Source organism: Streptopelia decaocto (assembly GCF_964273445.1).
Source record: "Streptopelia decaocto genome assembly, chromosome: 1".
Classification (NCBI taxonomy): Eukaryota; Metazoa; Chordata; class Aves; order Columbiformes; family Columbidae; genus Streptopelia; species Streptopelia decaocto.
Window position 1 is genome coordinate 84,010,510 of NC_138663.1, and position 71,166 is coordinate 84,081,675.

At 43.0% G+C, this 71,166-nt stretch overlaps 2 protein-coding genes and 1 long non-coding RNA gene across 9 annotated transcripts; all 3 read left to right on the plus strand.

The window, feature by feature from the left end:
• The first annotated feature begins 12,771 nt into the window (after nt 1-12,771).
• Nucleotides 12,772-20,814, plus strand: LOC309436690 (C-type lectin domain family 12 member B-like). 2 transcript variants are annotated; one of them, XM_082046097.1, is made up of 7 exons: nt 12,772-13,032; nt 16,408-16,506; nt 16,682-16,825; nt 17,987-18,141; nt 19,573-19,688; nt 20,471-20,665; nt 20,762-20,814. In XM_082046097.1, exons 1-6 carry the CDS (start codon nt 12,942-12,944, stop codon nt 20,634-20,636), a joined length of 771 nt encoding a protein of 256 aa, XP_081902223.1. In that variant the 5' UTR covers nt 12,772-12,941; the 3' UTR covers nt 20,637-20,665; nt 20,762-20,814. The 2 variants fall into 2 exon arrangements, with proteins under 2 accessions (XP_081902223.1, XP_081902222.1); XM_082046096.1 differs by having other exon boundaries at nt 20,471-20,814.
• A 3,664-nt stretch (nt 20,815-24,478) lies between these two features.
• Nucleotides 24,479-33,484, plus strand: LOC309436692 (natural killer cells antigen CD94-like). Of its 3 annotated transcripts, XM_082046106.1 has the most exons (7): nt 24,486-24,733; nt 27,918-28,016; nt 29,391-29,477; nt 29,764-29,918; nt 31,922-32,034; nt 32,414-32,570; nt 32,706-33,484. In XM_082046106.1, exons 1-6 carry the CDS (start codon nt 24,607-24,609, stop codon nt 32,532-32,534), a joined length of 702 nt encoding a protein of 233 aa, XP_081902232.1. In that variant the 5' UTR covers nt 24,486-24,606; the 3' UTR covers nt 32,535-32,570; nt 32,706-33,484. The 3 variants fall into 3 exon arrangements, with proteins under 3 accessions (XP_081902233.1, XP_081902232.1, XP_081902231.1); XM_082046107.1 differs by having other exon boundaries at nt 24,479-24,733; nt 31,937-32,034; nt 32,414-32,710; XM_082046105.1 differs by having other exon boundaries at nt 24,494-24,733; nt 32,414-32,710.
• Nucleotides 33,485-55,083: 21,599 nt separating this feature from the next.
• Nucleotides 55,084-65,729, plus strand: LOC309435281. 4 transcript variants are annotated; one of them, XR_014183144.1, is made up of 5 exons: nt 55,084-55,413; nt 58,872-60,952; nt 61,307-61,418; nt 63,098-64,521; nt 65,173-65,729. It is a non-coding gene; the product is annotated as an uncharacterized lncRNA (long non-coding RNA). The 4 variants fall into 4 exon arrangements; XR_014183145.1 differs by lacking the exon at nt 63,098-64,521; XR_014183146.1 differs by lacking the exon at nt 65,173-65,729 and having other exon boundaries at nt 63,915-64,959.
• Nucleotides 65,730-71,166: the final 5,437 nt, after the last annotated feature.

The following is a 71,166-nucleotide window of genomic DNA, read 5'->3' on the forward strand; positions in this document are numbered from 1 at the left end:
CCCTGATCATTGCAGGGGGGTTGGACTAGATGGCCTTTGAAGGTCCCTTCCAACCCAAACTATTCTATGTTTCTATTATTTGTGTCAAGTGTGTGAGAGAGAAATGCAGAGATTGCCCATGTGAGTTAAGTTTCAACAAGTCGTTGACATTGTGTCTGAGAAGTTGCACTTATGTCACACATACTGTGATGAAGGATGTTTAAAACAAATCTTTGGGTAAAGGGAAGAATACCTTCTCTTCCCAGAAGATATTGGCCTTTGTTTTTCTCATTTCCTTTGATTTTCATGGAAGTTTCCCAGTTTTTATCTTTGTATGTAGACCTTCATGTCACAAAGTTATTAGGTATATGGCTTAAACTCCCCTGGAGTCTTAGTTGGACAGCAGTAAGTAAGAAACTATAGTAATTTATTATTACTATTAATACTCATAGAGCTATTCTTATGTGAAGACTCTTTGAGAGTGTGAAATATTTTCAAACCTTGTAGTATTTCAAGGTATAATGATGTATTTGGGAAAAGAGCAGCTTTTCTAATTGATTAACTTGTGATACTATGATTTCATTTCTTCTGATCATTCTTTCCAGCAGAACTTTGTTGCATACATGAGAAAAGGAAATCAAATCCTCACAGCAGAATTAATCCTGTTTAAATTTCCCAGGTTTCCACCTGCCATCCAATATCCAGCTAGCTCCTGAGCAGTGGTTCCCCAGCCAACTTTCCCAAAAATGTATACTGAGCATGACTTCATACAGTATGGAATATCCCTTTGACCAGTCAGCTGTCCTGGTGGTGCCCCTCTCAGTTTCTTGTGCACGTGACACAGCATAAGTGTCGAGGGTTTTGATTGCGGGGTGACAATAAAACCCTGGCAGATGTATTGTTAACCTCCTCCCCTCCCCCTACTTCCCCCTTTTGCCCCTCCCTCTCCACCCTTTCCACTAAGGACAGGCAATCAGGAGAAAAAGAAGGACAGAGAGAAGAGAGTTGGAAAAATTAAAAATGTTTTACTAATGCTACTAATAAGAATAGAGAAAATAATACAAAATATACAAAACCAATCTTGAAAGTCTCAGCAACTACAGAGCCGGCACCCAAAGTCCTGGATTGGACTCTGAAGCCAACCGGAGCTGGATTCAGTCTGTCACTAGGCCTCATTTTGCAGGGAAGACTAGCAAGATCCTCTCCTAATGTCAGCCATAGGCAAAAGGGAAAAAGGGACAAGATCCTCGTGATCTCCCACTTTTATATGAAGTATTCACGTGAACGGAATGTTATACACAGCTGGTCAGTTTCTTGGTCATCTGTTTCTCGTTGCCCCTCTCACGAGATGTCCATCCATGCTTATCAATAACTTCACATTCCATTGCTATGTTTACCAAACCATGTATCTGGTTCTCCAGGAAAATGCAGCTAATATGAAGGCTTTAGCTGACAGGCAAATTCACTAAAAGAGAAACTTGTTTTTTAACAAAACCAGGACAATGAGAAGCTGAAAAGTCCTTGACTACTTAGCAACAACTAAAACGCCAGTGTATTATCAACATTATTCTCATTCTAGATCCAAAACACAGTGCTATACCAGCTACTAGGAAGATAATTAACTCTATCCCAGCTAAAACCAGGACAGTTACTTATACTGTAACAACTTACTTGTTAAACTCTGTAGATTGTATCCTGAAAAAACAAGAACATGCAACTGGCCCTTAGGACCTTTGCCTAAAAATAGTTTACTGAGAGCATATTTAGGGCTCATTTAGAAAGCTAGTTTAACCTTTTGAGAATTCCTGACCCAATCTAACAGTGTCATGGAAAGAAAAGGCTGTGGTATCAAATGCATCATGGGAAAATCTTGCCTGTTCAGCATGTTCTGCAAATTAAGTGGTCCTCAGGAATCACTGTCATGCAAGACAACTTCCAGTGAACAGAGGGCGGTAGAAACATGACTTCAAAAATCCATACAGGATAGCAGTATTTAGAACTCTCCTTCCTAGGCAACTGCTTGAACACAGATTTCCTTCTACTGTGCCATTTTTGTCCCCTCTAGACTGTAATCTTTCTAGGATTTCCAGCTCCTTATGGTGGTTTTTAAGAAGTGATTAGGAGGACGCCGTTTCACTCAGACCTGCAACAGGCATCAGTATGGTGATACCAGTATGCTTGATACGTCTGTCTCAGATATTCTCCTGTTACCCATTGAAAGCACCCCGCTCTTTCCATATCTTTCCGACTGAACAAGTTGTTTTGACATGTGTCAGAACAACATGTTTACTCTATGGTCCTGATTAGGTTGTGGTAATCGAGGGGAGGGATGCCCATCAGGTACTCTTGGGCAGCCCAAATCATGATTTGCATACTTTATTATCCCATTCCTTGTCCATCCCATTCTCCGCTGCAATATCCTCCATAGGTCTCCATGGAGATGCCTGCTTCCTCCTGCTCCTAATTACTTTTTCTCACTTTTTCTCACTGATCCCAATTTTAATATGTGTGTTACCTAACTTTAGATTTATGATACTGTTATCTAGGTAATTTTTGCCTTATATGTTATTACTGATATAATCTAATGATGGCTGGCTTTGCAAAATTCTTGCCACCAGTACTTCCCTCCAATTATCCGTGATGTGCAATGATTTCTCACTTAAACTGCCCCTTAACCACCTGAGAAATCCAACCATTCTTCATGGTGATGTCTGTAACTCTTCTCAACCTCTCACACTGTTTCTTGCTATGTCGGGCAATTTTTCATGCCGTAGCCAGTAGTTTCTGATGCCTTGGTTGTTAGTTTAACCTCAGGGCAGGGCATAGTCAGCAGCCTGCGTGTGCCTGCAGCCCTAGCAGTTGACATGAGAGTTTTTCAAACACAAACGCACCCCCAAGAAGAGGCAGCACAGGTCCTGGGCTGAGAGTCCACCACATCTGCAATCTGAGGATGCAGCAGAGGCAATGGTTTCTCAGCCTCCCCCCAAACCAGTGTGACAGAATTCTTCTTGATTTCTTCCTGGAAACTGGATTTCCTCATTTCTTCATTGCACAAATTCTGCTGGTTTTGGTGTTCTCCATGTGCTTGTCTGCTCTCACTGGCAATATTCATATAGTGGTGATAATAAGGGTAGATTGTTCCCTCATTTCTGCATGTACTTCTTCCCCTCTGCTCCGCCCTTGTCAGAGACATAGTATACCTTTGTCACCACCCCCAGCATGCTTTGTAAGAAACCAAAAGGTCCTTTCCTTCATGGGACATCCTATCTAGATTTTTTTTTGCCTCGGCTTTTGGTACACCACCAATTGCATACTCTTGAGCACCAATTGGTTACGATCTTTAAGTGTCAGTATCCAGGCCCTTGCAATTATGTCATCATAAACCACAGCTTCCGCCTTCTGCTTGCAACTTTTTCAGCATGGACTGAATTTCTGTTCTCAGTAACAGAGACATGCATCATTTATCTTTCTGCAAGTAGAATATAACTAGCCATTTCGTCTGTGTTCTGGCAGCACATCTTAAGCTGGTGTGTGCCAGGAACTGTATAAACACTTATTTTTCTCATTTGTGTTTTGCCTGTATTTTGGTCCTTCTGCTTCATTCTGCTTTCTTCCCTTCTAATTCTCAACAGCATTCTAAAGACCCTTCCATTGAGAGAAGGTGGAAAGCCTTCTCCACTTGTGTGTCTAACTTAACTGTGGTTATTTAGCACTTTGGATGTGCCTCCATCATCTACTTGCAGCTCAAACCCTGATGTATCCTGAATGAGGGTGTTCTGATTTCTATCACCTATGCAGTGGTAACTCACTTGCTGAAACCACCAGTGTACAGCCTGTGGAAGAAAGATGCACAAGTAGCATCCCCCAAAAAAAGCTTTCTTGTGAAAAACAAATCTTTGGAGCCCATGAAATTTAGCAGGGAGGAAATTTGAAAAATCCATACAGATGGAAAACCTGTATTTCAGTTAGCCGAGAGGTGTGATACAATCTTTTTCCTGACCAAAACTTTTGAGACAAACAAAGGAAAGAGCTGTGTGGAGAAGGCAGAGAAGCAGTGTAGTGGAAATGGGCAGCAGAGACCTACGGTGATCTTCCACAGTACGGGTCAGAAGCAGCAGTGGGCAGCTTTCCATCTGCAGAGTATCTGGGGAGGGAGGGGAGGTGTCAGGTCCTGCTTCCACACGGCCTGAGACAAAGAAAATGGGTAAAACAGATCTGTTGAGGCATGTATAGTGGCTAATTCATGTCTCACAGATAGGCATCCTGCATGACTGATTCACAGTGCAGCCAGGTAGGTGTATTACTGCTGTCTTCCCTAGGCTGAAAGATAAAGCATTGCCTTGTAGAAAAGTTGTGTGATTAAAGACTAATCCCCACAAACACAAATGAATGGAATTAAGAAGAAGGAACAAGAGCAGGTGGGGAAACCCTGGTAACCTGACAACGGCCACACAAAGCACCTTGACCTGGGTCCTCCCAGGGCTGCCACAGTGACCATTGTGGAGGACTGAGACCCACCAGGTGAGTCAGTGGTGGGGACTCACAGACTGCCTAGGGCTACAGGACTCATTACTGGATCATGGGAAGAGCATTTTGAGATTGTGTGAGACATTTTACAGGATATTTAGGGTAAGAATCAAAGGTGTTAATGGAGGAATCAAGGTGCTTTAGGGAGGAACAACTGGAAAAGAAAAGGTGTCATGGAGGCACCCCAAAAGTCAATTTAGGCAGACAATAAGCTCCAAACAGACTTCATTTTAACCAGAGCTGTTTAGCAGATAAACAACTAGAAACTAGATTTATACAAAATTATTCAGCACTCCAACAACATTACAAAACACAGGTTCAGATACCAGTTAGGAGTTTAGTTACTACACAGCTGATTCAAAGTCAGGGGATCAGATCCCAAAACTCTAGGGTAATGATTCAAAATGCGCATCTTCACGCTCTTACAAAGTGAGGACTATCAAGGGTACCCAGAAGATTTCTTACCAGTTTGGCAATGTGTCTCAGTCCTCACGGATTGATCCTTAGATGGACAGACTAAGGAGGACAGTCTTTCACTGAAGACCCACTGCTTTGAGGAAGACCAACTCAATAGGGGTCTCCAGTGTGGGCTCCATTTATACCCTAATTGAATCTGAGCTGTGGCCATTTATTTTAGTTGTCCAGAAACTTTTCTCAGTCAAGGCATCTAATTGGTCAAATGCCCTGTCTGTCAACCAAGGGGCATATGCATGACTATAGTGGTCCATCAGCCTGTTGCTTTCAGGGATGGGAGGGAACTGCATCTGCCACAAAGGAAAAATGGGATAAAAGGGGCTGGTTGTTTGTGAACAGTACACCTGTCTGGCCATGCCAGGTCACTGCAGTCTCTTCTGTCATCTTATTAAACTCTTGTTCCTGACTCTTCTGGGTGATTTGCTGTCTATTCTGTGTGCACCTATGTGTGTGGAGGTCTGAGTGCCAGTCACTGGTGAGTGACCCCTGGGTCAAAAAGGGTCTTGAGTGTCAGATGCCAGCAACTAGGGAGACTGGAGAGTGTGCCTATGGTGTGGGTGTGGCTGTGTGCCTGTCAGTGTGTAGTCACTAGCTGATATCAGGCTGGACCAGCCATCAAGGACGATAAGAGGTTTGACAGCCAGGTATTGGAGTGGCTCTAAGTCTGAACTGGATACTGGAGAGGCCAGAGGGTCTGAGAGCCAGATACTGGAGGAATTAAGAGGTCCAAGCCACCTACATGGAGAGACTGGTCAGCTACTGGGAAGGCCACTTGTTTGTGTATGTGTGTGGATGAAACCAGGAGACCAGGAGATCCAGGAGCCAGTTACTGAATAGATTAAGTATAGATTGAGGCCAGTTATTAGAGGGATCCATATGGTGTCCGTGCATACATGTGTGTAGGTCTGAATACCAGCAACTGGAGTGGGACTGCAGCTCATGGGGTCTTTTCTGTTGAGGTACCAGAAACTGAGGAGACCAGAAGATCCCAGGGCCAACTACTGATTAGACTGGCTGTCTCAGATCAGCTAATGAAGAAATCTGTGTTTTCATATGTATGTATATGAAAATATGTAAATATTATAAATATTAATATTTTACACACAAACACCTACTTCCACTAACAGGTTTTCAGCCTGATCAGCTAGAGAGGTTGTCACAGATGTACATCAAAACTAACCCAAAGAAAGGGTAAACTCAAACAAACTTTATTTCATCACAAAACTGAAACCAAACAGAAACCAATGAGTAAAGGGGGTAATCCAAACTCAAACACTTTTAACACACTACAAGTTTGGCGTACCAGTCAGGGAGATTATTACTGCACAACAGCTCACAAGAATGATGATCTAAAGCATGCATGTACTTGCTCTCAAAGGGAAACTCTCACTCTAGGGTACCCAGAAGATAGAATCACTCACCTGGTGGTGACAGAGCATCCAGGGGGACTCGAGGGCTCACTCAAAGATATATTCAGAAGAAATAACCACTCACCAAGAGGAGTGGGACAGGGGCTGGTGAAGACACTCAGTCCCGGGACATTTCCTTGGATGGTGTCCCAGTTCCAAAGGGAGAACTTTTTATCACAGCCCTACTGCTCCAAGGCAAACCAGTCAAAGGGGTTCTCCAGCAGGGGCCCCATTTACAAGCAGGTTGGATCTAAGTTGTGGTCATATATGGGCATGGTCCAGAAGCTTCCCTGGGATGAGGTGCCTCATTGTCTGAGGACTCCGTTTTTTGACCAGAGGGTCCTGCCTCTCCTGCTCCCCCAGCTGAGAGGTGTGCGTGCCTGGAGTCACTGTGCCCTGAGAGTTACACGGAGGTTGGCAACCCACCAAAGTGCATATGTGACAGCAGTCATGGTGGGGTGAAGAAGGCATGAAAATAAGGGCATGAAAGAACCAGTGGCTGCCATGTTGAAAGCCCTGGACCTTACCAGGGCTGGTACAGCTGCCACAGAGGGGAATAGGATGAGGCCATAGGTGCTGCTCATGTTTATGTGAGTGCTGTTTTCTGTTTGTGCTAATCTGTTGCCACCTGTGCATACAGGTATGTATGTATCATGTATACGTGTGTAGGTGTTCCTGCTAATAATCCATTCTCAGTGTTCCTACTGCCTGGACCTGGGGACATGGAACTCTAGTAGCCTAGGCTCTATTGGGTTGCCAGAGTCAGCAACCCCAGTGTCAAAACCACACTTGATTCTGAATTCAGCTGGTGCAAACTGTCAGGGAGCAGCAAGGGCCAGCCACTCTGCAAGGGACAGGGTGCCGGGAGCTGAGAGCAGGAACACGGCTGGCAGAGGGGACGACTGCGCCAGCAGGGCTCAGTCCTGAAGTACCCAAGCAGTGTGAGCAGGGCAGGTCCAGAGGCAGCAACCAGGGTCAGACACTGTGAAGTGATCATCAAGCAAGTCTACAGTGATGAGGCAGGTGCAAGGTCAGGCTGGGAAGGCAGGGCTTAGATCAATGGGGCTCATGGCCAGACTGATCGTGCAAAAGGCTGAGGTACCAATGAGAAGCCATTTCATCTCCCTTTATCCATCTGAAAGTAACGTGCTCAGCCAGCCAGGAACCCTCACCAAACAGAAGAGTAGCAAAGACTTTGGCAGAAAACAAGGAACTTTCAAGGGTATCTACCAGTGGGGATGCAGAACTTGGGTTGTTCTCACATGTCTGAGGTATTGCCTCCCTTCTCCTTTCTGTGTTCCTCAGGTCCTCCAGTGCTACTTCTTGCTACTTCTGGTTTGTTCAAGGAGAAAACAAGGTTTCTAAGACCCTGCTTTGTCCTGAGCCTTTCCAAGGTGCTCCCACTTACACTCCCCTTATTGTAATAACCATATGGTAATGGTTGCCAGGGCCTGTCTGCATCAACATAACATTAGAAGAACTAATTTTCTTTCAGATATGGTCTCCTATTCCCCCTCGGGAGTATGCAGGAAGCACATGAAGGTTCCTTTGCTCCTCCAGAAACATTTACCCTCACCATCCCTCACAGCCTGACGGTGCAAAAGGCTGAGGCTGCCCACCCTTTGGGGGGCAGATCCCTTCTTCCTCTCTCAGCTGCTTTCGGACCAAGTGCAAACCAGAGCTGGAAGCAGGTGGTGCCTGTCAGGACCAGTTGCCCTCCAAGCAGGTTGCAGCCCTCCTTCTCAGCAGGGGCAGCCCGCAGCCTCACTTTGAAGAGCTTTATGCCCATGCCCAGCTGCGTGCCCTTGTCCAGCCAGGAGATGCTAGTCCAACACACAGCACAAAAGGCGTCATGTCCTGGCCACAGCAATATGATGTCATTGATTTCTTGTAGCACTCTCTAGACAGGGTCCAGGGAGGGCTGGCAAGCTTGCCTGCCCTGAGAGGACGACATCCATCTTTGATCTGGCAGGATGTTTCCTGCCCACATGTCCCATCCCGCCTTCCCTCTTCCTGCCTGTCCCCCAAGGCCCAGGGAAGCTGCTTGCTATGGGGTACAACTAGACTGCAACTTGGAGGACCCCAAAGAGGACCTTCCAGCTGGCAGAACAGGCTGCAGTAGTCCAAGAGCAAAAGAACATTGCTTCTGCTCTGGGGCTCAAGTGTTCAAATACCAAAACAAATCCAGGGACCCTGAGCAGTCCCTCTGCAGATACTTCCCTCCCAGGGCAGTGCCTGAGTGTTGATGTTTAAATGAATCGCTCCACTCCAGGGTGCACTCTCCCAGTGGCCAAGAGCCAGTTGCTGTCTCCTGGACTTCCTCTTCACACTTCACTACTGAAACACACAGGGCATGCCTCAGACACGGTATGGTATTGCAAGAGCTTTTATTGTGCCCTTAGACCATACTCCTGGATTTGGCAAAGGCCTTGCAAATGGGACAGCTTTTGCCTTGCCTTGCTGATGTGGGACAAGAGTTTCTGCTTTCTTTGCACTTGAAGGTGATACTCTTATGTGCAATCCTTCTTATGGCTGACTGTTTAATATTCCTCTTCCTGAGAGGTAAGGCAACTGATTTCTTTCTTTGGTGTACTCCTGCCTTGCAGATGGTGATGCCTACCAGCTGTTTCTTAAGTGTGGAATATATTTTAACAATCTGGAGAATATGCCATGGAGAACTGCACTAGTTTGCTTTGCTTTGAAACTTCCTTGTTTGTGTCTACAGTCTCATATGTCAAATACTAGAGCACAGCAACCAGACAGACACATTGGGCCCCAGGCCCAGTACCTGCTGCCTGTTTCCCTTTGCACAGCTGCCTATCTTTGTGGTCACACAGCCCTGGAGGAGCTGCTCATCTTGGTCTTCTCTCTCTTCAAAATGACCTGCAAAAGGCAGTTTCATGTCCTGTCTCCTTCTCAGGTGTTTTGCAAGATAGTGCTCTGTAATCATACTTTCTTCAGCTCTTCTTGATATTTCTTTGTGGGTTTTGTCTTTCCTGACTTTCTTTTCTGGTGTGACTGATCTGAGAATTGCTTTCTTTGCCTACTTTCTGTCTCAGCCTTGTAAAATATATTCTTGCATAATACAATTTTTAGTTTAAAACGTGGTGAAGAATAAAGCTAACAGTACACACCAGTGCCTACAACATACAGAGTAACCCAGATGTACAAGAGGACATCATCAACTGAAGTAATTAATCAACAGGTCAATCATCAGAGCTGGAAGCCGTCAAACTTTACAACCATTAAGTTCCAGCCTTTGATTGTTAGTCTTGGTTTCTCAGACTCGGACATCATTAGAGCTGTGGCTTCAAGCCTTTAGAACCTTGGAAAGTCATAATGTGATTTGGTAATTTGCAACAGGGTTATTTTAAATTGCAGCAGGGCCTCACACTTGCTGAATTGTCTTCTAGAACTGAAGAGCAGGATGAAGTATGTTCTTGCTATTAAGCAGTGTTCAGAAATACAAGGCCAACCTTAGCAGTAAGGACTGAAACCCTTTCTTTCTACCATTGGTTCTTTTCCATATGATAGAATAAACCAGAAATAACGATGACTCTATCTGCTATAATAAACTGCCCATGTCACACTGTGGTGCCCTTAGAGGGAGTGGGAAGCAGAAGAGCTCAAAGTGTCCTCTCCTGCTCCTCCAGCTGTGGTTACTGCCTGTGTAGATGTCAGATCACACAGACCTAAACATCTCATTCTCCACTGATGTTTAGTCCTCCTTTCTCTATGAGAGACCAACCTTTTCCTTTTCCAGACAGCATTCTGTCAAACTAAATGAGATAAGACTTCTAGTCTTTCTCCTGTAAGAGAGGACTCACATTCCTGTCACTAGCACAGCATTTTTCTGCACTCTAGTTCTCATTTACCTTTTCTGAACAGAAATGCTCTAGCCATAAAGGCATTCTAGATGACCCAAGCCTGAGCACCAGCTTGTCTCTATTTCTGCTAGGAACACATTTCCCAAAGTTTATCATGCTCACAGGATGCAAATGGTCCATATACATCCTGTGACCAGTTTCACAGTCATTTCCACAACATGAAATTGTTGTTCCAAGCAGTCACTTTATCTCTGACTATTCCAAGCTCATGTTGGAGTAAGCTGCCTAGATCAAACCAATGATGAAATTCTCACATTTATGCCATTTTTTAATGCTTCAAACAGACATAAGTTTTCTCACTCTGTGTAAAGGTCAGTTGACACAGCTGACAAGGACTCATACTACAATAGGATGACTACATGGGGTTTCTGTTAGAGTCTTATCTACTTTCTTCATTTAAGACCTTACATATGTTTTTTCTTAAACAGTATAATTTCTGATTTTCTAAAGCAATAGTCAAATATTAAATTATAATACACAATAAAAAATTAAACAGGATATAATTATACTGATTCTTGTTTTTCTTAATGCCTACATGAAAACGTTATAGTGTTCAGAGGTGATGGGTGCTGGCTTGCCTCCCTTCAGTCAATAAAAATCCTCTGAAAGCTGAAATCCTAAGAGAGGATGTAGAGTGAAACTTTCAAAATCTCCAGAATTATTTGCAAAGCTGATGGATCATTTTAGGTATTTACAACTAAACTTGTCTTACCAATGACACTTTGTAAACAAGCACACTTGTGGAATAAAAACAAACAAAAAGAAACAAAACAACAAAGAAACAAAAAAAATCCAACAAACAAACCCAAGACAGGGTGATTTTTAGTAGAGTTTGGTTTCTGGAAACCTTGGCTAGTTTTTGGATATTTTAAATTAAATAATTTTTTAAATGTTCCATCTACATAGCTTTTACATAGTAAAATACATATTCCATCTACATAGTATTTTAGCAATCTAAGTCTCTTTTGTTAATTTAGACTAGTCATTCTGATTTTGGCTTTGATATAAAGAATAACGCTTGGTTAATTTTCTCAGTAAAATGGAAAATGAAAGCCTAAGTCTCAGTTACGCAGGTCCAGAAGTACAAAAGAGGATTAGTTTATATTCCTGCTCATTTTTAGAATGCTTTATACTTCTAACATAGGGTAGAATAGCGTATGTAAGCCTCACATCCGTTAATGCTGATCACTCAGGCGGTAATGTGCATGTGTAATCTGCTTCTGTTCCATTCATCATTTTTGCTAAATTGTACAAATTGTACCAGAAACTCCAGACATCCTGTTTTCATCATGCACATTTAAGGTTTCACAATGGTGGAAATTGTGAAATTGGGGAAATTGTGCTGAAAAATCTCATTAAGAGGGGTTTAAAACTCCTTAGATATCTAGTCTCCTGCTCCTGTCTTCGTTAAGGAGTATGTGTGTCTGCCTTTCTACTCCAGGTAGAATCACTGACATTTTGGCATCAAGAGAATATTTTGCTCTTGCTCAAGAAGATCCTGTCTCATGGTCACAATTATGCCAGCTGTTATAAAACTTGCCCTAGACAATTCTTCAGATAATAGCAATAGTTCAGCAAAGCCCTGCCCTACCAGGATAACAAATAACTGCTGTTCTCCAGAGAAATGCAGTGACCAATAGACTCACGGGAGGCACACAGCAGTAGAGCAGGTACCCAATTTCTCATGCAAGGAAACATGGACTCCCTGCTTGGCTAACCAAATCTCCCTGTCATTTTTTTTTTCCTCTGTAGCATTGTTCGTTCACCTCAGAGAAGGGTAGTTTCTACAACTGTGTCCATCTCTGTGAGGGACAGATATGAAATGTATTTTCTTGAATACTCACTTTTCTGTGCAGTCTCAAGTTCTGAGTATTAGTGTATGCTTTTCCTCATGAAAAAGAAATGAAGAAAAAAGAAAATTATTCCAGAAATGGAAATAAAACATTAATGTCAGAAAACTGAGTGGAAGAAAATATATTCTGAGGTGTAGCCTTTGTCAACAGATCCTTCTGGCTTGTAGCTGTGAGCTCACAGGCCAAACAATCACTTAGGAAGTTGGCATGGAAGGCAAGAGCCAACACCCTGACATAACCTAGATGAAGTGCCAACCTCAAGCACAAGTGCTTATTTCTTTTGGATGGGAGCACAATTTGCCAGCTTTAAGATGCAAGTTGACCTTCTGGTTTGCTTTGAGCACATTTTGGTAGGAAACAGAAACCAGAGTATCATCACAAATCTGCTGCTGAACATGGATGCTCATACTAAAGGACAGCTGCCTCAAAGCTGTAAATCGTTTTATTTAATTCTGTGTTTCATGCCTGAACTTGATATAATCGGGGATTAAATGTTGTCTATACAAAAGAAGAGTTCTAATGAAAGAAGAAGTTATACAGAATTGGCTGCATTTTCTTCAGTAATGACAGTCAGAAAGGGCAGAAGTGAGGTAAAGAGGAAGGAAGAGAATATAGCAATGAGTGAGAGAGGAACATTTTCTTGGCAATACTGTGACTGAGGAAGCTCAGATGTATCTTGATGTCTCCGCTGCTTCATTTGTGTCTGCTAATTTATAAGGAAACTTTGCAAAGGAGTAGATTTTTTTCCTAGCTTGCTAGCTGCAAATGCCAGATCTTTTTCTGCCTTTTTGTTCTGATGCTTTCTACCAGCTATGACAGAAGAAATAGTATATGCCAATCTGAAATTTGAAAACAGTCATGAGCTGGATAATATCACAGAGCCTGGAAATACTAAGGAGAAAGGTGTAGTATCTGTGAAGCTTTTATATTTTATTCCTGCTAAAGTAGATGGGATGGGAAATACTTTTAATTAGATGCTCAAAGGGCCTTTATTAACTTTGTTACTCTCAGAAAAATTATAGTAGTTATAAATGTGTTCTGGTTCTTGTTGCTATAATTTCTGCCTGAACTTTTTAGGGTTTGGAAGGCATACCTAAAATAGTAATCTTATTATTTCAGGGAAAACCATATTATTGAGAGTTATGCCAATCTCCACAAATAGTCCTAATTGTCTAAACCTCAAAAGAATTAACTTGAACTAATTTTTAAAGTGAATGTGTTCCATTTAATTTCTCTGTTCTTTTACATTCAAGTTTAGAACTGAATTAGCTTTAACTGACTCACTTTATTTCGCTTCTGAAGTTCTAGCCACAATTAAGGCACTGGTCTTTGAAATGGCTATATCTGTTAAAAGACTGAATGCTTTTTAAAGACTGTATTTTCAATACTAATTTAAAATTAATTTTACTTAATTTGTGTTAAATTACTAAAGAGTACCTGTGAAGAAGAGCTCTAGATTTGAGCGGTGCAACTCATGGGAAAAGAGACCATAGAGTACTACATGTTTGTGGGGATCATGCTCTGGAGAAGAGGTTTACAGACAAGAGGACAACTTGCTTGTGTTTCAGAGGGAATTGTCTGGGCAGCTCTGTGCCAAAGAATAGTGGTTTTGAATGCTGTTATGTCATTGAACACTATGTGTTTTCAACATTATGTTAAGTAATGGGTTTGAACATTGATGAAATATAACTCTGGGGCTAAAAAAAAAAAAAAAAAAAAAAAGGTAAAAATAATCTGAACTGTCTTTGTGTTAAGCTCTGGCTTTCTTTTCCTGTAGCATTCAATAATACCAGTATCCTCATGTCTCCAGATATCCCATGTCTGTGTTCCAGGGTAGACAAGACAACACATATTTCATTATGAGAAAGCACCATTCTGAGAGGGCACAGAACAGTCTGTGCATCGTTTCATAAACAATAAATTGAAAAACAAAAATGAATAAATATATCCATTTCAGGACCATGGGAGTACTGTACATGAAGGAGTACAGACCAAGGCCCCTTCTGCTGTGCTAGATCTAGCACAAGCAGTGAGAGGTTACGAAGTACAGTACAGTAAAAGTTTCCTAACTTTTACATAAAGAATAGGTAAACAATTTAAAGAAATACTTGATTTATTTATACTATACTTCAAATAAAACAGCCAAAGCTAAAACTAAAAACTAGTGCTTGGTCTTGATTCATATTGCTGCCCAGAAAATATTTTGTATTTGTTTATGAAATTTCACTGTCAAATTACAGAATCTTTTTCTTTTCTCATCTAAAAGCTCCAGGAAGCATGGACTAAGCTTTCAGTCTTGAGCTTGGGGCTGTGACTTTGTAGCAGTAGGAACAATTTATTTTTGCCCTTTAGTTCCAATTCATACGAGTCTATTCAACAGCCTGCCTCAAGGAGTCAAATTTCTCTTACCGTTGTTCGCCAGGCACCTAATATTCAGATTCAGAGCATGTACAGAAGCACTTTGACCTTAAAAATATCCACATAGCCCAGCAGTCAATGTATCCTTAAGTCTTGTTAGATTCTATAAGGTATGTGATTCTCCTGTGCAGGCTATATCTCTGAGTGTACCTGTCATATAACTGTGAGAATAACCTGGGAAAATAATGCAGAAGGGAGGTGTTCTTTCTCTTCCTGATGAGTCTAAGTATTTCTCTTTTATGCAATACAAAGCAGTTGGAGCACTTCCCTTAGGCTGGGGTTGCATACTGTGATGAAATGCAGTTGCGGGGAGAGTGACAGATGTAATACTTATTTAGCAAGAGTTTTGTCAGTGTCTCTTACAGCATTGTCGTTTTAAAGCTGAGGAAGTATGGGCTGGATGGTAGACTGCTAGGTGGGTTGAAAACTGGCTGGACTACGAGGCTCGAAGTGGACTAACTAATGGTTCAATGTCTGTTCGGTGGCAGAGTCTCTCAGCGGTTCCCGGGGCTTAATACTGAGCCTATATTGTTTAATATCCTCAACAATGACCTGAACAATGACAAAAAGTGACAAAAAGCACATTTATAATTACACTAAACTAGGGGTGGCAGCTGATGTTACCAAGTGGTAGAGCTTCAGTACAAGGGAACCCTGAGAAACTGGAGGACTGGGTGAGCAGAAATCCCATGAAGCTCCACAAGTTTTTGGGCACTGAGGCTTGACTAATCCCAGGCCTTGGTACAGACTGGGAACAGGCAGGCTTCAAAGGCCTCTGCTGGGAAGAACCTGGGTTTTATGGTGAGTGGGAGGTTGAATATAAACCAGCAGTGATCTGTGTCCCCATTCAAGACAACATCCATTGCTCAATCTTTTTTCACCTGTTCATCAGGTGAAATTCATCAACTTGAGTTTCTATAAAGAGAGGTCTTGTACAACATTCTGCCAGGATCACTTCAGTACAGAAGCTGACCACAGGTTATTTGTAGAAGAGGCACACTACAGTTTCCATTCCTGTTCCTTCAGCTTGGCACGCTAAATTTCACTTTCTACTCCTTCAGCAAGACAGTCTCCAGTTTTAAATCACTTTTTCTAGACTAGCTACTTCCTCTCCACATTTCCATTGTACTGCCTTTATTGGATTAACTCAATCTGGTTGCAGCTCTCCACAATGTCCATATAGTGGCAATTTTAATATGTGCGTGAGATTTAGTGCTTCCCTGACAAATGGAATGCTTTTTCTCCCTCCTTCAATGCATCTTAACCCATGAAATCTTACAGGTCCTATAAACAAAGTGTCTTTTGGATGGCCCCCATGCTTAAAATTTCTTTTGCTCAGGAAAAGATTGTTCTTTTTTCTCCTCATTGAGTGCTAGTTTATGTATCTAGGCTATAACCCTTATTACAGAAAAATTCTCTGTGAATTCCTAGAAATCTCAAGCTACCATAAAGGACTGCAGGAGTTTACTATAGCCTTCAGTTTAACCAGATTACCACAGATACATGACACACATAAAAAATTACAACCATAGAGTGCATATTTGTTTTTGGCTTTCAACAATCAGCTTTCTAGATTTTGCAATATCTTGCTTTCCCGGTATCTTTTTTACCACAGTCCTTCTTACCTTTGAAAGGACCAAGGCTGTCCACATTCTCCACTAAGCTGTTGTGATCTCTCACTCTCTTTGTTTGGGCATCTTTTGCTGGTGCAGAGACTCTTCAGCAAAAATATACAACTGTAAAGTAAAAACAATTATTTATTGACCAGTGCACCACAGAGATGGCTGTGATTTAATGAAGCTAATGTGTTCACTGTTGGCTTAGAACTGCACATCCATGTCATGACTGAATTATTCCCAGGGCCTTCTACTTCGTCCCGTTCTTGTTGGCCAATAGTCCTGATTTTGCTCACATTGTGCCTGGCATTGTTGGCGGCTCTGGTGACCCTGGCAGTTTTACGTAAGTACTAATGTGTTTCTGTTTGTGGGGGGCAGAGGGGGCAGGGCTCAAGCTATCAAATAGCATCGGACTGACATATCTTTCTGTGTCTATCTATAACATCAAACTGCCACGTCTATCTGTGTCCCGCCCTTTCTGAAGGACACCACTGAAAATTTCTTATTGTGAATTTCAGTTTTCCAGATTCCCAAGTACTACAGGACACAACTTAGAGACCTCAAAATGACAAAGAATGAACTGCATGCAAATTTCTCAAGTATGCTACAGGCAATAGGAAATCAACTGTGCTTGGAAGGGGAAACCAACCTTAAAAATAATGGTAAATCAACAAGTTTTGATGAGGGCTTATCTTTCAATATGGCAAGGAAGGAAATGAGATGTGTCTACTGTAACTATTCAGGTCTGTCTCCTGAGGTGAGCTTGTGTCTTCTCGGATGTGACCGCATAGAAAGCAGGCAATGAGCACCTCTGCCTCACACAGTGCCTGGAAAGAGGTGCCCAGCCTGGCCACATGTGCACTGGTGTGGGGCCTGGCAGTGGTACCAGGGTTTCAGGATTTAGTTTCCATGACAAAAGGGTTCTGTGGGTTGCCTTCTGGACATGCCAGTTCCTGACAGCACTCATTCAGAGAACTCTACAACATGCTCATCTGCATCTCATAGACAATTTTACAGTGATGCCTGGGAGTTAAACAACTTACTGCACTCTGGGAACAGCAGTCCACACACAAGGACAGTGTGCTAGTACCCACCCCAGGTAAGACTGGAGTCTCTCAAAGTTAGAAGTGATGTGTGCCGAAGCATAGCTAAATCAACCAGGGAGTTCACTCCCTGTTTCTTGACTGTGTCCAGTGCAGGTCTGTTTCTGAAGTCAGTTTGCCCAGCTTGGTTATTTAAGTGGCATCTGGCAATGAGCCAGCCACAGAATTAGTTCTCTTCAGAAATTATAGTCTGAGGAGTAGGACATCGGGCAAAGGCATCCTACTGTGACTGTTAGGAGAGGTGATTTCATTTGTCTGGACACTGTTCCACAGACAAGTTAATTGTCTGTAGGTCTCCCTTTTAGCCAATGAAGAGAAATTAGTGATGCAAATATACAGTCTGTTTCCTCCCAAGAAAGACACCCGAAATGACAGAAAAGCATGCGTGAAACACATCTACTTCTATCCATTGACTAAAATGGGCAACCTGATAAGTTGACTTGTATCACCTTTGTAGACTCCTAAAATGAGGCAAAATAAATCCCATTTGCAACTCCTGAATATCCTCTCAGTGCTAAAGGAATGGGAGAGATAGTGGGATGATTCAGTTTTCATCTCTTTCATTACTTTCACCTTCTTGGACCACAGTGGGATTTTGACTGAATGAAGATTGTCTCAAACATCTACAGTCCCTACAGATCTTGTTGTCACAGGTCAACAGTGATGTTCTTGGAGGGACAGCCTGGGAACAGAAATGAGGTAATGGTTTTTCTTTTCCAGGCCAGAACTGTGTACTCTGCCCTGCAAACTGGAATTGGGAAGGTGGCAATACATGTTACTACTACAGCAAGGAAGCAAAGTCATGGGAAGAGAGTCGCCAGTTTTGTTCCGCACAAAACTCTACTCTTCTTCTGATAAAAGAGGCAGAGAAGCTGGTATGGACTGGCTTCTTACTCTGTTTAGCATGGACGAAATTTGTGCACCCTGTCAGCTACTCAATTCACCTGCAATGTTCTTAAATGGCGCTGCGAGCAGGAGTTTTTCTACAGTGATTGGGTTGTCCTGGACAGTGCTAGGACTAGGGTCATCACCACACAAGTCACTACCCTTCAAGCCCATGGCAGCTGGAGACAGCTCATCTTGCCACGGCTTGCCGTGACTGCCTACTTACTGGGATGACTGGTGAATGCAGGTTCATGGTTGCTTTGTTGAAGGCAATGATTTCACTAATTTAACAAGTATTAGAGTTCTATACAAGGACTTGGTAAGACATCAGCGTGAAAACCTGGTTTCCCCATAGGCAAACCATAGTCCTCCCCATTTTGTGCAACTTCTTTGCACAAAAGTTGATCTCATCCTTTAAATCAAAACTAAAACACTTGGCAGAGTTGCTGAAATCTGGCTTAATCTTTTAATAAATGAAAACAAACTGAGGTGAGAAGAGAAAATGCCAGGTATAGAGCGAAATAGCACTTTTGCCTCTGGATGCCAGCAGACATATTGGCAGGCTGAAGGCAAAAAAGATGCACCAGGAGCTAGAAGTCAGGGATGGGCCTGTGTGCTCTCCAGCACTTGACAAATGCCAGTTCCCCTCTCACTGAGCTGCAGGCCGTTATGTTTCTCCTGAAAGAAAAGAGGACCAGCTTTATTCTCACCCTACCAGACTGGCAACAGTAAAGGTTGTGAGGTGCAGTCCGTTCTAGCTGTCTTAATCACAGCATTGAGAGGCATGAGGGAAAAGAGAAAATGGAGAAGTGCACTGGCAGTGACAATAAGGAAGGAGGAGAAAAACAGGAAAAAAAACCAATTCCTATCTTCAGAGAATTCCCTCAATCAGCAGTAAGAAAGACAGCATTATTTAAGATTACATTCTTACCTGTTCTGCTCAGAGTATTTTTTAACAACAAGATATCATTAAATGCTTAATTTTAAGATGTCCTCTGGTTGTCATGGCCCAGGTTTCGTCAATAAGTAAACGATGCTAGAACCAAGTGTGAAAGTTTAACAAATCAAACCAAACAGCTTCCTGCAGAGGCTTCCTTTTCACTGTTGACAAATGCTAAGGACAGAAAGGGGGGAGAACAATCCAGTGTTTCACCCAGGGGGCTTAAATCAGGTTGATGAGGATGACGTTGCCCTTCAGAGCTATAAATGTATCTTCTCTTCCATTAAAAACAGCTCTACTATCCCTTCTCCTTTCATACTAGACTTTTCCACTAAGAGTAGATATTGTTCTGACAGATTAACAATTTGTGGCACTTATGTTCTTTAAGCAATTTCCATCAATGTTTGCAACTTCTGAGCCTAAACATGTATTTGTTATATCTTACTGAATATCTCTTTTGAATTGTGCTTACTCTACGTAGGAACTGGCAAAAAAATTTCCTAAAAGTCTATTCTGGCTTGGATTAACATTTAGAGACAAACAGAGAGACTGGTATTGGGAAGACAACACAGCTCTTACAAAAGAACAAAAGTCTTGGTAAGTGGGTAGCTTTCCTGAAGTACATAAAGTTGGTCCTCGCCCATATGGAACTCCCAGTTTCTCTGACACAAAGGGACCACTGAGCAGCCAACTTTTATGCAGCCAGGACTGCTTTATGCAGCCAGGACTGCTTGGAGGGTGATCTAAGCAATACTACTGGGCAGGGGGTGGGAAATGTTTTATTTCTGCAACTTAGTTTCAGATTGACCATGAATCTTGTATGATTCTCTTGTATTTGACATCTTGTTTCAGTGAGGACACATGGAAAAAACCCCAATGGAAAGGTGTTTCATTTCATGCTTTCTGATTTTATACTCCTTTATTTTTATATAAGACACTGTTTACTCTCTGGAATAATTTCACTTTGGTTTATCATGTTATTTCAGAAATACAATATATTTTTCTTCTCACTTTCAAACCTGCTTTCACAATTTTCCTTTTCATTATTAGGCAGTCCCCTCTTAACATTTCTGTTGAAACAGCCACTGACACCCTCCAGTCAGTACCCAGGAGTCGACGTTTCTTACTGTCAGGTACAAGAAATAGTTTAGGATCCACTGTAGAGTCTGCAAGGGGTGCTTGTTGGCATGTTCAGGACAGGGTCACCCTCCTAGGAGTTGGTGCACAATGTCACGAAACACTTTATTTCTTTCTTGGAAGTATATATTCTTTGTGAAAGCCGCGTAAATAATTCTTGCAAAGACAGCTCTTTTTGGAAGGGACAAAGGAGCACCATTTGGATGAGGTAAGATGTAACAATGAAGATTTTTCTTTCTTAGGACAAGACTGAATAGCGTCTTTCAATATTGTGGATATTATTATTATGATAACATATATAGCCAACAATGTAAACGAGAGTTCTACTATATCTGTGAAAAGCCTGCCATCCGATTACAGAGACGTAACAACCATTGGCAGGAGGACTGGTTTATCAGATCAAAATGACTATGAGAAGCTAGAAGACATTCTGCAAGGTTGGAATATATTATTTTGTATTTCAGGACTATCACATGAGAATGTAAATATCTTGGATCGGACCTATTGTATTTCCCCTTTTAATTCTCATTTAGACATACATAAAAATATCTTCATACTAAAGAAATGGGCATGGTGATGGACTCCAGGAGTGACCCAAGTCTGTTGTTCCAGATACAAAACTGCCAAATGATTACTCAGTTTTAACCAATACAAGTGATGGACAAAATGACCAAAAGTGATGGCCAGGAAAAAAAGCACAGTGACTATGCAAACATGTAAAGATACTGCTCCTCTCCCAGCATCCAATGATACAGTCCTAAAAACTGTACAGCTGTCACATAACACAAGTTATGAGGATTAAACATCTCTGTTCAGGAGACACTTCTGATGGATTGTTGATCTGATTATTTAATACACTACTAGACCAAATAATACAACACACAAACACAGTTATCCTCAGGTGGGCCAAGGTGTTCCCAAACTGTATTAATATTCTTGTATTTGCTCTGAAGTGCAGGGATTCATAGTTCTCACAAGTACTTGTGCATGTTTCACATGATAAGATATCCTTCAGTATCCTTCATCTGTGAATGCCTAGCTCTCTTCCATGATCTATAATTCTTCCTGGCACTGTTAGTTCTCTTTATTCTTTTTTTTTTTTTTTTTTCTTTTTCTGCTCTTCTTTTCTAATTTTCTACTTTATTCGTCTTTTGCAAGATTGCAGGAATTACACTAGGGTTCAGTCAAAGGTATGAACAGAACCTCCTCTTATGTATTTTTGTGATATTTCCTGGAATGCCATACTTCTACCTTAATGCACTGAGCAAAGGTCTACAAACTCAACCATGGTGAAAATACCCCAAGCACTGTTAAAGAGCAAAATGTCTCCCTCCACATCTCCATAAAACAATGACAGTCAAGCTGAAATAAGACACCTCTGTTCCATAATAGTGTTTTGATTTGAGAAAGAAGTCCACGAGCTCCTAGCTTGGTCCCCTCTGGAGGCTTGTGTATTCTTTGTGGATTGCATCCCAGATTATTTATCGTGGATCATGTACCACTGGTGTAACAGCTGGGCTTCTAAAGTGTTAGTCCTTCCCTTCAAGTGCTGTTCTAGTGTCTCAGTGATCTCAGCACTACACAGCAGTTTCTTATCACCAACATGAGCATTTCAGGCGTTATTTTTGATTACCAATTTCATGCTCCAGAAACCTTAGTGGATTTCTCACCACTTGCGTGTCTAATGTAACATGTCCTAGCTGCTCCTCTCAGTTCCTCTCCCAGTGGTTGCTGTCTTTCGGGGTGAAAATGCAGATTGCTTCTGTCCTGCAGTGCAGACACAGCCCTGGTGACTTCCCAGAGTGTCTCACAGCATTCATACCGGATACACTGATGTAAGAAATCTCATGTGGAAGGTATCCTGAGTGGTATTCATGGCTCATTCTTTCTTGATAATGAATGGCTTTGCTGTAATTTGGAAGAAAAATTAAAAACAACAACAACAGCACTCTGATCTTCTTCTCTTTTACATTACAGTGACTGTGAGGAAACAGGAAAGATATTTCCAGGATGTTTTTTTCATTAATAAGTCATGCCTAAGAGCAGAGGCATGAATCCTACGTGTTTCAGCAGTTTGTTGAAAACAAACACAAACTGAGATTGACATCTCCCTGCACTGATAGGCAGGCACAAGGCTACATCGTATCTTGCTGTGGCCTTGACATTTTGGGTCAATTTACAGTCAGCCCAAGAGCAATCTCTGGTGCAGTGAATGTATTTGTAACTCTAAAGGCAGGTGGGGTCCGAGTACAGTTTCACAGTGCACCATGCTACTGGAACAGAAAGAAGTAGCTTCTTGTCCTCCTCCAAAAATAATGACTGAAACACATACACACACACAAATTCACCCCAGAGAAGAAAGGAAGGAAAGAGAGGAAGCAAGCAGTGTCCTACCATTCACTACAGGCATTTGAGTGCTGCAGCAAACAACCTTGTCCAGCAAGGCTGCAACTAGCAAGGGACGCAACCAGGTAGGGATTAAGGATGTGCTTAGGGGACTGTGTCCCTCTTTCCATTGAAATGAGCTTTTCCTTACAGGCGAAAAGACATAGAAATGTATCGTTTGTGTGTTGGCTGAGATGGCATTTTTGAGTCACAGTTCCATACAACAGTGTGTTTCCCAAGTCTAAAATCCACTCCTCCCAGCATCCCCTCCACTACAGTCATAAACTCTATCTAATGCAGTTTGCAAGATCACATTTTGGTTAATAAACACAGCTGTTTTGTCCAGCCTGCTGACATTTATATACAGGCTGTGTTCAAATGGAGACCCAAACTTCCTGCTTTAGTTTACCTTTCTTATAACTTTAGTCTGAAAGAACAAGAAATTTTGTCTGCCCTGGATCCTTACAAGAACAGAGAGAGAATATGACGGTGAAACTCCATCTTAACCCTTTTGCTACTTCTGTTCTTGCAGCAGAATCTGTTTTAAAATATTACCAAAAAAAAAAAAAAAAAAACAAAAAAAACAGAACAACTAATCAACCACACAACAAAACTCCTTATAGAATTCAGAGTTAGAAAAATAATACAAGAAAATTATTTTACCTCCTGTTTTCTCTCCAGAAGTAAAATCATGTTGGAGAAAAGTTTCCCCAAAGGAGATTCAATACCTGCTTGAGAAGTTGTTGCTAAGACTGAAGAGGTTACTGTCACAAAAACGTACAACAAATTTGGTAGTAGTGCTTGACTGCCAGTTCTCTGCAGAAAAGCCCTTTTTACACTAAAGTTCCAACATACAGTTTTCGGGCTCAATAGACAAGGATTTTTGCACCATATTTAGCATGAGTTTATGAGTATATTATGAATACACCATGAATACACAGTGAATGAATGCTACTCCTTGCACCCTTAATTCCCAACCCTTACCTCACGACTTCTCTTTGGATATGGATAAAATATAATTTAAAAAATATATTTCTGCTCTGGAAAATATCTATAATCTGCACAGCAAGGCAGAAAGAATATCCCAGTCATTAGAGTGTATTTCCAGTCTGTTGATATTATTTTGCAAACGGGAGACTCTAAGCTTTACACAAAAGAGCAAGAACAGTTACTCCAGAAATTCCTGTCTTGCAATTTCCTTGTGACTCAAGCCTGTCACCATGACTCATCATGTCTGGGCAAGTGCTCTGTTAAGGAGTGTGGGTCACTGGAGATGTTTAAGAACTACAGCTCAGCAGTGGATCAAGGCACTGCAAAGAAACAGAGATGGAGAATGAGGATGGATAAGCCACTTCTGCACAGTGACTTCTGCACACAGCGCAGCAGCAGAGAGGTCCTCAGAACCTCAGAGAGGTTTCTCTGACACAGAGTGATCACATGAATCCTGCCAAGCTCTTGCCCTCACCAACCTTTCAGCTCAGCTTTTCCCCTTTTAGCATTTATTTCAGTTAATTTTTGTAAAATAATTTAATTTTTTTTTATAACACTGTATGGAATTGTAGCCTATTGCTTTCAGTGCAGCTGATACATGAAGAGATATCTTTCATACCTTAACTCAAAATAGTGGTTATTTATAGAACATCTTATTTTTAGGAGGTAGAAAATCCTGATGTTTGCTGTATTTATAGGGTCAGATCAGGTGCATTTTTAAATGAAATAGTCTTAGGTTCCAACCAGGAACAAAGTCTCCTGATCTTCATATTCAGGAAGAGAACACCCATTCTTGACAGTTCCACTTTAACTCTTTGATGTGCTTTCAATATACTACAGTTTTACTATGATGCGGTAATCAGGACAGAGCCAGCTTCCTCTGTGGTTTCACTGAAAATGCTGAAATGTGAACCATTCCCATCGCCTCAGCATTGGTCTCACTGCAGTGTGCCCCTACTCCCAAAGTACTGCTATTGCAGGAAAGAAGTGTGACAGGCTGGAGATGGAGGATGAGGAAGGTTACACTGCTTTAAATTTACGACCCACAACTTCAGTTATTACTCCTGGATACTTGAGCAGCAAGAAATGTTCTGCATTTAAGGCTCCAGCCAGTTGTGTTACAGTAGACAGTAAGTACAGATGGAAATTAATTTTTCTATCTATATCAGGGTATAACATGTATTTGCAGGTTCATGATGGTTGCTTTAAAATCTTTCTAAACTTCATAGTATATTCTTAGATATATGTTCATAGAAACAGCAGAGAGAATAATCATTATGTCTTGTGTGCTGTTTATGATGACAGATGATATTTCTTTCCAAAGCCTATCTTAACTCCAATTATTTTTGTCCATTTGCTTCAACACAAATGACAAATCACACCTTCCTACTTTTTTTTTTTTTTTCTTTTGGAAGGAAGGCACTATATTTTTATTAAATAATGTAGGCCCTGGAAATGGAAGCAATTTCCTTAGCTATGGGGAGTAGAAAGGTGCCTTGTTTATCAGTCTTAACAGTTAATATAAGCTCTGATAGGGGCATATATTTTTACTTGTTTATACTTAACATTTCCCGATAAAGAGCCTGAGTGTTAACTAAGGTAGTGGATTATGCCCATAGAATGCCTGAGACCATAAAATGATGACTTCAGTACTGTTACTCCTGCTCATAAATTCACCACAAGGCTTACTGGTGAAATAAATAACATTTCTGCTATTTGCAGGTTGAATAGAGCAAAGACTAAATTAACATCACTCTGGTGCTGTCTGGAAAAGATCTAGGGCTATGTATTGAGAAAGACGACTTGAACAAAGAGGGTGGAGGAGAAACTGTTGAGAAGCAGCAGCCAGAAAACCAAGGATAAAATATTAGGGAGTGTGATCTAGGGATAGAGCTTCTCAGAAAGAAACTGGTTGGCAAGCTCAGAAAACTTTCTAAATGGTCTTTTGATTTGCACAGAGAACACGTATAGTAGACAGTCTTATGACCAAATCATGTTGGGAGGGACCTTTATGGTTCATCTTTTCCAATCTTTTGCTCAAAAGGGCCAGCTCTAATGTCTGATCAAGTCACTCAGGGCCTTGTCCACTTGAGTTTTGGAAACCTCCAGGGATGAAGATCTCACAGCCTCTCTGGGACTTGTTCCATTGTTGCAGAGGAAGAATTCTTTCTCCTTACATCTAATCAGAAGTTTCCCTGAAGCAACATGTGACTGTTATATTGCGTCCTTTTGCCTCTCTGAGAAGAGTCTGGCTCCATCTATAAAGCCCTTTTAGGTAGTGGAGGGCTGAAATTAGGTTCTCCCTTAGCACCCTCTTCTCAAGACTAAACAAGCCTAGGTCCTTCAGCCTCTCTATAGGGCCCTGACCAACTCATTGTTCCTCTGACGGACTCCTTGCAGTTAGCTGACGTTTCTCTTGAACTGGGAAGCTCAGTACTGGACACAGTATCCCAGATGTGGCTTCATGATTGTGAAGTAGAGTGGAATAATCACTTCTCTCGACCTACTGGCTGCAGTCTTGCCGATGCAGCCCAGTGCTGATCAGCTTTCACTGCTGCAAGGACACACCTGAGGACTCACATTAAACTTGTCCACCAGGACCCTGAACTGTAGCTGCTCTCTAGCCAGTCGGTCCCCTGCCTGTACTGGTGCAGAGAGATGCTGGTGCAGAGAGATGCTGGTACAGAGAGATACTGGTGCAGAAAGACTAAAGGTGCTGGTCTTCACATTTGCCTTCATTCCTAGGATTTTTAGGTCACTTTAAAAGGAAGACCTACCCTCTTGGCATATCAATCACCACCATGATGTGGTGTTATCTGCAGTTTCTTCAAATCACCTTAACTGGTGAGGGTTAAGGTAATCTCCCTTAACTTGGGCGATGTAAATTTTAGTTGCCAAGTCTATCTGGACTTCTAGGAACCTCTGGAGGGCAATTCTTCTGACCTAACAAAAGGTTAGTTCTCTGGAGGTCCTTGCTCTGATGCACTGGACTCAAGTAATACTTTTCAATTAACTTGAACATTCTAAATACCTGTGAAAGTGTATTACAAAAAATTTCAGAGCACTGCTTCATGAAAGGGAAAAAAGCATGTATATATATCTACACAAGAAAATAATGAAGAGGATGTGCTATAGAGCTACCAAGCTCCAAGTGTAACAGGTTAAAAAGACAGATAAAGTAACTGGCTAACTGATATTTCTCACTGCAATTATTGCTCTAATAAGGGTTTGCCTCATGAAAAACTACTGTGTGTTCATGTCTTCTAATGAATATTTATAATATATGGTAAAAGAGATATGTGTCTGTTATCATCAAATCTCTTTGAAGGTGTATGCAAGTTAATTTGTCAGTCAAAACAGAAAATAATGGAGAAGATTGTTTTCTCCTTGCATATCATGAAATCATTGATCCACAAAATGTTTTAATGAACAAGAATAGCACTTACCTTGACATTTGTGAGTATATTAAAGATTGCATGAACAAATAACACGAAATAAACATAACTTAAAGCACTACAACTGAACTGAACCATGACATTTTAATTTCCATAAGCCTTGGATCTTCTTGTTATTTGCATCGATGACACAACAGAGCCTCTAGGACTTTGTTCTTGGGTTTGACTTCTTATTGTTATTTTGTTTCTGTGAGCTACACCCTATGGTGTTTTTTAGAAGCAAGTCATTTGCAAAATTGATCCCATTTGAGATTCTTCCTTTTCATGTCAAACAGCAGTATGTGTGTATATATATGTGTATATATATATATGTATATGTATATATGTATATGTATAAAAAAGAAAATATTTTAATCAGGGGAAAATCAGCTGAAAATCAGCTATAAAATTCTTGAGAACTCTATTCTTGATTTGACATTGAACCTCAATGAAAAACTGGAGAAAGAGCTTGAAGAAATAGGCACAGTTTAATGTTCAAACATTGCAATCATTTAGAAATCCCAATCACATGTTCCAGAATTAATTATCCAAAGCTAGACAGTAATTTTTCCCTCTCAAGGTGGAGAAATCTTAGATACTATGGGAACTGCAAAATCTAATGTTTACCTGCTTCATGAGAAGTTTTACTTTAAAATACTAAAGCCACTGTTAATAGACATTCTCAGAGAATAAATAGATATTTCTCGAAATGACTGCATGAAATTCAGAACAGCAATAACAAAAACTGTAGTAAGAAAAAAAAAAGAGGCTCTGCAGATGGGAAAAAGATGAACTGGCAATGTCAGAGAGGAGGTAATACCACTGTGTGGTGAGGAGAGATGCTGTTTTTGTTGCTGAATCTGGTTTTCGTTTGTTTCAGGAGCCTCTGCCACATCTCCTATATGGCGGCCAGTGGCCTTTGCTTTCCTCGCTTTGTGCCTGGTGCTGCTGATAGGGCTGGTAGCCCTGCTGGCCTTGTGTAAGTACTGTAGAGTCCCAAACTGCTGCTGTGGGAGCGATTTCCAGCTGTACAACTGCTTCTACTGCCCCTGCAGACTGTCCCTGGTGTCCCTGTTCCCACAACAGAAATAATACAGCAAGAAGGGCAATAGTGTGGCTCTCCCACAGCAGTTGTCCCACAGCTGAGTGTCAGTACACATAACTTGCACTCAGTAATATCTGCATTTACAGCTACCATAACCCTAAGGGTTACACTAATGCGAGACCTAAACCTAACTAGCCCTAACCCTTAACCTTAACCCTAACCTTAATGACCCTAATCCTAACACTAAAGCTAATGCCCAACCCTACTTCTATCCTTAAACATAAACCCAACCCAAATCCCAATCCTAATCCTAAATCCCTAACCCTAACCATAACCCTAAGGGTTACACTAATGCAAGACCTAAACCTAACTAACCCTAACCCCTAACCTTAACGCTAACCTCAATGACACTAATTCTAACACTAAAGATAATCCCCAACCCTATTCCTATCCTTAATCATAAACTCAACCCCAACCCCAATCCTAATCCTAAACCCCTAAACCTTGCCCTAAAACCTAACCCTAACACTAACCTAACCCTAACACTAGCTCTAACCCTAACTGCTGACTAATCCTAACCCTAAACCTAACTCTAAACCCTGACCCTAACCCATGACTGAAACACTTAGCTTTTACAGCTAGAAGCTAACCTCATTGGCCGTACTATCTGGGTAACAGTGCCCCCCTGTGGCTGATACCGGAATATTTCGCAATTACAGTTCCCTCTTTTTCTTGGATTGCAAGCTTTTTGCTTGGGCAAACCTGACATCAAAGTGTGGTGACTGATGCATTTGCCTAACAATTACAGCAGATTTTCCACAGCAACATTTTAATTAAAAAACAAAGCTGATGCCACATTACATTTGGAAGGAGAGAAAGGCTGTACCTGGCTTCTCTTTTTTGGCAGGAGGGAAGCAGTTTTAAGTACCCAAGATAAACACTCAAGGTGGTCTGTGTCATCACAGAAATGTTAGCTCAGAAGCAGTTCTTCATATTTCTAATCTGATACCTGCCCTTTCCTCCCCACCATTCAAAGCTGGACTACCACCAATCCCAGATAAACTCATCTGCAGCTTTGTGCAGCTGACTATTGAAAATCTTCAAGGGCCCTCACCTTCCCAGGTGACCTTTTCCAGAGCTGCACAGCTCTCCTGGTGAAGAAAATGTGGATGATGTACACACAATGGTGGGCATACATATGAAGTAGACAAAAAAAAAATTAAAATGCCAAAAGCTACAAATTAAAGCTAGAATTAAAACTACAATTTTTAAAAAACAATCTTTGATAAACACTTCCATGCCTTTCAGTTTTTCAGATTTCCAAAGATCCTGAGGAAGGAAAAAAGCTGCAGGAAATGAGGGAAGCATTGTGTTTTGAAAGGAAGGAGAAAAATGGTAAATGTTGTTGTTATGTAAATAAACATAAATCACCCTCTTTTCAGAGCCCACTGACTGAAAGACTATAGAATCACAGGGGAAAGGTCTCATCAGTTAGTATCTTTTTTAACTGTGGCAGTATTTGAGATATGGATATGTGAACACTAACTTGCAAAACAACTTGTCTCTCATCCCTCAAGAGCTCAGCTGACTCATGACTGCACTTAATCTTTTTTCAGTCAAACCAGTAGCTAAAGGCCCTGTATTCCTTGCAGCTCTGCATAATACTGTCTCTGATTTTTAGAAACAAGCTGTGCTCTCTGTCCAGCAAGCTGGCAAAACAGCGGAGCTGACAACTGCTTCTACATTTCAAAGCAGAAGAAAACATGGAAGCAAAGCCAGGAGTTCTGTTCCTCAAGAAACTCCACTCTTCTTGTACTAAAAGACAAAGCAAAGATGGTACAGTCTTAACTTCATGCTTTCTTTTATGTCATGTGTTTTATCTTACAGCAATCCTGCAGGCAGAAAATGGTTTAGTCATTTACAGTGCATGTATTTAGTTTTCTCTGAATCAAGTAGCCCTCCTGCAAGTCACAAGATTGTAATGACTTGCAACACTTCTTAAATTGTGTGCTGTGAGAAGCAGTGAAATTATCTATTAAGATAAAGCCATTGTACAAAATACCTTAGTTAGTTAATACTTCACAGAGAAAATAAAATGCATATTATTAGCATGAGGGAGAGACCCAGCACACAGAATGCATGTTTTTGTTATCTCTTTCCACAAGTTTTATTACTGAGGGGTCCCAGTGTCAAAATCTGGAGAGCCGATGATTCACCATGGTCCTGTTCGCACATCGCAGTGCAATGTGACTATAAAAGGTTGCTTTCTGGCCTTGTGTTAGACCCTCAAAGAGTGGTGGTAATGATGGCATAAAGGCTAGACAGCAGAGGATTATATTGTGATGACTGGGAAAGGTTTATGAAATTAATAATTTTAATTAGACTTGCTAATTTGGGAGTATTTTTCTGACTAATGAAAAATCTGTAATTTGCTGTCAACCATATTTCCCTTTTTGTACACAGATATATGGGAACCTCTTTTTCAACAGCTGTTAAGCCTACACAAAGCCCAAATATCCTTATTTTCTTGTTGCTACCTAAAACTTTCAAAAGGAAAGAAGTTTCCTTGGAAATCTGCCTCCTTTTTCCAGATGAAGTTAATTTCAGTTGAGGGTTCTCAGCATTTTTATTTTAAGGCACAAAGGCTGTCCTTTTGGATTATTTTATTTAAGAGAAAATCAGATGGGAAGGGAAAAATTGAAAGGGGAGAAACAGTTTATTATTGAATTTAGCAGCATCCTGAGGACAGAATCACAGATCACACTGTTGGGAGACACCTGAACACTACATCTTCAATGCTGAATTCCAGAGGTGATTTTGGTATGCTATATGAGTCTTTGGCTAGTTTGATTCCAGATGTCTGGGTGCTTGCTTTTTCTTCTGTGTTTTGTATATGTAGCTGCAGTCAGACTGAGGCCAGATCAGTTTAAGCCAGATAGGGTTCTTATATTTTGGATGAGTCCCTAAACATGCTACTGAGCAATAGTAGAGTATCTGGAGGATATGAACAGGCTAAGATGCTGAGAAACCTCTTGGGTAGCACTTAGACACCTAGGTACCTAAGCACAGGTTTCTAGATTGATCTGAAATGCCCAGGGGTATTCTCTTTGACCTTCAAATAATGCCTCAGCAAGGCACAGCTGTCCCATAGGTTCTGGGTCTTGCCTGTCAGCCATATGTAAAGACCTCAGACAGGCTGGATAATCTCAAAAGGTGCTAGGGGCCTGTATTTAGGCAATAGGCTCTGTCCTCTAGGCTGGGATTCATCTCACCTACCTTCAAGCACCTACAGTGTAAGTGATTTGCAACTTCAGAGCTACTTCCTCAGGCTCCGTTACAGCCGGTGGGAGATCTGGCCAGTCACTGTTCAGTAACATCCCACGGGCTGAGATGAACCACTTCTGAGGCTCCATTGGATCTGTTGGCCAGATCTCTGCTGACTCTAATTAGGGCTTAAACAGCACTCGCATGTCTACATCTGAACCACAGATAACTAAAGGCAGCGTAGACACCTAAAGGCAGACTAGAAAAAGCTGGGTGGGGTTTTTTTGTTTGTTTGGTTGGTTTTTTTGTTTAGTTGTTTTTTTCTTTAAAGAAGCAGTGTTTTTACACATCCATGTTACTTTTGTCTTGTGACAATTCAATAAACAATGGGATTCAAATGATCCTATAATCAGAGCAGTCAGCACTGCCTCATGGAATACAAGCATAGACAACAGGTTACCCTCCTATTGAGTAAGAACTACTTCCTTTGGTTGCAGAAACTTCACAGCTGGAAGATACAGGAGCTTAGATCTTATTTTTGAAATATTGTTGTGATGATTTTCTCATACCTACAGATTTCTCTGCCACAGGATTCACAGTTTTACTGGGTTGGATTATCATACATATCTGAAAGGAACAGTTGGTACTGGGAGGATGGAACATCTTTTTCAAAAGAAGTGACAAATTGGTAAGCATTCATAACTTAAGACCAGTGACGGTCTATCCAATGGGCCCCATAAATTACATGAAACTTGTGTTTCCTCTTACTTTCCCATGTTTCTCATACATGCAATGGCAAAGGAGCATGGAGACCATAGTACCTCCTATGGAGCTCCAAATTAGTGTCCTGTATAAGGAACAATGGGTGGCAAAATACAGCTCTATCACAGGCACCAGACCCAAAAGGACCACCTAGGACAGATAAAATAGCTCTAAGGGGGGAAATAATTCCAGTGTCAAATTCCAGTGGAAATTCCAGTGTCAAATAAGTATGATTACGAATGGTCAAAATATAGATCACATTATTTTATCAGGACATAATTATCCCATATCTTTTAATTTGCTAGGGTTATGTTATATGACAACTTCTTCTGTGCCTCCCTATACGGACAGATTATTTATGCCAGCCACTCCTGCTCAACAAAGCAATTATGGATCTGTGAGAAAGGGGCTGTTCATTTCACCTGAAGAAGCATTGCAAGAAGGGATGTGGGATTTGCCACTGTGAGATACCAACATTAGGAACTGCAAGTTTTAGATATATTTTTGTTTGTTTGTCATGCAATTTTCTCAGAATCGTGACACAAATGGACAGGTCATTAGGGACTAAATCTTCTTTGTCTGCATTCTCCCTCACAGGCTCACAAATGAGAGGGAAAATAAGCTACAAAGCTAAAAACTACATGTCTGGGAAGAAACTTTAAAGAATTAGCTACAGTCAAACAATGATCCTTCCATGACTTTCCAGATTGACAACCACACATTCTCACAGATCTCTGTATTTCTTGAGCTTCAGTCAGTTTTTTACACTAACACCTGTCAGTCATAAACCAGTCCAACTACATCTTCCAACTGTTCCCCTGTTTGAGCTACAGGGATACAGAAATAACACAAGGTCTATTTATCCATAAAATTATTTTCATATATGCATTAATATTTCTAGAGATAAAAGGACATTTGTGAGAAGACTACAGGGAATCCCTAGAAGCAATGTCTGTGAAAATTAGAGTCAAATATCATGGTTAGATTAAAACATTACCTGAATAACTTCAGTGATGTCATAACATCGATTGTGATAAAAATAGCAGTGAGGATAATAATTATGTGCTCCATTCAGAGTTACACACAATCAGTACTCAAACTGATGCACAATCTATTTCCACAGATCTTAGTTGAGCTCTTGCATTATATCCACACTGTTTGGGATCTCTGGAACCCAAGGTACATTTGTCATGCTTCTTGAAATAAAATTATGCAGTCACTTTTCTTGATGGAGTTCCATTGCATGAGTTCTTTGAAGCTTTGTATGTCAGCATCTGTTTTGTATTGCATATGCATATATTCTTTATGTGTATATACACCTTGTATCCATGTGTATACACCTTAGTATCTGGAGACTTTCCATAAAATAAATGAAAAAAAATAATAAGGTGTCTTTAATATTCAGTATTTCCCTGGAAAATATTTTCAAAGACTGAAGCATTTCCTTGGTAAAAAAATGAATCCTTCTTCCTAATGTGCCAAAATATGTTTTTGAAGTGAAGAAATTCATTATACTCAGCAGAGCCAAGACATGACCGATGGGCACAAGTACTAGTTAAACTATCTAGAATTCCTTTCTATTGCAGTTAGAAGTGCAAGGTACAATGCAAGGAAGGTATGTTTCATGTGTTTCAACCCATTTAACTTGAAAAAAATAATAATTAACAGCAGGCATCTAAGCTGGCACATTTTACTCATTTTTCTTCCCATAAATTAACACTTGATTTTTTTTCTGGTGATCTGCTATACACCTTGGCTTGGTGGCTGCATTGTTAAAAGAAATGTTAGTGTCTGGGTTTCTTGCTGACTTCTGGATGTGACTTTTTAGGGAGCATTCACTATTATTGCAGCAAGGTCAGGTCAGTGGTGATAACTTGCAGTGTACATTTCTTTAGTTTCTATGGCTGGATGATGTTTATAGACTATTTCCATAACTTTATATAGTAAACTCCATTTGGTCTCAGCCCAAATCTTGGCCCCAGCAGCTTGGAAAGAGCTTTTTCCCTATTACCAGTGACTTATTTCACAGGGAAGAATTTATAGTATGTAGTACTGGAAATTCAAACAAATCCACTATTTCATCCAGTCTGCCTTCTATCTCAGATGCTGTCAGCATTCTGCTGACTACACATGTATGGAGCCCAAGACACAAGCTGCTCAAGGAGGTCCACTGTCTCTGGGGACAGTGGAGGACCACAATCTTTCCATGGCACTGGGAAGTTCAGAGAAGCAGTTCATCTGAAGCATGTGTTGTATGGAAAATAAAACCTAGTATTGTGTATTAAGTGTGAGAGTACCAAAGCCTTGGTAGAAACTGAGAAATCATAAATCTTGAAAGGTTTGGGAACTAAAGAGAAGTTGTCATCTTCAACATCCCTTCAAACAGGACATGGACAGTGAAGAAGCTAAAGGTGAAGTGAATAATGGGGGAATGAGCCCTGCAGTGCCGTTCTGAAGTGGAAGGAGCATAACAGCTCCACATTTGCCCATCTACTATGAGATTACCAAGACAGTGAAATGAGAGGAGCCTAAATGTCAGCTACAGAACAGAAAAAAGCAGAGTTCATGGGTGCCAGGAAAGTGGGTTCAGAAATAAAAGAGTTGAATCAAACTCCCTGCTGCATGGTGCATATTCATGTCCCGCACTACACTCTCTGCTCCAGGCCCTGCACCGAGTGCAGCCTCTCTCATTCCCAATAGCCTCCATCATCCTTGTTACAAGCACACCCACACTGTCCTGGAGGGGTTCACACTTGCCAGTAGATGCTGGTGCTCACAGGCTGAAATGTACTGTCAGCAAGATGGTGTCAATCCATGTTCACTATCACTGTCTGCAGAAAGCAGCAAAGACAAATATCCCAACCATTCATCAGTCAGCCAGTTTACCAAAGAATTTGATGCTTATCTGTCCCTGTACCTTCCTTCTCTGTTTCTATTTTCTGTTTCAAATCAGAACCTTAAAACATTCTTCACATCTGGGGTGGCCAAACACAGCAAAATGTATCCAGAGAGGCTGGGAGATCTCTGTCCTTGGAGGCTGCATGAACTTGACTGAACAAGTCCTTGGGCAACTCCATGAGAGTTCAAAACTGCCCTAGTTTTGAACAGGAGGTTGAACCACATGACTTCCAGAGGTTCCTTCCAAACAATGACACTTAAGACATGAGTCTTAAGTCTTAAGACACCATGATTCTGCCATTAATCTTTTCTTGGAGGTGCCTGGACTCCTTGACAAAAGTCTCAGCTCTGGCTCATGCATCTCTAATGATAGGCTTCCAGTTACACAATCTCACTATCTCCCTTACAGATTCACATCACTCTAAGCCTGTCTGGTCTTTCCCGCACTGTCTTCTGTCCTTAACAGCATCTTTCAACTGGTATTATCTTGTCCGTGGGTCATGGTGCTTCACTTTGTCCCTGCCTTTGCTTGGTCAGTTTTTGTATTTGTTTTGTGTTAAATTAAATAAACTTCTACTCATCTGAAACATCTGATGCAGTAGGTGAGGTGCCAGACTTTCAGAACCTTCTCTCTTGATATGACGACTTTGATACATCCTATACTCTCCTGTTAGGGGAACTTCCAGAGGAAAAAGGAAAGCATGGACAGCACTGTGCAGAATGGCCAGCAAGCTGTAACCTAAGCTTTGCAAAAAGAAAAATGGGTTCCTACTGTAGCTGGGAGGTACAGAGAATCTGAGTTACTAAAGAAAGTACTATCCAGTCTGTTTCTTACTTTCTAAATCTTTATCTCCAAGCTACAAGAAAGGGGAATAGATGATGCTATTTTAGGTGGTCTACCATTGTTCTCTTGGGCATTCTCCCCTAAAAATAGCAGTGCATCTTCCCTTCATGCTCACAGATCACAGAGTCATGGAAAGATTTAATTTGGAATGCACCTCTGAGTACCATCTGGTTCAAACTCCTACTCAGCTGGTCTAATTTCAAAGCTATATCAGACAAGCCCAGTCCCTGCCAGTCAAGTTCAGAAAATATCCAAGGATGGAGATGACACAGCCTCTCTGGGCACCTCTTCCAATATTTGACCATCCTACCTGTAACTTACAACCATTGCTTCATGTCCTTTCACCATCTACCTCTTAAGGTCTGTCTCCATCTTCTCCACAGCCCCTTGATGCAGTGAGAGACTGTAATTGGATTCTCCTTAGCTTTGTCTCCTCCAGGATGAACAAATTCTGTTGTCAGAATCTGTCTCCATAAATCAAACACTCCAGCTCCCTAGCATCTTGGTGGGTCTCCCATTCACCAGTTTTAGTTTTATGTGGTTTATGGTTTTGGTTTTTCACTGGGGAGCCCAAAGCTGGACATAGTACTGCAGCTGCTTACTCACAAGGGATGGAGACAAGAGAATCATCACACCTCTGCCTGTTAGTTACAGTCTTGCTAGGTCATGTCCAGTACTTGGTTAGCCTTTGCCACAAGGGATCACTTCTCTTTTTTGTTAAAGCCTGTCTGTGTCTTTTTTCCCACACTCTAATTTCACATTTCTCCTTCTAAGAAGATGACATTAGACTGTGGACATAATTTCCTACTTACTCTGTGTGATTAAATACCTTCAACGGCTTTTTGCAGCTGCAAACTTTGCTCTTAGTTGAACAAAATTGAATAAAGCTCTCAGTTGAATAAAGACATCTAGATTCTTAACCCTTAACACTGAATAATGCAAAAGGCACAACGCTGAAGTTGAGCTTCATGTCTCTGAGATGAATCAAAGGTGTTTGTTCTGGTTTAAAATATGGAAGGTTTAAGGGAGATGAAAGTCACAGGAAGGCTAAATGGAAAAGAGGGGAACTACCAGACCATATATTTACTCATGTCAAGGCTGTGTCTCTAGAGCTGGGGATGCAGATCCAGGCTGAGATGTGATGGGTGGGAACAGAGGAGTTCTTCCCCTGAGGAAGGAAAAGGAAGAGTCACATGTAACACTTGAATATTAATATCTTGCCTTAGGGTATTTGAAGTGTGATTCATTCTCCTATCCCCTCCCTCTTTCTGCTTTTCTTTTTGCTTCTCCTTCACAAATCATTCAGCCTGTTTTAGGGGATTGAACCACAAATAAGTCTTCAGATAATGCATACAAATATAGCGGAAGAGGATGGATATGCTAATTTAAATCACCTGCCACAGCATCCAACCAGACACTACATGTCCCTGAACATCAACCAAGGCATGACTGATACTTGCTCTTTGAAATTTCTGTACTATGGTAGACAATGACAATAGGAACAATCTCTCTTGGCCAGCTCAGTAAGTAAGAAAAATATGTACTTACAGGTTTAATGTTATAGGTTTAATGTGCTATTTGTATTGTTTTGTCCAATAAAAAACTAGTACCCATGAATGTAAAAATGCATAGGGTGGAACCACTGCAATTTCTTGCCCTAAATTTCTGTAGGAAAAGACAGGTGGCTTCAGGATCACACTCTGGAATGTAGGAAACAGCTTTAATGTTGTTAGTCTCGTTTGTTGTTTATTTATTATCACAGGAAATGGCTATAGAGACAGGACAATCTGACTTCAATATTATAGGAAAAAAAAAAAACTTTTACACTTTGCCCTCTGGACCTCAATTTTTCAGAATCCGCTTACTATTCATACCCTTTAAAGCCAGAAAGAGTGAGGCAGCACTGAATTCAAGCCTGAATGCATAGATTGTGTCATTTCCCATCTTCAAGTGCCACACTCTGCTTGGGCTAAACCGTGTACTTCAAGAGGGCGTCCAGTCTCAGTTAAGTATTTCTTCAGCTGAAGGTCCATCATACTGCATTGCCATGACCATTTGGTGATGGAAACTCTCAAGAACTTTTGAATCCAGGGAAACCTCAGTGGATATTTTAGACTCCCGAATTTTCCTGACCTGGGATTCAGTCTGGAGCTGGCACACAACCTGAGCACTGTCTGCCCTGAGAGCAGGAAGGATTTGTGCAAAGTGTAAGATGGTATGCAAATGCTTCCTTATTCTGTTTGGACAGAGCAGAGTAATACAGTACTGCCAAAAGAAAACAGGAGCATCACCTACTTCTAAGCCAAAGGATCACTGCAATGCTTCATATTTTCATCACTTGTCAAAGACAAGGAATCTCCCACCTGTTCTGTTTAAACCATGTCCAGTGTTTCCTTTCAAACAAACCTCTTTAACAGAGGAACCACATCTTCTCAATTGAATTTGGGTTGATCCTTAAAATATAATACAGACTGGATGATGAACTCTTTTGAGAGCCACCAGATGGCTCTTCATGGAGGGGTGGAAGTTTGGCAGTGCTGCTGAACAGTGTGCCTGCCCTCATGTAAATTGTTGTTTTCTCCCAGGGCGCTCTATTCCCTTTGCTGAATGGTGGCCAGCTATCTTCACTTTGTTTGCGCTGTGCTTGGCCCTCACTATCGGAATGATAGTTTTAGGTAAGTGCTGAAATATATGGTGTTCCTTCACTCATATTAACACCTTGGGAACAACTGCATTGAAGAAAGGTGGCAGACAGACTGCAACAAGGAGAGTTATAGCTCATCCTCCCCACATATTCTGTCCTTTGCTCTCCTCCTAATTGCCTGCGATGAACACTGTGCATCTTGGTGCACATAAGGCTTTAAGGGAAGCATTTTTTTTAAGTCTAGACCTGTGCCCAGACCAAGGATATAAAAGTCAAGATGATGTATTTTGGAAAAAGTGGGAGGAATGGATTCTGTCATCATCCATCTATTACTCATGTATTTGTAATTCAAATTAAATTATAAAATTATTTGTTGACTTTCATAAGTAATTTTGTTGTTTCCCTTCTCCTCTTGTTGTTTGAGTCTCTTTACTCTACTGGAACAGCAGTTCTCGTCTCCTTCCTTTGATAAATCTCTCAAGTTCGTAGACTAACCTTTCATGTTTGTAGAATACTGTCTTGAAGCAGATCATACTACTATGTTAAAAATGGACATGCTTCTAGCACTCGGATTAATGAAGAAATGTCACTTTTTCTGTCTGTTTCACTCAGTCATCCCAGTTTACCTAAGATGTGCAAGAGAACTGAAGACTGTCATATTAATATTAGCTTTTATAATGTGTGACATGACTGTACCTATACTTTCTGTCACTGAGCCTGGAAGTAGTCATTCTGAGCCATTGCTATCAAAAGCCAGTATCTAAATACTGTTGAGGAACCCTTCTCACTTTCTTCAGTGAAGTTTTACCAGCCTTTAGGACTAAAATGTGTTTTCAACCTGAAGTATGTTGAGAATTTTAGGTTTTTTCAAAGGCTTATAAAACTTCCTTTAAGATCAGCATGATTTGTTCAAGATACTCCTTCATAAGCATATTTTTTTTTGCATTATTTTAGACTTTTATTAGGTTACCAAGTGGCTTGCAAAGGCACTGTGATTAAACTGCATTTAAAATTTGGAAATCTCTTTATCCATCGTTTTCTCATCTGCTAATATCCTTACAACATGTGACACTGTAGGACCAGAGTTGCATGTGAGCACAGTGTTGTAAAAAGTGAATTTGCAATATATGATGAAGCATGTATCACTTAGTAGCATCATCACAGCCTTTTTGTCCCATGAAGAGTATCTTTACAAATTGCAGATCTCAAGAGATTCTAAGGCACCTGCTGGATATAATGAAAACTTGCAAGGACTAAAGGAGAAATTATGCTTGATGGGTGGCACAAACAATAACAATGACAGTAAGTAGAGCTACAGTTCACACAGTCTGAAATCTATGTCAGGCTTTATATCAGATTAAACAAGGGTGTTATATGCTACATCAGATTAAATAATGAGTTTAAAAAAAAAAAAAAAAAAAAGAAAAAAGAATCTGTGTAGATGTGGCCCACAAAGTGCCATATACATTTCAGCTCTGCATAACTTTGACTTTCCAGGCCTATGGGTGTAGAGGCCTCTACTTTTCCTTTGGCTTTTTTATAAGGAACTGATGGTTTCTCTCTGTTCTAGGACCTTCATGTTCACTCTGCCCTGTAAACTGGAGATGGGTTGGAGGTGACACCTGTTTCTACCTTTCAGAAACAGAGGCCGCATGGCAGGAAAGTGAAGACTTTTGCTTCTCCCTGAATGCCACCCTTCTTATGCTGAAAATGAAAAGCAAGTTGGTACGTTTCCAGTCATACAGGTATTTGCATTGATATCAACTACTTAAAACTCCTCAGCAGTTAGTAAGTACCTCTTGATGTTACATAGTAACAGAGGTATTGTTCTCAAGGTCTGAGGCAATGCAGACCTGCAGAACACTTAACCACAGATGTGTGATGATGACATTATTCAGCCAAACAGTGGACATGGGTGTCATGAATCCTGTGAAAGTTATAAACAGTGAGTCTTTCATTCAATAAATGTTTTTGAATAGTCAGAGAGATAGGAGTCTGAAAAGAGTTGTTGTACTGGTCTGATGTTTAGTAGAGACGCCAGACACAAAATATTCCTGTTTGTGGGCCTGATCAGGAGTTCAGAGGTTTCTTGTTAAATTACCTCCTTTGGTTCTTTCTTGATCTTGGATACAGGAAAAAAAAAAAAAAAAAAAAAAAAAAAACAAGCTCCTTGGTGATAAATGTTTTTCATTTTTTATAGATTAGTATATCTCAAATATCAAAAAACCAATCTTATTGGATTGGATTATCATATGGAGTTGATGGTTCGTCTTGGACAGATGACACAAAGCTTTCTACAAAGAGAATGGACTGGTAAGTTTTCTGAACTTAAACAGCTGGTGGTTTTTAATGTCTTCTTGCACATTATCTTTCCTGTGAACTTAAGGAGGAGGGAACCAAAATCCCATTAATGGCAAACCTTCAAGGCAGAATACAGCCACAGATAAATTTAGAGTTACATTACTCTTTTAGGAGTGGAGTCTCCGAAACAGAGAAAGAGTCTCAGAAAACTGGAAGTATGAGCAGGAGAAGGAATCAACAAATTAGTGCAACCAGTGACTGCTCTACTATTTAAACCCATTCACTTTATGAAATGTCCCACAACTCTCCAGGAAGCCACCAACACTTGTTTCAAGACAGCCTACCTCCTGCAAAGCCTGCCTACACCTGCCTCTTCTACTCAGCCACGATTATTCCAAATTCACTTCTCTCTTGCATGAACATTTAAAAATCTTTATTACACAAAAATAATCAACAGTAGGTGGAGAATACCTGTTTACTTTTTCTGTAAAATCTCATCAGCTTACCTGGTGTATTTCTCCTTTACCAACTGTAGAGAAAAAAAAAGGAAATTCCCATTCTGTTCTTTCTGAAGTGATCACTGATGCCTCTTCAGGGTCTGGAGAACCTTATTTGAGTGAAGATTCTCCACTGTCTCCTTGGAAACACGCTCATTTTGTCTTGCAAACTCTTACACTTCCCAAGGCTAGCAGACATTAGGAAGGGCGACCTGGCTTCTGTCTGGGCAAACCACTGCCTTTCAGTTTCCAGACCCAAATTACCACTCCAGCAATGTCTGGAGTGACAAAACCACTGATGAGGAACTACTGCTATTTTCTGCTTTGATGATGCCCCATATGTAGACTTTCCTTTTTACATCTTTGAACTGAAGGCAGGTGGGAGAGTGATTCTTCAGACTTGAATTATATGAGCTGTTATATTTTTCAATATTTTATATAAACCTTAAAATTACTAAGAAAATTTTGCAGTTATGTATGATAGTCCAAAAGAACTTTGTGTTGTTGTTATTGTTGGGGGGGGGGGGGGGGGGTTTCTTTTAATTTGTACATGACGGGTTTTAAGAAGATGGTTTACCTCTTTGGTTTTTTTGTGTTTGTTTGTTTGTTTGTTTTCTAGGATTTCTTTGTTCCCTAAGCAGAACTGTGCGTATCTGTTTTATCTTAACTCAAGAGTTTACAGTGAGAATTGTTATAAGCAACATCCCTGGATCTGTGAGAAGGCAGCAGTCCAGTTGATCTAAAGAGACTATCAGCAGAAAAAGAACTGGAAGAGTATGCAGAAGATTTTGAGGTTCAGATTTTTCAAAGGGATAAAAAATAATGTTTAAAACAAATTCAGAGAAGAGTGCTAACTTTCTTCCTGGTGTATTCACACAAACACAAAAATGGAAAAGAGACAGAAAGCCTTTACAGCTAAAAAGAACCAGCAGTAACAAATACCTAAAAATCAGAGATGAGATATTAGTCTCATTGTTCTAGTTCAGAAACTTCTACCTTAATGATGCCTTAAGCATACCTACAGCCAAAGAGATAAAAAGTGTGAAGGCCTGTGGGACCACTTCTTGTCACTCTGATTGGAATTTGATGTATATCCATTTCTATCAAGGCTCTCCCTTTAGTTCATTTTACATTACTCAGATAATGAGTCTTCTCTCACTTCTATTTGTAAAGATATACTAAGCTTCAGTAACTCTTAACTATTTCCAGCCCTCTCTACAGCATACTCACTTTCAGTTATTCTATATTCCTCTAAAACTCTAAGACAAGCTTTCCTCTCCTTTATTACTCAAAGACATGTGGCTCCCTTGTTCACTGCTTGGCAGTGAAGCACCACTCAACATTTTAATCCTCTTCTTGACTGGGTAGAGTATATAAATTCTAGATATGTTCACATTTTACTTCCAGATAATAGTGCTTTCCTTTACATGCAATACTATGATTTTCCAAGAGCGCCTAGTAGTCAGGGTTAAATGAGTTTTAATAAACAGTATGCTAATATCATAATCACCATTGCAGTCATGGAGGGAGAATGGGAATAATGATTGGATTTTTACAAGAACATTGTCTGAGGGCCATTAGTCTTCATCTAACATAGAATATGCCCACCCCTTTACCTAATGCATCTCATCATATGAAAGGATGGATATCTGGCGTGAATGGCTGCACACTGATTGAATGTGGCATGAATAGCTGTGCTTATAGCTGGAATGCTGTAATGGTATTCATAAAAGTGTTAATTGCTGAATGGGGAACTGAATTTTCCAATGTATTGGAAAACACATTTTTTTTGTATTATATATTAATTGTCTTTTGGAATGGATGATTTTCTAAATCTAAGTAACTGTAGCTGGTGTGTCTTGCTCAGAATCCTGAGGAGAGGGAGAAGGGTAAAAAGCAAGCTCACAACCCTCAACTTCAGGAGAGCAGACTTTGGCCTCTTCAAGGATATGCTCAGAAAAGTCCCATGGGATAAGAGTCTTGGAAGGAAGAGGTGCCCAAGAAAGTTGGTTAATATTCAAGGATTACCTCCTCCAAGCTACAGAGCAGTCTGTCTCAATGAGTAGGAAGTCAGACAGAAATGCCAGGAAGGCCTACATGGATGAACAAGCTGATCTTCCCAATACTCAGGCACAAACAGGAAGCATACACAGGGTGGAAGCAGGGACCCGTAACCTGAAAAGAACACAGAGACTCTGTCTGAGCACGCAGAGATAAGGTTAGAAAAGCCAAAGCCCAAAAGCAATTGAATCTGGTGAGGTATGTCAAAGGTAACAAGGAAGGTTTCTACAAGTACATAGTGATGAAAAGAAGATTAGGAAAAATGTGGGCCCACTGCTGAATCTTACCAGGGACCTGGTGACATAGGATCTGGTAAAGGCTGAGGTACTGAATGCTGCCTTTGCCTCAGTCTTTACTAGCAACACCGGTCTTCAAGGAATATGAGGTCCCAGAGACCAGGGAAAAGTCTGGAGCCAGAAAGAGGTGAAAGAGGATTGGGTCAGGGAATACTTAAGCATGCTGGATATGTGTAAGTCCACAGGCCCTGATGGGACGCACCCATGAGTGCTGAAGGATTTGGCAGATGTCATTGCAAGGCAACTCTCAATATTCTTTCATTGATCATGGCAACTGGGAGAAGTGCCCAAGGACTGTAAGAAAGTAAACGTCATTCCTATCTTCAGTAGGGGCAGGAAGGAGGACCCAGGAATCTACAGGCCAGTCAGCTTCACCTCAGTCCCTAAGAAGATGATGGAACAACTAATTCTGGAAACCATTTCCAGGCACATGAAGGACAAGAAGGTGATTGGGAGTAGCCAGCATGGATTCATCAATGGGAAGTCATGCTTGACCAACCTCATAACCTTTTATGATGAGATGACGGGCTTGGAAGACAGTGAGAGAACAGTGAATATTGTCGACCTAGACTTCAGTAATCTTTCAACACTTTCTCCCTTAAGATCCTCATGGAGAAGCAATTGATGTACAGGCTGGATGAGCAGACCATTAGATAGACTGAAACTGGCCAAACAAATGCACCCAGAGGGTGGTGATCAGTGGCATGAAGTCTACAGCTGGAGGCCGGTCACTAGTGGTGTACCCCAGGAGTCAACAGTGGGTCTGACCTGATTCAACATATTCATTAATGACCAGGATGACAGTGCAGAGTTTGCTAGTGACACAAAAGTGGGAGGAGTGGCTAATACACCAGGTGATTGTACTACCATCCAGAGGGACCTCAACAGGCTGGAGAAATGGGCTGAGAGGAGCTTCATTCAGTAAGGAGACATGGAAAGTCATGCAGCTGCAGAGGAACAGCCCCATGCACCAGTACATGCTGGTAGCTGACCATGTAGAAAAAAGCTTCACAGAAAAGGATCTGGAGTTCTAGTGGACACCAAATTAACCACAAGCCAAGAGTATGCCCTTGTGGCAAAGAAGGCAGAGAACTACTTAGTAAGATTCCCTGAGAAGAAGCTCTTGAAGGTGTTGGGGTCCATCAGTGTTGGTCGCTTTTTAAGCACCACCTACTAAAAGCACAGGACTAGGCAATTCCAAAATGCTGAAAATCTAGTAGGCAAGGCAAAAAGCCAGGTTAGTTGAGCAGGGATCTTCTTCTTCTTGAAATATGGAGAAAAAAGATATTATATGGTCAGTGGAAGCAAGGCCAGGCATCATGGAAGGACTACTGAGATGATGCTCACCACTGTGGAGAGGAAATTCATGCTACCAAAGTGCCATTAGAACTGAAGTACTGTGAAGGACTGGCCAGTACTGTGAAGGAAAATTAAAAAAAAGACTTTTTAAAATACGCTTATGGCAAAAGGCAAACTAGAAATAACGTTGGCCAATTAATTGATGGGCATTGTCACCTTATAAACAGGGACACAGACAAAGCTGAGACATTAATGCTTTCTTCACCTCGGTCTTCAACACCAAAGATGGACTTGGGGGCCCCCATAACCTAAGATTAGAGAAACATGGCTGTGAGAATGATAAACTCACAATCAATCTGGAACTTATATTGGATTTGCTACTCCAGCTAGATCCCTACAAGTCAATAGGATCTGATGAGATTCATCCAAGGGTGCTTAAAGAGCTGGCTGATGTCATAGTGAGACCTCTCTCTGATTTTTCAATGCTGTCAGGAATCTGGAGAGGTCTAAGAAGACTGGAAGCTGGCAAACGTTGTCTCAATCGACAAGAAGGGCAACAAGGATGACCGTGGCAACTACAGGCTTGTCAGGTTCACTTCTGTTCCAGGCAAAATCATGGAGAAAATTGTTCTGGGAGTTATCGAAAAACATTTGAATGACAATGCAGTCATTGCTCCCAGTCAGCACAGGTTCATGAGGGCAAAGTCCTGCTTAACAAACTTAATTTATTTCTATGGTAAGGGTACCCACCTACTTGACCAAGGGAAACCTGTTGACGTGATCTTTTTGGATTTCAGTAAAGCCTTTGATACTGTCTCTCACAGTATCCTCCTGGACAAGATGTCCAGCATACACCTGAGTAAACACACAATGCAGTGGGTGAGCAAGTGGCTGATGGGCCAGGCTCAAAGGGTTCTAGTAAATTGGGTTATGTTGGGCTGGTGGCTGGGGTTCCACAGGGATCCATGTTATGGCTAGCATTCTTCAGTGTCTTCATAAATGACTTAGACTCATGAATTCAGGGAACACTAAGTAAGTTTGCTGATGACACAAAGCTGGGGAGAGCTGTTGACACTCTCAAGGGCAGAGAGGACCTGCAGAGTGATCTGGACAAATTGGAAAATTGGGCAATCGCCAACCACATGAAGTCCAACAAGGGCAAGTGCTGGATTTTGCACCTGGGACACGGCAACCTTGGCTGTACAGAGTGGGGACTGAGAGGCTGGAAAGCAGCTCTGCAGAGAGGGATCTGGAGCTTCTGGTGGACAGCAAGTTAAACATGAGACAACAGTGTGCCCTGGCAGCCAAGATGGCCAGCTGTGTCCTGGGGTGCATCAAGCACAGCATTGCCAGCTGAGTGAAGGAGGTGATGCACTGGTGAGACCGCATCTGGAATATTGTGTCCAGTTCTGGGCCCCTCAGTTCAAGAAGGACAGGGAACTGCTGGAGAGAGTCCAGCACAGGGCAACAAAGTTGATTAAGGGAGTGGAGCATCTCCCTAATGAGGAAAGGCTGAGGGAGCTGGGTCTCTTTAGTTTGGAGGAGACTGAGGGGTGACCTTATTAATGCTTATAAATATATAAAGGGTGAGTGCCATGAGGATGGAGCCAGGCTCTTCTCAGGGACAACCAATGATACGACAAGGGGCAATGGGTACAAACTGGAACACAGGAGGTTCCACTTAAATAGGAGAAGAAACAACTTCTCAGTGAGGCTGACAGAGCACTGGAACGGGCTGCCCAGGGAGGCTGAGGAGTCTCCTTCTCTGGAGACATTCAAAACCCACCTGGACACATTCCTGTGTAAGCTCATGTAAGTGTTCCTGCTCTGGCGGGTGGATTGGACTAGATGATCTTCTGAGGTCCCTTCCAATCCCTAACATTCTGTGATTCTGTGATTGTCCCGCTCTGCTCTGCACTGGTGCGGCCTCACCTGGAGCACTGTGTGCAGTTCTGGGTGTCACAGTACAGAAAGGATATAAAGCTACTGGAGTGTCCAGAAGACAGCTATGAAGTTGATGAATGGTTTGGAGGGGAAACTGTATGAGAAGCGACTAAAGTCACTTGGTTTGTTCAGCCTGGAGGAGACTGAGGGGAAACCTCATCGCGGCTACAGCTTCCCCACAAGAGGAGGAAGAGAGGCAGGTGCTGATCTCTTCTCTTTAGTGACCAATGACAGAACATGAGGGAATGGCAGGAAGATGTGCCAGGGGAGGTGTAGGTTGGACATTAGGAGAAGGTTCTTCACCCAAAAGGTTGTGGAGCACTGGAACAGGCTCCTCAGGGAGGTGTCACAGCCCCAAGCCTGACAGTGTTCAAGAAGAGACTGGACAACAGCCTCAGACACATGCTGTGAACTGTGGGTCTGTCATATGCAGGGACAGGAGTTGGACTTGTGGCCCCTTCCACCTCAGGACATTCTATGACTCTATGATTTTAAGGCTTATGGTATCCTGGGCTAGATTAGGAGTGCTGCCAGCAGGTCAAGGGAGGTGGTCCTTCCCCTCTGCTCAGCACTGGTGAGGTCACACCTGCAGTGCTGCATCCAGTGCTGGGATCCCCAGTACAAGAAAGATACAGACATACTGGAGAGTGTCCAACGAACGGACTGAAGCACCTCTCCTATGAGGAAAAGCTGAGAGAGGTGGGATGGTTTAGCTTGGAGATGATACCATTTGGAGGGGAACATGTTAATATATATAAATACCTGAATGGAAGGTACAAAGAGGATGGAACCAGGCTCTTTTCAGTGGTACCCAGTGACAGGACCAGAGGTAATGGGTGCGATCTGAAACAGAGGAAGTTCCCTCTGAACATCAGGAAACGCTTTTTACTGTGACAATGACCAAACACTGGTTGCCCAGAGAGGTTGTGAAGTTTGCCTCCATGGAGATATTCAAAAGCCATATGGACATAATCCTGGACAAATGGTTCTAGGTGGTCCTGCTTGAGAAAGAGGTTGGAACAGATGACCTCCAGAGGTCATGCAATCACAGAATGGTTGAGTTGGAAGGGACATTTAAATATTATCTAGACCAGCTCCCTTGGGCAGGGACATCTTTCACCAGGTCAGTTTGCTCAAAGCCCACCCAACCTGACCATGAACACTTCCAGGGAGGGGGCAACCACAACTTTGGGCAATCTATTCCAGTATCTCACCACCCCCATCATAAAGAAAATTCTTTCTTATGTCTAATATAAATCTACCTTCTTTTAGTTTAAACCTTTCCTCTTGTCCTGCCACTACAGGCCTTTGTAAAAAAGTATTTCTCCATCTTTCTTATAAGTTTTCTTTATATATTGAAAGGCCACAACAAGGTCTCCCCGGAGCCTTCTCTTCTCCAGGCTGAACAACCCCAACTCTCTCAGCCTTTCTTCATAGGAGAGGTATTCCAGCCATCTAATCTGAGATCCATTCCAACCTCAACCATTCAGTGATTTTGCGTTTTTTCAACAGCTCACATTTTAGATGTGATATCTCATGTTCAAATGAGGTGCTCAATTTAATAGTGCTTGCCATTTTTTTGGTAGGAAGACTGATTACAAAAATCCCCTTGTTATTGTTCCAAGTTTGAAAGTGACTCTGAGATCTTTATTTAAGGTTGAAAAATAGAGCTGAGTGGACATACTGAAAAAAGTATTTTGACATATTTCTGTGACATTTAATACATTATGTGCCCCAGAAATATGATGCATATTTGTGTATGCATTTTTCATAGGGATGCAACTGGATCCACCACATTCAACAATGAGTCTTCTTGGTCTATGAATGTGTAATATTTGTGACATAGTCTTACTTATAGGGCAGAAGAAACTGCTCCCTGTCCTTGAGCTGTAATATTATGCTTCAAAATGCAGATTTTTTAAAATGCATAGGACTTTTGCCATCATAACATAGGCATACTTATGTTAATTATTTTTTTATTTTCCCTTATAAAATACTGCTTTCCAGCTACACAATTCTTATCAAAAATGTAGAGCACAATTTGTGCTATGACAAGCCTTCAACTTAATTTGAGATTACAAATAGCAGCAAATGTGACTTAAGCATGGTCATTTGATTGTCTATCTCCAGGAAATTTTTTTACCCTCAAAGGCCACCTGTGCATCTTGTGCATTTAAGTGTGTTCCAACTGAGTGATCCAATTCCACATGTCACTTCAGTCTGTTTGTTTATTTCAGGTGCCCACTGTAGGTAGCTATGTTGTTCTGGAAAAAAAAAAACAAAACAAAACAAACAACAATAATTATAAAGCATGAGAGAGGAATAAAACACAGGAAACACTGAATGGGAAGGAAATACTGCCGTTGCTGCTGATGGCTTAATCAGACTTATGTGGTCTTTCTCTGCCAAAGAACATTTCACAACTCTGAATATTTTTGTTTCAAATCAGAACAAAAGGGCAACCGCTCTAAAGAAGGAGTGAGCATTGGTGAGGAGGAGGGAATGCTCCAGAATGGTGAGGAGCAGGGAGAGTAGGTAAGTTTTCTGTGATTGCAAACCGCTGACTCTGAATTTCTGAAACAGAAATAGAAATATGCTCCTCTGGAAACATTTAGACAAGCTCTGCATTTTAGTTTTCAAATGTAAAACCACAAGTTTCTTTTTGCTAAATTCACAGGACAGGAAACTTTATTTAGCAAAAGGAGAAATCCCCACATGACCTCTTACCAGAGAACTGGAGGATGAGTAACATTTCCTTTTACATTTCATTTTTTAGCATTAAAACTAGTTCTTTCTTCCAAGAGGATTACAAATAAGATGGTGGTGGGAAAAAAAAAAAAATATTAGAGAGAAGGCAAAAGATTAGACTACATAAGCTTGAATGCATAGGTTTAAATGCAGGTTCCCAAAATCCTGACTCTTTCTATAGAATTCCAAGTGCATGGGGAAAAAGAAAAAAAAAAGCTCTTAACAATATCTCATGGCTTTGACTTTGATTTTGGGTCTAGGACATGAACACTCATTATAAACAAAACCAAAAATCTCAGAAAAACATAAATATTTCACTCAAAGCACCCAATGTGCAGCTGCATTTACTGTGATAAATTCAGTAAATCATTGTGCTTCTCTACTTGCTTCCTTGTTCTCTCAACAGTTCTTAGCAGAGCTGGTTTAGCAGCATTTTCCATATATCCTGTGGCTGTGCAACTTGAAAAATGACAGTATATTTTGCAAGGCTGGCTGTTTAAAGACAGCAGCTTCCATCTCCACATAAAAACAGAGATACATCTACTTTCTCTGCTAATTGTAAGTACTGGGATCTTGCAGCTAGAACATTTTTTCCCACTTGGATTTGTTAAAGTTTTTATGACACAGGTGGTTTACTGACTCTATGCCACCAAGGGTAAAGAGCATGACAATGAAGACTGGGGAGTCCCAGAATCAAAGATGAGTCCTCATGGAGGTATGAACAATGCTCATTTTATTACAATTCTGATTCTATTATATAGGGTTAGTCCAGGGTTCACATGGTATATGACACAACATAATTAGTTACAAAGTAATGTTCACGTGTTACAGCAATAGCACGTCTTTGTTTGACAAAATAGCACATATTTGTTCTACAAGACAGCATACCTTTGTTTTATAACCTCTTTTCTTGTTTTACTTCTTAATAAGTTTCTTTCTATTGATTATCCAAGGACAAATTCTTGCTGTTCGACACGTACGCTGGGTTGTGCAAGTAGGACTGGAAAAGTACTGAGTGCCCTGTTTCTTCAAGCATATTCTCTACATGACAATGCAGAGAATACTCATTAAATAGTAAAGCTCTGACACTCCATTCAAGGTTGTATCTCTGAGCTTTGCTGAGAAATGAGCTACTTGTGCAGTTATATGTCAATATGAAGCAAACAAAAACAATCTAAGAAAACTAAGTGAGGAGAACAATTTGTCTTTAAAACACATAGGCACTGTGAAGAAAAATGTTCATGAGTTTGGTACATCTATAGAGATGAATTCTCGTGTCGGGAACAGTAGGGAAATTATTTGCCAAGAAGCACTGGGAATGGCTTGTGAGCTGAAGGCTTGTTTTATAACAATATGGCATGGGTACAATGCTTATACTCTGATTTTAATAGACATTGTATTGAGCTAATTATAGACTCAAGATTTTTATATCACTGTGAACAACATTACATAAAGAATACAGAACAGGCTGTGCTAATAAACCTTACGGCAACAACAGACAGCAACTAATCACTAAACTAGTGGTGGCTATCAAAAAAATCCACCCTTTGTCTTTTTCAGTGTGCAGCAAACTCTAAAGATTTGCCTGTGAGCATTATAGGACTTGAAATGCCTCAGTTAAAGGTATGATTGCATTCTGCCTTCCAGACTTTGTCAGTTTTAAATGCTTTCTGCAGCCAAATGACACCAGAGATTACATCACTCTTAAAACAAACTAACATTGAAGTTGAGGTAATTTTGAAGGAGCAGATTTCACAGGTAGCTGTGCGAAATGCAACGGTTTGCATGACTCGCAAAGATAAGTGGAAAGTATATTTCTCTAACTCGTTGCTTACTGAAAATATTCCCTCGATTCTGCAGCACAGACCAGAATACTGTAAGCTAACAAGTTCAATGGACCCTGGACAATCTGAAAAAGATATCTGAAGAGGACATTTCAAACAGAGTTGAAAAGAATTGCATGAAGAACGCACAGAGGGACTTAGCCCTTAACACTAGATAGGAGGAGAGCAGACTTCAGGCTGCTCAGAGAAGTACTTAGTATGATTCCACGGGAAGAAATTCTTGAAGGTGTTGGGATCCATCAGTGTTGGTCACTTCTTAAGCACCACCTACTAAGAGCACAGGACCAGGTCATTCCAAAATACTGAAAATCTAGCAGGTGAGGTAAAAAGCCAGCTTGGTTGAGCAGCGATCTTCTTCTGAAATACAGAGAAAAAAGAAATTATATGGTCACCGGAAGCACGGTCAGGCAACATGGGAGGACTACGGAGATGCTGTTTGCCATGGTAGGGAGGAAATTTGTGCTGCCAAAGGTCAATTAGAACTGAAGCTGGCCAATACTGTGAAAGCTTTTCAAAATACATTAATGGCAAAAGGCAAAACAGAAATAACATTGGCCAATTAATTGATGAGCATGGTCACCTTATAAACAGGGATATAGACAAAGCTGAGACATTTAATATTTACTTCGTCTCAATCTTCAAACACCAAGGATGGACTTGGGGGCCCCCATAGCGCAGGGCTAGAGAACTATGGCTGCAAAAACAAGAAACTCACAATCAATCTGGCACTCATATGGGATCTGCTACTCCAGCTAGATCCCTACAAGTTGATGGGGCCTGATGGGATCCATCCACGGGTGCTCAAACTGCTGCCTGATGTCATAGCGAGACCTCTCTCTGATATTTCAATGCTTTCAGGAATATGGAGAGGTCCAGGAAGACTGGAAGCTGGCAAATGTTGTCCCAATATATGAGAAAGGCAACAAGGATGACTGTGGCAACTCCAGGCCTGTCAGCCCTCTCTTCTGTACCTGGAGAAGATTGTTCTGGGTGTTATTGAAAACCATTTGAATGACAACACACCCATTGGTCCCAGTCAGCACAGGTTCATGAGGGGAAAGTCTTGCCTGACCAACTTAATTTCATTCTCTGACAAGGTTATTCACCTAGGTGACCAGGGGAAGCCCGTCGATGAGATCTATTTGGATACCACGTAACAGTATAAATTGGAAAATGACCTGCTGGAGAGCACTGAGGGGGACCCGGGGGTCCCGGTGGACGGCAGGATGACCATGAGCCAGCACTGTGCCCTTGTGGCCAAGAAGGCCAATGACATCCTGGGGTGTATTAGAAGGGGGGTGGTTAGTAGGTTGAAAGAGGTTCTCCTGCCCCTCTACTCTATCCTGGTGAGACCGCATCTGGAATATTGTGCCAAGTTCTGGGCCCCTCAGTTCAAGAAGGACAGGGAACTGCTGGAGAGAGTCCAGTGCAGGGCAACAAAGTTGATTAAGGGACTGGAGCATCTCCCTAATGAGGAAAGGCTGAGGGAGCTGGGTCTCTTTAGTTTGGAGAAGAGTCCAGTGCAGGGCAACAAAGTTGATTAAGGGACTGGAGCATCTCCCTAATGAGGAAAGGCTGAGGGAGCTGGGTCTCTTTAGTTTGGAGAAGAGGAGACTGAGGGGTGACCTCATTAATGTTTGTAAGTATGTAAAGGGTGAGTGTCACGAGGATGAAGCCAGGCTCTTCTCAGGGACAAACAATGATAAGACATGGGGCAATGGGTACAAACTGGAACACAGGAGGTTCCACTTAAATAGGAGAAGAAACTTCTTCTCAGTGAGGCTGACAGAGCACTGGAACGGGCTGCCCAGGGAGGCTGAAGAGTCTCCTTCTGTGGAGACATTCAAAACCCACGTGGACACATTCCTGTGTAAGCTCATGTAAGTGTTCCTGCTCTGGCGGGGGGATTGGACTAGATGATCTTCTGAGGTCCCTTCCAGTCCCTAAGATTCTGTGATTCTGTCTTCATAGTCCGATGTCTCTCAATCCTTTCCGCCGCTGAGCTCAGGGGCCAAATCAGTTGTAAAAACGACATTCCTCGTTCAAAAGCTCCTTGCAGGGCTGAGGCAGAGGCGAGAGAGCGAGGCAGGTGCCGGGGGGGCGGGCCGTGGGGCGGTGGGTCTGTCGGTGGGAAAAGCGGGAATCGAACCAGGGACCCATTTGACCAATCCGCGGGTCCGGCGCCCTGGCCGCTACGCCAGCGTGATCCCACGGCGGTGGAACGCACGGCGCCCCCTATAGGCCGCAGAGCGGCCTGCGCGCCCGCTGAGGCCGCGAGCAGGGAGCTGTCAGCAGCGGGAGGACTTGGGCTCTGTCAGGCGAGGGGCGGGTGGGGGGTGTGTGTTCGGGCGGGGGGCAGGGGGGGTTGTAGCGTGGTGGTGGGAGGCAGCGAGTCGGTGGGTGCCCCCCCGCATGGGCCGAGCTTAGCGGGCGGGCGGAGGTTTGTAGGGGGAGCTGTGGCGTCCCCCGGCGGTGGGGATGGCGGTAGAGGAGCGGCCAGGTCGCGGGACGCTGGTCCGCAGGGCACCCACTTCCAGCCCCACCCCGCCCACCGCCCCCCCGGCCTTTAGCCGCCGCGCAGCCACTCTGCGGCCTATAGGGGGCGCCGTGCGTTCCACCGCCGTGGGATCCCGCTGGCGTAGCGGCCAGGGCGCCGGACCCGCGGATTGGTCAAATGGGTCCCTGGTTCGATCCCCGCTTTTCCCACCGACAAACCCCCACGGCCCCCCCGCACACCTGCCTCGCTCTCTCGCCTCTGCCGCAGCCCTGCAAGGAAGGAGCCCTTCAAGGAGGAATGTTGCTTTTGCAACCCAGCTGCCACCTCACCCCAGCCAGGGGGGAAGGATTGACACACAGCACACTAGGAATCCTTCCCACAAACCAACTCTCTTCCAACTCATCCTGCAATGCAAACTCATTCCTGCATTTCAAAAACAAGTGCAGCTAGAGGGAAGGCTAACCCAAGAGCCAGGAACCCACCTTTGCAATAGATCCAGCAGGGGAAGGGCCTTCTTAGCATGACATGAATGAATCCTGGAAACTGAGGCAGGCGGCGGGCAGTCCAGAAAGCCTGCAGTACCCAACCCGTGAGGCACAGGGCAGGAAATTTGCAGCTGGCATTTGGGGGTGTTAGCAAACAGGACACATAACCACGGACGTAGTTATATGCGGTGCTGGGAAACCAGGGGTTCGCACCCAAAGCTGGTTCCAACAACTGATTCAATCTACACTATATTTATACAAGTTGATCACATACATATTCATTACAATTCTTGGCAACCATTAGCATATTCCACACCTGTTCTAACACAAGCTATCTGTTTAAGCGATGCTAAGTAACATTCGCATGTTTATCAGTTGTTTCTCAGTTACCTGTTTTAAAGAATTAGGTCATAAATCTATGTCAATTTTAAGAATAGGGTATGGTTACTAAGTACAAAGATTCTAGGGTTACAAGGTTCGTTAATCTTTAAAGGTTGCTACCTTAATGTTCTCCTAAACTTGGATACAGTTTACAAAAGCTAGTTCAACTATAACAGGGGGGCATATAAGCTTTTTGCCCTATTGCGTGTGCCTACTTTTAGGTAGAACGGCCCATTTCGCAAAAGCATTAATAAAACATGCTTTGCTGAGAAATCCTGCCTGAGCCGATTCTGTTGGCAAGATGATGGTTTCCTACAAGTCTGGGGGCTCGTCCGAGACTCGACGTCGTCATCTCGGGGGTCCCTATCGCCAAAGGACGGGAAGGCGCGCCCCGTTGATTTCAATGGCCTTCTGGATGGTCGGTGGGGATTCCAGGACGGACGGACAGACAGAAACTGCAGGGCTGTAGTGACGAAGGCGGATCCCTGCAAACCATAGGCGAAAGGATCAAGGAAAAAGCGGGAAGCACGATACGAGCGAGCGGGCGACTTTGTGCGTGGACCAAGGTAAGAAATCAGACTGTTGAGTACTACCTTGGTGGTCGGGGGCGTTCTGAGAGGAGGGACGAGGCGCAAGGAGAAGCCTTGGGACTCCGAATGGGAAATAGAAAGGAAAACCGGTACCATTCCTCCATACAGTCCTTTAGGGAGGATGTTAAGGTATCGGGGAAACGTGTGATGTACAAAAAGGAAGGATAAATAGAAAATGATAAAGTATTGTGTTTTGTCTGGAAAAAATAGCCCTTGAGAGAGTGATATTCTGGCCAAAATACGGATCCATTGACAATTGGCTATGCAAAGATCTAAATTGGTATGTAAAAAAAACTGTGGGGCGTTTAAATCTTCCTCCACACCGGGGTGGGTGCGAGTCCCTCCCTTGCTGCAGTATGTTTTTGAGTGCAAAGTGTGTGGCCTGATCAGTGTAAAGTGCACATAAAAGCAGTGTTCGAGTCTCTCTTGAGAATGGGAAAATATCCTTTAGACATAAACCGTTGACCAAGTCTGAGACTAGGATTGGATCCAGCCGCACCTAAACTCCTCTCTGAAGGAGATTAGAAAGCAAGGGGCTCCTTCTGAACGTCGTGACTCAACGGAAGGGTGTCTCTGAATTTTTTTAGTGATGGGAAATAAAACTCGGCATAGAAAAGGGGACGCCCTTGGCCGGGGTATTGCAAAATCGGGAAAATATTTATGGTACAGCAAGTTTTTCAAGAAAAGCATGCAATGACCTTATATTGAGGAGACTGGCAAATTGGGGAATGTACATGTGAATGCCCTCCAGTGTTACAGTGTTACATGGATGCACCCCCTGGCACTCTGGGGATTTGATTATGTGAGGAAATCAAACTCTTAAGGGAAGATGGGGATCGATGAGCATCATTATTTTCTAATTTGGGGGGGGGGGGGCTATAATCCATTCTGAGCCGGTGTTAACCTGTTACTGAGAGAGCTGGTCTGTCCAGAAACATCATTTAAAAGAATGTGGAACTAACCCCACAGACAGGGGGAGACTACCTGGGCCCAAGGTGATTCTAACTGAGGTTATAATAATCAAACAAATGGAGATAATTGCCAAACAGTGGTTAAAAATCTGATAAAAGCTTTTGAGGAGATAAGGGTAAGAATTCTAATTGAGATTATAATAATCAAACAAATGCAGATAATTGCCAAACAGTGGTTAAAAATCTGATAAAAGCTTTTGAGGAGATAAGGGTAAACTGAAGGGAAGTGCAGGAATGTAGACAGAAGCCAGGGGAGCACCGACTGGGGAAGATTTTTGGAAAGCTTTGTGGACTGGTAGCAAGTGTGTTTGTGGATCTACGGAAGTACTTCAGAGAGCGTGTGCCAGGTTGGCAGGAAGAATTTCCAGAAATTCTGAGTGTGGTCATGTTTGTGTATGATGGTCGGGAACAGAAGTGAAAAGTTGAAGCACACTGACTGGTTGCAAGTGAAAGACTGGAAGGGAAAAGAACAAAACAAAACAAAAACACAGAAGATTTAGACCAAACTCAGTGAAAAAAGTGAGAGAATGAGAGAAAATGGAACGCTATTATTGTAGAAATCTGGGATATTTACCCCTAGGGCGGCAACTGTTGAAAATGACTAAAGGAAGAAAACTCAATACACTTTGGAAAATCAGAGGGGCTGAAAATGTTTTTGGTGTTGTGGTGGGTTTTTTTGGTTTTTTGGTTTTTTTTGTTTGTTTGTTCGTTTTTGCGGGGAAACGTGTTTAAATTGGAGAAGAGCATATAATTGGTAAAGTGATGGTGGTAATTGGTAATGAGGTCTAGTTTTTAGCAGAAACGGAAGCTCCCCTGTCCCTTCTAAATTCTACCCTAAAAAGATCCAGAACTGAAGACGGAGTTGTAATAAATGGGGTAGCAGGGAGGAAGGAGAGACAATTATGAATAAATTCCTGTTTGTGATAATAAGAATTAAAAGCATATGGGGAAGGAATATATTAGTGGAAGATTCCCCAGCTTATATATTAGAGAGAAACCTTTAACAGGCTCTGGGTGTGGAAACACAGTTACTGCCTGGGGGGGTGACAAGGAGAAAATGTGAAAGATATTGTATTACCTGGAAGTTTGTGTTGGTTTTGGCTGGGCTGGAGTTAATTTTCTTTGAGGTACCTAGTATGGGACTATGTCTTTGATTGATGCTTAAAACAGTGTTGATAATACAGAGATGTTTTTGTTATTGCTGAGCAATGCTTGCACAGAGTGGAGGCCTGTTCTGCCTCTCACGCTGCTCCAGCAGCAAGTGGGCTGGGGGGGAAGCGAGAACCAGTGGCACACTTATCTAAGCTCTTAGACCCAGTGTCTCGAGGTTGGCCAGAGTGTGTGCAAGCTGCAGCAGCAACTGCTCTTCTGGGGGGAGAAAGCAGGAAATTAAACCCTGCTGCTTTCCTATGGGGAGGTGGCAATGGGCTGCACCTCTTCATAGATGGGTCTTCAAGGGTAATTCAGGGGAAAAGACACAATGGGTGTGCCATCGTTGAAGGTGTGAGTGGTGAAATAAGAGAAACGGGAAGGCTGCCTAATAACTGGTCAGCTCAAACATGCCAGCTATAAGCCATCAATCAGGCACTGCAAATGTTAGAAGGAAAAGAAGGTACCATCTGTAATGGTTCTAGATACGCATTTGGAGAAGTGCACACCTTTGGGAAAATTTGGGAAGAATGGGGTCTAATAAACAGCAAGGGTAAAGAATTGGTTCATGAAGAACCAGTTGGTACAAGTGTTACGTAATCTGCTGTCACCAATAGAAGTGGCTGTAGTACATGTTACTGGACATCAGAGGGGCAACTCTTTTTGTGTCAGGGGAAGTTGGTTAGCAGATGAAATGGCCTGAGAAGCAGCCTTAACTTAGTTATTGCTTCAGGTTTTATCTCACGCCCGCCCAAGGTCCTGGCCCCACAAGAAATTCCAGTTTTCAATGAAAGGTAAAAAGAAGTCCTCCAAGAGTTGGAAGCCAGGGAACAGAATGGGAAATGCATACTCCCAGAGGGTAGAGAAATGTTAAATAAGCAAACCATGAGGAAGGTATTAGCAATTTTACATCAAGAGAGTTAATGAGAAAAACAAGTAATGTGTGACATAGTGTTATAAAAATATGGGTGTACTGGAATTTATACTATAGCCAAGCAAATTTGTGAATGATGTGTGGTTTGTAAAAAAGGAAATAAAAAGGCACTTAGGAAACAGCCTGCAGGAGGTTGAAGGCCAAGTTTATGACCCTTCCAAAATATTCAAGTTGATTTCACAGAATTACCTGCAGTTGGCTGAATTAAAAACTTAGTAGTGTTTGATCATCTTACCAGGTGGGAAGAAGCCTTCCCTTTAGCACTGCCACGGGGGCAGTGGTAGCAAAAGCGAAATAACGGATGGACCCCCACAGTTTGAAACTAAGGATTTGTTTCTCAAAAACTGTATACTCGGGTTGTCTTTTCTATCTTCTCTCAGGCACCAAGGGCTTCTGGCACAAACTCTGCCTTTAGAGTCTGCAGTCTGCCTGCAGGCAGTTCCAGCCTGGACACCAGGTCCTGGTCAAATCCTGGAAAGACACTAAGCTTCAGCCAGATTGGGAAGGCGCATTTCAAGTTCTGCTGATCACCGAGACAGTGGTACGACCAGCTGAGAAAGGGTGGACTCATTACACATGGATTAAAGAGCCAATCAGACCTCCAAAGGACAATGACGAGTGGCAAGTACTGACAACTGTCGACCCACTTCAACTAAAGATACAGAGATGAAAATGAAATGAAACTTTTGGGGATTACTAATCCTCTATTATGTAGAATTTACAAATGGGTTACTTAACATGAACGTCACTGAAACTGAAGGTTCCCTAACAATTTGAGTAGATGCTTGCCAGATCCATAACTGTGGGGATGTACAGAGCTAAAGGGAATTGAGTTATGAAAACAAACATGTGTCCAAGGGGACCGAGTCTAAGGATGATTTAAATAAGTGCATAGTTTTTGTTGCTGTCTCTCATTGCCCCTCCTGGTGCAGTGTTATGTGGACCACAGAGTTTAGGGGAGGGACAGTGAGCAATGAATGGTTATAGAATTAAAAAGAAAAATTACCCTATCCAAAGGGCAATCTCTCCCGGGATGTGAGTCTCTGCAGTGCAACCCTTTGCTAATTACACTACAGGGAGCGGATGATTCAGTAAGTGAGGTTTATGGATCACGAATAGACATTAGTAGAAAAGATGCCCACGCCTCAGCCCCACCTGGCCCGGCACCAGACGCCCAAAGCCCTTGGCCTTTCCTCCTTGCCGCTCACCAGCCTGCGCTGCCTGCCGCCCGCTTGGCCCTCTTGCTCTTGCTTCCCCGGCCCCCGGCAGACACGCAGCCAGGGACACTCAGGCAGCACAGCAGGAGGGGAGCCCTTTGGCCTGCTGCCCTCCCGCCCACCCTCAAGCCCACCCCAAAACATGCATGCGCCCAGAAACCCTGACCTGCACCACAAAGGCAGCAGCAGCACCAGCAGCAGCAGCAGCAAGGAACACCGGGCCTGTGGGCGCAGCTGGCCTACAGCAGGGGACGGCCCTTTGGCCACTTCCCGGACACTCTCCTGCTCTCCACCCTCCCAACCTCTTGCACACCCCCAGCCTCAGCGCTGCAGGAAAAAGAGACAACCTCACGGCTCCGGGAGGCCCGCACTCGCAGCAACAGCCACACCACAGCTGCAGTAAGCAACACCGCTTTAGCCACCCCTGCCAAACACGGTGCTAGGCCGGCTGCCACCAACAACAGTCAACCCCGTCCCAGCCAGAGCAAGTCCGCAGAGGCAGTGGCACCTAGTCCACCCCGGGCAGAAGGCAAGAGGCAGGATGCCGAAAAACCAAGAAGATCAAGCCCTGTTCACTTGTCCTCACCACTAGCAGGACCCTGGCTGTGACTCCAGATGATTTGTGCGCTTACCGTCTGTCACCCTCCTCAAGTGACCGGTGTGGCCAAGTCTCTGTACAGATCCCTGGGGGACTGTGCCCTGGAAGGAATCCAGTCCAGCAGCACCAACCGGCACGTTCAAACGCAGCTTGCGACAAGGCCCTTCCTCTGCTTAGGAGCGCCGTCCTCCGGGCTTGCCTCTGCAGATGTCTTTTGCTCGACAGTGCCCATCCTTGGCAGAACCTTTGGCTTCTGCTTCTCACCTAGGTGTCGAAAGAAAAGCTTTGAAGTGAGAACCAAACACGTTGCCACTAACCTTGCACTCTGTCCCCAGGGGAAAGTCGCTGACGCTGTCCGTCTTCAACACACCCGAGCCCAGATTTTAAACCACTCTTTTCTTTTTCAGAATAAAACCCAACAAGTGGGTGAGGGAGGTGACACTTAGGGCCCAGGAGGGATGGCAGGAAGGACGGAAGGACGGACAAACGGAAGGAAGGAAGGAAGGAAGGAAGGAAGGAAGGAAGGAAGGAAGGAAGGAAGGAAGGAAGGAAGAGTTTACATCTGGTTTGCGCCCCAGAGTCTCCCGTGGGTGGGCCTGGGCCGGTTGTGCCATTTGGGTGACGCTTGCTCCCAGGCCCCGAGCAGGTAGCTGTCAGCAGCGGGAGGTCTTGGGCTCTGTCAGGCGAGGGGCGGGGTGGGGGTGGGGGGGGATGTGTTTGGGCGGGGGCAGGTGGGGTTGTAGCGGGGCTGGAGGTGGTGTGCAGAGGGGCAGGAAGGGGGGAAGAGGGGAGGGGGGTGTGCTCTTTGCTCTGGGAAAGCGAAGACAAGACAGGTGCAGATTCTTCAAGTGCATAGGAGCTGTGATTTATTTGTAGTTGTTTGTGAAACAGATGTGAAAAACTGGTCAACGACTTGGGCTTCTGCTCAGATTGGTAGCTAATACAACAGCTGCTTTTGCTGTTTGACGGGGGTTTTTTGTTAATAATTCTTAAATTCCAGTCTTAGACAGCGAGACTAGAGAAGCTCTTCAGGATACCTACAATGTGACCACGTGCTGGCAGGAGTGGTTCATCGAAGCTCTGCTAATCTCAGTGACCCATTCATATTACAGGTAACAGGAACTAATGCTTAACTCTATTTGTCTACTCTTATATGGTATCTATTATGCTGCATGCATGTAATAACTCTTCTGAAATAGTGTGTTGGTCTTAGCTGTGTATGTTGTTTGCCATACGAGGCCAGTATGACAGCATTTTAAGGCTGCAGAGAGTTCTTTGTACTCTCTCTTGAATCGTGCTTGAGCTTCTCACCTGCTCTAATTGAAACAAAACAAAAAACCCCAAACCTAACAAAACCAGACGAACAAATCCAACCAACAAACCAAGCAAAAAGAAACAAAAACCAAAACCAAAAGCCTCTGGTTTTGAAATTATTTCAAGAAATGGCTGCTGGAGAGCTTATTTTCCAGAATTATTTTCCAGCTGAGGTATTTAGTTCTTTCTCCTGCTGTTCATGAGACAAGCTTGGAGTCGGTTTTGTCTAATCAATTATTTGACAGGCAGTTGTGAAGGAGTGAAACGAGAGCTGTGGCTGCCAGTTCTCATCGAAGGTCTGCAGGGTGCGTGTGCCTGCTGCCCTCTGCTCAGGGCCAGTGAGTGCAAGGGGCTGTGCCAGTGCGAGCTGAGTTATAGGAGTCAAGTGCAGAGCTTATTACACATTATTACCTTACACATAATATCTCACAGCCCATCTTCACCAATGTTCACATGTCCTTTCTGTGCATTGACTGGTAAAGGTGGGGAACACCTCCTTTTTTTTTCTTTTTTTTTTTAAATATGCACAGGTTTCCTCATATGTGGCTCTGAGATTTCAGCAAGTACTTGCTGGCTACGTGTCGTGGCATCTCTTTTCTGAGAGGGAAAACGGAAAATGAATTTACCAGCAGTTCTGTTGCCCCTGATCTGTGGAAAATGAGTCAGGCATCCAGTGAAGGACACTTTTGTCCCAGTTTGTGTATTTGTCAAAACACTTGGAGTAGGAGAAGACTAAGAGATCCAGGTGACTTGCCAGTCAGTGGGAGAGGTTTTGTAGTCACCAAGTAGATGCAGGACTAAGACCTTGAATTTCTTATGTCACATGCTTCTATAATGAGATTTGGTTTCAGCTGCTATCCTGTGCTGTGATTATTGTCATAATTGTGCATATTAACATTATATTAACTCAACTACGTTGCGTGCTGAAAGGATGCTGTAGGAAAGACTTAACTACCATTAGATCTGTTGACTGTCTTCACAGCAAACTTGTTTTCCTCTAAGCCGTGGTGTCAAACTCATTTTCCCTGGGGGACACATCAGCCTCGCGGTTGCCTTCAAAGGGCCAAACGTAATTTTAGGAGTCTAGAAATGTGACTACTCCTCCATTTATACAGTCCTAAAATTGCATTTGCTACAAATGAGTTTGACACCCCTGCACTAAACATACTTTGTGAAGAGGCTGCAAAGCGCTTTTTGCATTTTGGCAAAACCTGTGGATCTTTCAAGAGGACAAAGCCCCTTTCTCGCTGACAGAGTGGAGGCCGTGCTGATGAGGCAAAGGGGAGAAATGGATGGGCTACAAAGGTAACGCCTCTGTCAAAAGAAAACCTTATCCATCTGTTTGGGCTTTTAATAAGTACCTCGGAGTGTCAGGACATGACCCTGTGTGCTCACAGCAGCTTGTGTAGTTGTTGTGTTAACGTCACAGGGTCTGAAAATTAATTCAGTCGTGATGTCTTTTTATTTGTCCTTTCAGCTTTCTAACTGGTAACATTCTTCAGTGAGATGCTATAGGAAAGACACATGTGAACAGCTTTGAATTTCCTCAGAGTATCCAGTTGCTGCAGAGGGTAACCTACAATGTTCAGGTCTTTTGTGCTGGTGCCAACGTCAATGAATTAATTTCATTTCTAATGCATCATGTCTAAGTGTGCACTCAGTTATCTTCTCTCATGGGAAACACCTGGCTAATTTTCTAAACTTTCTGAAGGCCATTAGCATATTGCACTAACCTGGTCTCCAGAGTGAGCTGTGGCATTTTTCCTCCAAGGTAAACAGAGGTTTTTCTTTGCAAACCATGTTGTTACAGCCTGTCAAATGCGGTGGTTGTGGGACTTTCAGTGACTGGATATTAACTGGCCTCTTAGCCCACCTGCATATCCCAGGGAGCTGTCAAAGAGAAGACCCAGGGGAAAAGTCATGCTTGTCATTAGGAACAGACTTATGTTACATTAAAATGCCTTTTGTGCAAGGGTCCTTGTACGATATCTAGTGACTCTTAAAAGCACCTGCAATAAAGGACCTTTGATAGTGCTGGTCTCTGATAGACTTTTTTATTTTCCAGATGTGCTTAGTTAAAAACTGCCCACACTATGGGGATTGCAATCGGAATTTTGCTTGGCTTGGCAGAATGGTGTCTAGTTAAAAACCAAAACAATAGCACACTCCCCTCCCCACCCCCACGGCAAGAAAGTAGAGTCCACCAAGCACCCCACCCTCAACCCCCAAATTCTGGTAACTAATTTCTGGATGCTTTAATTAAAAGTCTTTGTTTGACTTCCTGGAGTTTTCAGTCAGACCACAGAAGATGAGGTAATGATACCATGTTTAGGACTCCTGGCGAATCTCCGTCATCACAACTTACCTGTTCAAACTAAGACAGAATCTTTGGTAAGAGTTTTGTTTTTGTGGCACGACCCTGGCTTGAGGGCAAGAGAGTTACTGGACTCTGGGGAATTGCCTTAGTATTTCTTATGCTCGTTTTTGTGGGACCAATAGCCCTGACCTGTTTGTTCTCCAGAGCTGGTGGTTGTTTCTCCTGTACTGGAGAAAATAACCAGTAGAACAGGCGGTTGGGTGTTCTCTTTCCTTCTCGACGTTTCTGTGTTGTTGCACTAGCTTGTGTTAGGCATTCAGTTTCTGCAGCTGTTCTCTGCAAACGAAGGATGAATTTAAAATTTGAGCATTCTTCCTTTGATAGTCTAAATGTTGTTAACACGTGAGGACTGTAGTTGGATTTCTGGTAAGCTGCCTGAACTTTGGCCGACAAAGATCTCAGTCTATGAAAGGATAAATCAAGAAAATGTCACTGATGTTGATGTCAGGCCAGGACCCTTGAATACTCATACACATCCATGTCTGAGCTGCTCAGTTCCTCTCTCTGCTTGAATCAGTGCCAAGGTGAGTTATGGTTCAATTCAGAAATGCAAATTAATCTACATGGCACTGAATGTGACACTGTTTACCTTGGGAGAAAGGAGGGGGAAGGAGAAGGAGGAACTCTTGTCAGCTCTGCCCACTGAGTAGAGAAGGAACGGGGGTCAGTGTTCAGTGGTTCTTTTCTGTTGGAGACATAAGCAAAATGACCTTCTCATCTTTCTTTAAAATAATGATGGCATTTATTGGCTTATTCTTTTTTTCCATTTTTCCTTATACAAGTTCAACACAGACTTTAGTCATTGACATCCACAGCCGTGTGGTGCACTAGAAGACTAAAGTAGATATCCTAGAGAACATTGCGCTCTGACGCCAGGGGGAAGTCGGTAACGCCATCCCTCTGCAACACACCCCTGAGCCCAGATTTTAAACCGCTCTTCTCTGTTCAAAAAAAAAAAATAAAAATCAAGCGGGTGAGGGAGGTGACACTTAGGGCCTAGAGCACACCACCAAGCAGGTGTCCCTGGTGGCCAAAGGCTGGTACCAGACTCTGTCACCCAATCTGCTTCCAAAACAGCTCCTTGGGAAACAAGAAGCAACCTGTCATTCCTTTCATTTTTGGGGACTCCATGTGAAGAGCAGCTGCAGACAAGTGTTTCTTTCCTTTCTTTGCAGACTTCTGAAGGTGTTCCAGAGAGGATCTTCAGAATATTGAAGGATTCAATATACACTTACGACAAGCCAAATCAAAGACTGATAACAAACCTCCGCTACCCAGTAATGAAACCAAAGGCTTCACAAAGAGGCCAGAGGTTCCAGTCAGGAAAGGACGACATCTATGCAGGTGAGAAACATAGCCCTGCCTTAGTGGCTTTGGGCTTTTTTTTTTTTTTTTTTAAACGCATTGACAGGTGTGAGGTGAATAGTTGCTACGTGTCCTCTGAGACCAGCTTGCATGGGCAGCAGTTCAATGTCCTTCTCCTTCACGTTCACTGGAAAACTGTTATCCCCAGCTTGCAGTTCCACACCCTCATCCACTACAAATTTGCAAGTTAACATTGCGAGAGACGCTGAAGGCAAAGCAGGACATTGCCCACAGCTCGCTCCGTCATGGGTGTTGGTGCTTCCAGGCTAGGGAAGGCTGAGGGCCTGGGTTAGGGACCGATTAAGCAATCTGGACATCCATAAATCCATGGGTCCAGATGGGATGCACCTGCGGGTGCTGAGGGAGCTGGCTGGTCATTTCTAGGCCACTCTCCATCATATTTGCTAAGTCATGGGAAACGGGAGCGGTGCCTGAGGACTGGAGGAAAGCAAATGTCACTCCAGTCTTCAAAAAGGGCAAGAAGGAGGACCCGGGTAACTACGGACCGGTCAGCCTCACCTCCATCCCTGGGAAACTGATGGAACGACTTATCCTTGGTGCCATCTCAAGGCATATCAGGGATAAGAGTGTCATTAGGGGCAGTCAACATGGCTTCACCAAAGGGAAGTCGTGCTTGACCAACCTCATAGACTTTTATGAGGACATAACCAGGTGGACAGATGATGGTAAAGCAGTGGATGTGGTCTGTCTTGATTTCAGTGAAGCATTTGACACGGTCTCCCACAGCATCCTCACAGCTAAACTGAGGAAGTGTGGTCTGGACGATCGGGTAGTGATCTGGACTGTGAACTGGCTGAAGGAAAGAAGCCAGAGAGTGGTGATCAATGGGGCAGAGTCTATTTGGAGGCCTGTGGAGTCCCTCAAGGGTCGGTACTGGGACCAGTACTATTCAATATATTCATCAATGACTTGCATGAGGGAATAGAGTGACTGTCAGCAAGTTTGCTGATGACACCAAGCTGGGAGGAGTGGCTGACACGCCAGAAGGCTGTGCTGCCATCCAGCGAGACCTGGACAGGCTGGAGAGTTGGGCGGGGAAAACATTAGTGAAATATAACAAATGCAAGTGTAGAGTCTTGCATCTGGGCAAGAAGAACCCCAGGTACTAGTATAAGTTGGGGAATGACCTGTCAGAGAGCAGTGAAAGGGACCTGGGGGTCCCGGTGGACAGCAGGATGACCATGAGCCAGCACTGTGCCCTTGTGGCCAAGAAGGCCAGTGACATCCTGGGGTGTATTAGAAGGGGGGCGGTTAGTAGGTTGAAAGAGGTTCTCCTGCCCCTCTACTCTACCCCGGTGAGACCGCATCTGAAATATTGTGACCAGTTCTGGGCCCCTCAGTTCAAGAAGGACAGGGAACTGCTGGAGAGAGTCCAGCGCAGGGCAACGAAGTTGATTAATGGACTGGAGCATCTCCCTAATGAGGAAAGGCTGAGGGAGCTGGGTCTCTTTAGTTTGGAGAAGAGGAGACTGAGGAGTGACCTCATTAATGTTTATAAATTTGTAAAGGGTGAGTGTCACGAGGATGGAGCCAGGCTTTTCTCAGGGACAAACAATGATAAGACAGGGGGCAATGGGTACAAACTGGAACAGAGGAGGTTCCACTCAAATAGGAGAAGAAAGTTCTTCTCAGTGAGGCTGACAGAGCACTGGAACGGGCTGCCCAGGGAGACTGAGGAGTCTCCTTCTGTGGAGACATTCAAAACCCACGTGGACACCTTCCTGTGTAAGCTCATGTAAGTGTTCCTGCTCTGGCGGGGGGATTGGACTAGATGATCTTCTGAGGTCCCTTCCAGTCCCTAAGATTCTGTGATTCTGTGATTCATAGTCCGATGTCTCTCAATTCTTTCCCCCGCTGAGCTCAGGGGCCAAATCAGTTGTAAAAACGACATTCCTCGTTCAAAAGCTCCTTGCAGGGCTGAGGCAGAGGCGAGAGAGCGAGGCAGGTGCCGGGGGGGCGGGCCGTGGGGCGGTGGGTCTGTCGGTGGGAAAAGCGGGAATCGAACCAGGGACCAATTTGACCAATCCGCGGGTCCGGCATCCTGGCCGCTACGCCAGCGGGATCCCACGGCGGTGGAACGCACAGCGCCCCCTATAGGCCGCAGAGCGGCGTGCGCGCCCGCTGAGGCCGCGAGCAGGTAGCTGTCAGCAGCGGGAGGTCTTGGGCTCTGTCAGGCGAGGGGCGGGTGGGGGGTGTGTGTTCGGGCGGGGGGCAGGGGGGGTTGTAGCGTGGTGGTGGGAGGCAGCGAGTCGGTGGGTGCCCCCCCGCATGGGCCGAGTTTAGCGGGCGGGCGGAGGTTTGTAGGGGGAGCTGTGGCGTCCCCCGGCGGTGGGGATGGCGGTAGAGGAGCGGCCAGGTCGCGGGACGCTGGTCCGCAGGGCACCCACTTCCAGCCCCACCCCGCCCACCGCCCCCCCGGCCTTTAGCCGCCGCGCAGGCCGCTCCCAGTGGTTAAAAATCTGATAAAAGCTTTTGAGGAGATAAGGGTAAGAATTCTAATTGAGATTATAATAATCAAACAAATGCAGATAATTGCCAAACAGTGGTTAAAAATCTGATAAAAGCTTTTGAGGAGATAAGGGTAAACTGAATGGAAGTGCAGGAATGTAGACAGAAGTCAGGGGAGCGCCGACTGGGGAAGATTTTTGGAAAGCTTTGTGGACTGGTAGCAAGTGTGTTTGTGGATCTACGGAAGTACTTCAGAGAGCGTGTGCCAGGTTTGCAGGAAGAATTTGCAGAAATTCTGAGTGTGGTCATGTTTGTGTATGATGGTCGGGAACAGAAGTGAAAAGTTGAAGCACACTGACTGGTTGCAAGTGAAAGACTGGAAGGGAAAAGAACAAAACAAAACAAAAACACAGAAGATTTAGACCAAACTCAGTGAAAAAAGTGAGAGAATGAGAGAAAATGGAACGCGATTATTGTGGAAATCTGGGATATTTACCCCTAGGGTGGCAACCGTTGAAAATGACTAAAGGAAGAAAACTCAATACACTTTGGAAAATCAGAGGGGCTGAAAATGTTTTTGGTGTTGTGGTGGGTTTTTTTGGTTTTTTGGTTTGTTTGTTTGTTTGTTTGTTCGTTTTTGTGGGGAAACGTGTTTAAATTGTAGAAGAGCATATAATTGGTAAAGTAACGGTGGTAATTGGTAATGAGGTCTAGTTTTTAGCAGAAACGGAAGCTCCCCTCTCCCTTCTAAATTCTACCCTAAAAAGATCCAGAACTGACGACAGAGTTGTAATAAATGGGGTAGCAGGGAGGAAGGAGAGACAATTATGAATAAATTGCTATTTGTGATAATAAGAATTAAAAGCATATGGGGAAGGAATATATTAGTGGAAGATTCCCCAGCTTATATATTAGAGAGAAACCTTTAACAGGCTCTGGGTGTGGAAACACAGTTACTGCCTGGGGGGGTGACAAGGAGAAAATGTGAAAGATATTGTATTACCTGGAAGTTTGTGTTGTTTTTGGCTGGGCTGGAGTTAATTTTCTTTGTGGTACCTAGTATGGGACTATGTCTTTGATTGATGCTTAAAACAGTGTTGATAATACAGAGATGTTTTTGTTATTGCTGAGCAATGCTTGCACAGAGTGGAGGCCTGTTCTGCCTCTCACGCTGCTCCAGCAGCAAGTGGGCTGGGGGGGAAGCGACAACCAGTGGCACACTTATCTAAGCTCTTAGACCCAGTGTCTCGAGGTTGGCCAGAGTGTGTGCAAGCTGCAGCAGCAACTGCTCTTCTGGGGGGAGAAAGCAGGAAATTAAACCCTGCTGCTTTCCTGTGGGGAGCTGGCAATGGGCTGCACCTCTTCGTAGATGGGTCTTCAGGGGTAATTCAGGGGAAAAGACACAATGGGTGTGCCATCGTTGAAGGTGTGAGTGGTGAAATAAGAGAAACGGGAAGGCTGCCTAATAACTGGTCAGCTCAAACATGCCAGCTATAAGCCGTCAATCAGGCACTGCAAATGTTAGAAGAAGAAGAAGGTACCATCCGTAATGGTTCTAGATACGCATTTGGAGAAGTGCACACCTTTGGGAAAATTTGGGAAGAATGGGGTCTAATTAATAGCAAAGGTAAAGAATTGGTTCATGAAGAACCAGCTGGACAAGTGTTACATAATCTGAGGTCACCAATAGAAGTGGCTGTAGTACATGTTACTGGACATCAGAGGGGCAACTCTTTTTGTGTCAGGGGAAGTTGGTTAGCAGATGAAATGGCCTGAGAAGCAGCCTTAACTTAGTTATTGCTTCAGGTTTTATCTCACGCCTGCCCAAGGTCCTGGCCCCACAAGAAATTCCAGTTTTCAATGAAAGGTAAAAAGAAGTCCTCCAAGAGTTGGAAGCCAGGGAACAGAATGGGAAATGCATACTCCCAGAGGGTAGAGAAATGTTAAATAAGCAAACCATGAGGAAGGTATTAGCAATTTTACATCAAGAGAGTTAATGAGGAAAACAAGTAATGTGTGACATAGTGTTATAAAAATATGGGTGTACTGGAATTTATACTATAGCCAAGCAAATTTGTGAATGATGTGTGGTTTGTAAAAAAGGAAATAAAAAGGCACTTAGGAAGCAGCCTGCAGGAGGTTGAAGGCCAAGTTTATGACCCTTCCAAAATATTCAAGTTGATTTCACAGAATTACCTGCAGTTGGCTGAATTAAAAACTTAGTAGTGTTTGATCATCTTACCAGGTGGGAAGAAGCCTTCCCTTTAGCACTGCCACGGGGGCAGTGGTAGCAAAAGCGAAATAACGGATGGACCCCCACAGTTTGAAACTAAGGATTTGTTTCTCAAAAACTGTATACTCGGGTTGTCTTTTCTATCTTCTCTCAGGCACCAAGGGCTTCTGGCACAAACTCTGCCTTTAGAGTCTGCAGTCTGCCTGCAGGCAGTTCCAGCCTGGACACCAGGTCCTGGTCAAATCCTGGAAAGACACTAAGCTTCAGCCAGATTGGGAAGGCGCATTTCAAGTTCTGCTGATCACCGAGACAGTGGTACGACCAGCTGAGAAAGGGTGGACTCATTACACATGGATTAAAGAGCCAATCAGACCTCCAAAGGACAATGACAAGTGGCAAGTACTGACAACTGTCGACCCACTTCAACTAAAGATACAGAGATGAAAATGAAACGAAACTTTTGGGGATTACTAATCCTCTATTATGTAGAATTTACAAATGGGTTACTTAACATGAACGTCACTGAAACTGAAGGTTCCCTAACAATTTGAGTAGATGCTTGCCAGATCCATAACTGTGGGGATGTACAGAGCTAAAGGGAATTGAGTTATGAAAACAAACATGTGTCCAAGGGGACCGAGTCTAAGGATGATTTAAATAAGTGCATAGTTTTTGTTGCTGTCTCTCATTGCCCCTCCTGGTGCAGTGTTATGTGGACCACAGAGTTTAGGGGAGGGACAGTGAGCAATGAATGGTTATAGAATTAAAAAGAAAAATTACTCTATCCAAAGGGCAATCTCTCCCGGGATGTGAGTCTCTGCAGTGCAACCCTTTGCTAATTACACTACAGGGAGCGGATGATTCAGTAAGTGAGGTTTATGGATCACGAATAGACATTAGTAGAAAAGATGCCCTCGCCTCAGCCCCACCTGGCCCGGCACCAGACGCCCAAAGCCCTTGGCCTTTCCTCCTTGCCGCTCACCAGCCTGCGCTGCCTGCCGCCCGCTTGGCCCTCTTGCTCTTGCTTCCCCGGCCCCCGGCAGACACGCAGCCAGGGACACTCAGGCAGCACAGCAGGAGGGGAGCCCTTTGGCCTGCTGCC

Bases quoted from the DNA above. Each gene is read 5' to 3' on its own strand.
- LOC309436690 (XM_082046096.1), top strand. From the start codon at position 12,942: ATGACAGAAGAAATAGTATATGCCAATCTGAAATTTGAAAACAGTCAT. The intron at 13,033-16,407 runs GTGTAGTATCTG...AATTATTCCCAG, and splicing joins TGGAAATACTAAGGAGAAAG to GGCCTTCTACTTCGTCCCGT. The intron at 16,507-16,681 runs GTAAGTACTAAT...TGTGAATTTCAG, and splicing joins GGTGACCCTGGCAGTTTTAC to TTTTCCAGATTCCCAAGTAC.
- LOC309436692 (XM_082046106.1), top strand. From the start codon at position 24,607: ATGGAGGATGAGGAAGGTTACACTGCTTTAAATTTACGACCCACAACT. The intron at 29,478-29,763 runs GTAAATGTTGTT...TCTGATTTTTAG, and splicing joins TGAAAGGAAGGAGAAAAATG to AAACAAGCTGTGCTCTCTGT. The intron at 32,035-32,413 runs GTAAGCATTCAT...TTAATTTGCTAG, and splicing joins TCAAAAGAAGTGACAAATTG to GGTTATGTTATATGACAACT.